The sequence below is a fragment of the Psittacula echo genome (assembly GCF_963264785.1).
Source record: "Psittacula echo genome assembly, chromosome: 6".
Taxonomy (NCBI): Eukaryota; Metazoa; Chordata; class Aves; order Psittaciformes; family Psittacidae; genus Psittacula; species Psittacula echo.
The window spans coordinates 19,378,690-19,450,778 of NC_137743.1; the positions used below are offsets into that span (position 1 = coordinate 19,378,690).

The 72,089-nt window shown below is 40.5% G+C and overlaps 3 protein-coding genes across 3 annotated transcripts in view; 2 read left to right on the plus strand and 1 right to left on the minus strand.

The window, feature by feature from the left end:
- The window catches only part of LOC308222588 (interferon-induced protein with tetratricopeptide repeats 5-like), a 4,084-nt gene extending 2,519 nt beyond the window's left edge, over window positions 1–1,565 (minus strand). Inside the window, exon 1 of the mRNA XM_080620851.1 lies at window positions 1,531–1,565. Within this exon, the coding sequence (XP_080476977.1) occupies window positions 1,531–1,535 (5 nt within the window). The 5' untranslated portion in view covers window positions 1,536–1,565. The remainder of the gene's footprint in view (window positions 1–1,530) is intronic.
- A 7,352-nt stretch (window positions 1,566–8,917) lies between these two features.
- Window positions 8,918–19,863, plus strand: LIPA (lipase A, lysosomal acid type). The gene is made up of 8 exons (XM_080621081.1): window positions 8,918–9,124; window positions 12,976–13,174; window positions 13,537–13,646; window positions 14,279–14,415; window positions 15,841–15,987; window positions 17,108–17,179; window positions 18,212–18,283; window positions 18,869–19,863. The coding sequence occupies exons 1-8, from the start codon at window positions 9,088–9,090 to the stop codon at window positions 19,100–19,102; spliced, it is 1,008 nt and encodes a 335-aa protein (XP_080477207.1). The 5' UTR covers window positions 8,918–9,087; the 3' UTR covers window positions 19,103–19,863.
- A 7,161-nt stretch (window positions 19,864–27,024) lies between these two features.
- Window positions 27,025–27,852, plus strand: CH25H (cholesterol 25-hydroxylase; the record flags this gene model as incomplete). The annotated part of the gene is made up of 1 exon (XM_080621482.1): window positions 27,025–27,852. One exon carries the CDS (start codon window positions 27,025–27,027, stop codon window positions 27,850–27,852), a length of 828 nt encoding a protein of 275 aa, XP_080477608.1.
- Between the last annotated feature and the right edge of the window lie 44,237 nt (window positions 27,853–72,089).

The window sequence follows — 72,089 nt, forward strand, 5'->3', positions numbered from 1 at the left end:
TCCCCTAGCCCATGGAGGTGAGGATTCCCTGGGAAGGCTGGGTGAGGGCTTGTGTCCCTGACTAGGTGTTGTGGTTTAAGCCCAGCTAATGACTAGGTACCACACAACTAGTCACTCTCTCCCCACCCCACCCTGATGGAATGGGGAGGAGAATCAGGGGGAAAAAAAAAAGGTAAAAACCTGTGGGTTTAGATAAGAAGAGTTTAATAATTGAAATAAAGTAAAATATTATCATAATAATAATAGGAAATAAAGAGAGAGAGGAATAAAACCTAAGAAACATTAGGGTGTGTATTTCATTGTGATGCACAATGAAACTGCTCACCCCCACTGATCGATGCCCAGCCCATCCTTGAGCAGTGATTGGCAGGTCCCAGCCAACACCCCTGACCTGGGTTCAGCTCTAACAGTTACTTTTCTTAGTGGCTGGTGCAATGCTGTGTTTTCAACTTTAGCCTGAGAACAATGCTGATAACACACCAATGTTTTAGTTTTTGCTAAGTAATGCTTACTCTCATCAAGGACTTTTCAGTCTCTCATGTTCTGCCAGTGAGGAGGGGCATAAGAAGCCGGGAGGAAGCAGAGACAAGACACCTGACCCAAACTAGCCAAAGAAGCATTCAATACCACAGCATGTCATGCCCAGTATACAGACCGGAAGGAGTCACCTGGAAGACCCAGACTGCTGCTTGGGTCAGGCTGCATCACTTGTGCTTATTGTGTTTTTTTCCCCCCTTCCCTTTTTAGTTTTATATTCTCTCCCCTTGTTATTTCCCTTATCATTATTATTATTATTATTAATAGTAGTTTTGTATTATACTTTAGTTACTGGACTGTTCTTATCTCAACCCATGGGGTTTACATTCTTTTGATTCTCCTCCCCAGCCCTCTGGGAGTGGGGGGACTGAGTGAGCGGCTGCATGGTGGAAAATGAATATTCATGAATGTCACAGAAACAGATTTGTGATACAGATTAAATACAGTTTAGCTTAGTTCAATATGTCACTAGTAAATGTAGTTTTCAAAGCTGTCATAAACATCTTGGCTTTGCCTTATGTGAGAGTGTGTGTGCCTCTCTCGTGCATGTGTGGCAGTCTTCAGAAAATGTCACCTCCGCTCTAATGCTCAAAGTTGCAGCCCAGGACCTGCACTGCCCTGTTTGCTGGTCCTCATAGTAGTAGAGATCAAAGCAAATTCTCAAATGCATTGGTGCTAGTCACCCATTTGGCTGAGCACCAGCCATGGCTGTTGCCTGGATTTCATCCCTGAACTGCATGCACACAGATTTTCAGACTGCAAGTTCTGCTCATAGACACTGTTCCTTGTCAGAGAAGCAATAACAATACTCAATACAATATTCAGTAGCATCCCTATTTTATTTTGAATCTTCCAGTAAATACTGTGTAAAATACTTTCTGCTGTTTGGATCCCCAAAAAAGTCCCTCACTGCTTAATTTATGTAAATAATAAGCTTTATTTTCCCATGGCATAGCATAAAAGCATCTTTCAGAGACTGAGCTGGTGGCTTACCTCATGGTTATCCTGCTCTGCTCACTTGTCTTAAGGCAGCTTCAAAGCCAATGCAGTTGTTATGCCTTTCCTTTTATATGTTCCAGCCCCCACGTGACCTATGAGAAAGCGAAACTTCAGCTTCTATCCGAATCTGCAGAAGCAGAAGAGCCACTTGCTGGGGAATCGAAACTTCTCACTACACTGCTTTTTTTAGCCTGGCTCCATGCCATGCATTACTCTGTGTTGTGGAGAATGTGGTAACAGTTCCTAATAGCTTCCAGCTTTTACTTTGTTCAAATGCAGAGGCATCTATGATAAGGAGAATGCTTCAGGCTAGTATAGGCTGACTTGATGCATAGGCTAGGGAAGAGTCATTTCTCCCTCCTGCCTCTGCTGATGCATTTTTGCACAGTTCTGCACCATGATCTAGGCTTTCTTTTTATTGGTATTGTGTCATCCACATAACAGTCACACAATGTCTTATTGCCCCTGCCTGCACTCCATCCTGTGTCTCCACATTGCTAGGTATCTGCTGTTGTACCAGACCTGTATTTCTCTGTGTTATGTCACTGTGTGAGAGTACTAAATATCTCATCCCACCTAGAGCAACTGTTTGTTGCTGCTCACTAGGCAAAACTGCAGTTGTACTGTGCAAAGATAGTAAAACAAATTAGATACAATCAATTCCAGAAAGTGCTGTCACAATTGTGCCAAGCAAAACAAAGCTGCAGTAAGGTCAGGACATGTTCATACAGAGCAGGCCTGCCAGCCTTGGTCCTGAGGCCATGCAGACTCAGTGTAAAGCTTATGGCCAGTTGCTAGCAACAGCAGTGGTAGTTATAGGGCTACATGTTAAAATGTACATGGGTACTGAAGCACCTATGGATATAAACAACTCACTGAACACTTAGCTTAAAAAAAAATATAGGCAGAACTGGCTTGATAAAGTTGATTTTAGGGGTGACAAAGAGATCAAAGAAATAATATCTAATATATGTAAATGGCACTATGTATAGTAAATTTGGATGGAACCTGAAGCTGCAGACAAGTGAAGAAGAAAGGTGTAAAAGCACGTTAGCAAACATATGACCCCCCCAAAAAAAAAATGACCGAAAGGTGATGCTGGGGAGAGGAAGAAGAAACCACCACCTTGGCATCATGTTCCTCCCAAGAAAGGATGCCAGTGGTTGATGACTGTTGGTGTTGCTCCCTCAGCAGCCTGAAGCTGCTGAACTGAATGCCCAGAGGAGCAATCTTTAGAGGAAGGAATAGAAACTAAAGAAGTCTACATGTGTGCATGTCTGAATAACAATTTTAACCACAATATTACTATTATTGTGACATTTTCTGTATATAAGTACTTTAACTGCATTATTACTTTCCTTCTTTAATAATTAATTCTAGACTAATGATAATTCTTTCATTAGATGAAGATTTTCCTTATACTAACAAAAAAAAATATTGTTTTCCCTATCTATATAAGATTTGCTTCCTCTGCACCCATAAACACGATCTTTCAAGTAACACTACAGAACCACTCTCCATTCTTGAATACATTCAATTTAAAAATGTGAGAGAATCTTATTAAGAAATATATTTAATTAAATACTTTCTAATGTCCTTTTATAATTAATAGCTGTAGAATTTGAGCCCTCTCTCTCCCCCCCGCCCCCTTTTGTTGGAATAAGCAAATAAAAATGCATGTAAGGGAGCCTCACAAGGCTTCTCATTGTTCCTGTTATATGACAATGTCAGCTCCCCTCATTTTGTGAGGTTTCCAGGTGAGGATACACAAGGCTGCTCCTCTGTCATAACAAGCCAGAAAGTCATTTATATCAACCTCATAATCACCTCAGAACTGCTGCTGCTGCTGTCATGGTAAATCTTTGCAATTACAAACAAGAAGCAACAGTATTCCATGGGGTTTTTTTATAAATTTATATAATCACTAACTGCCTATTTGTATGTTTTCAAGAATTTTAGATTCTGGCTTATAAACTTGTCTTCTATGATATGAAGTATCTGTATCCCCACCCTCACAAGTGTGCACAAAGCATTTAGGTAGGGCGGAGTGAACCTCTAGGTCTGGTGGTAAGCCATACTTATCCTCTGGGTTTGATCATGGCTCTGTTTGGCTGGCTCCAGAGACCCTCAGCCTGTCCAAGGAAGCCGAGGCAGCCCACAAGCCTCTGGGGAGGCACTGTCCTGGAGAAGGATTCAGACAGTGAGAACTTTCATCCCACATAGAATGAATTCCTGGCAGACAGTGACTGGACAAGGCTGTCTTTTGCCTTTCCCTTCTTTTACTTCTTTCCCTCCTTTCCTGTTCCCTTTCTTCTAAAAACAAAACAAAAAAATCTTACCTATGAGAACTCCTGGTTTCTACAAGAATTTTGAGAGTCTTAGTAACTACACCCCTCTTGTGTTTAAGTGACTCTGTGTGTGTGTGTGTGTGCGTGTTGAAGCTGATGTTTCAGAGCTCAAGATAAAGGTTAGTACATCTACTATTCTGAGTAGCATGCAGAGTTCTAGCAATCAGGTATTTGACAAGTGGTGAAAAGAGGCAGTGATTGGGAAAGAAAAAGGATTAGGGTATCTACACAGATTCATGTATTTTGTGGAAAATAAAGGCTGCAGGTAGCTGTAGAAAAATGTATTTAAAAGGTTTCTGCAAGGCCAGAATCAAATGTGGACACTAATGGTTTACTATGGTAGTAAGTATCTATGGGCTTCTTGTCTCTGCTTCCATCCCAGGTGTCTGTTTTTCCTGGTACTGAGCATGGTACATATGGGAAAATGCAGTAATTTTCCTCTGAAACGCAAAAATTTGCCCTAGTACCCATATTTTTACAGGTTTAGTTGCATCTACATGCTTTGGTTTGACACAATGCCTATTGAATAAAATAAGTGCAGGAAATTGCTTAAAACAGACTAAGTGAAAGAGAATGCAATGCCTTTATTATGCAATGCCTTTCTACAGCCATCTTTGTAACTTGCTTGGCACAGCACAGGAAAAATCAGAAATACTTCTACAGCCTTGCTGCTTTCACCTGGAGGAAAGCTACAGCTGGCCCAACTATTGTCCTGGGAGAGCTGTGTGGTGTAGCAGCAAATGTAAGAACTTGGAAGACGTGTCCAGAAATGGGCTGGAAACAACAACTGCATTCATATTTAATACAAAGACTTTGTTTACTTGAGTGTTCTGTACATATGCAAGAATAGCAAATGGCTTCAAAAATACCTACACATTTTAGGGAGAAAATTCGTATCTGTAAATTTCCTTGGAGCTGAAATAGATCCCTGCTGACAAAGAATTCTCCCCTGGTATCACTAGCCCAGCAAAACAATTGCCTGAAATGCAGTTTTCATTATTAAAGTAATGTAAATGAATTATATCATAATAAATGACAGGTTTACCTCAAATATCCTATTTTATGCTGGTTTCAATTTAGCCTAGTTTAGCATGTAATTACTATGTTGGACAGCAGCAGTTGTGGCGTTTTATAACTTGGGTTTTGCCTAGGGGGGAAGGGTACCCTGTAATTAATTTGACAGAAAGCCCAAGTGGATCACTGAGCAATATTTTTGCTACCCAAGTTCTTTAAAACCGTATGTCCCAAAGAAATGGAATCCAGGAATGCAAACGGTCACATAGTGTCATGTCACTTGTATCAACTCATGTATCCATATATCAAAACAAGGGGACGCTATGAAAGCTTCATTTAAAATCTTAATGCTTTCTAAATAAACAGAAACATTTCTGTTCTTGACACGTTCCTGCTTTACCACTGTGTATTTTGTATCAGGTTTCTGTATTATTCTGAGGATATTACTCAGGACCTGCACCTAGTAACGTGAATATTTATATTACAGGATTGAATTTGGTCCAAGTTTTTGCAAGCCTGGTCACACATCTGCTGACCACAGACACGCTTCTCTGGGAGATTACAATATGCAATGCCATGCCAATTAGTTGCCTCAGTGCATGAAGGTAAAGCAGGTTTGCAAGCAGCTGTGACGATAATCCTGCCGGAACTGTGTGCCTGCAGGTAATTTAAGCCCATCTGTATTAGATCTGACATATTTTGACTGTGCTCAAAGATGATAGACTGACAGACAGAGATTATAGATAGATAGATAGATAGATAGATAGATAGATAGATAGATAGATAATCTATTCGTGGAAGGATAACAGTGATTGATGACAACGCTTTATAGTCCTGACAAAGGATCGGCTCTTCCCGACAGTGGAGGCGTCCCCGCGGATGCTCCCGCTGCGGAGAGAGGCCGTGGGAGACGAGGCTACATTTCTTCCTTCCTGCCGCTGTTTTCGCCCTGGAGACCGCCGCAGGCTCTGCGGCGTGATCGAGGCAGGGCGGCACTGTGAGGATTCCGGAGACTTCGGATGGGGAGCACACGCACACGAAGGGGAGGGCTGGCAAGCAAAAATCACAGGCGCCGTTCTCAGGGCTGACAAATTTCTGACAATGGAGCCCGCGCCGCGGGGGGTGCCCCCACAGGGATTACTTGAGGAACGCTGAAACAAACCGACTCAGGCAGCTCAAGGCCGAGTACCCTCGGCCCGCCGGTACGGAGCGGCAGCAGCTGCCCGCGGCCGGGTTTCCGCCCCGCAGGGCGCTGCAGGGAGGGCCCGGCCCTGACGCCTCCGATAGGCCGCGCTGTATGGCCTGAGCTGCGCCGCCGGCCTAGCGCCCTCCTCCCGCCGCACCACGCCGCGCTAACCGCGCTAGAAGCGGCGGGGGTGTGGGCGCAGGCAGGTCCCGGCGCGGCAGCAGGTCTCTGCCGGGCCGCAGTCACCCGAAAAGGGGAGGTGCGAAGCGGCGCAGGACACACCCGGGCGCCCAGCACGGCTGCGCCTGTCAGGCGCTGGCTCGCGACTGTCGCCCCGCCGCTGACACGAGCTCGACCGGCCCTGTTCTCGCCCTGTCAGCCGGCAGTAGCCCCCGCCCCTGTGACGCGGTCCTGTGCCGGCCACCGCTGCCGGCGGAGACGGCACATAAGGCTCTGCGGGGCCCGCTCGCTGCTGTTTCAACGTCGAGTTGTGCTTCACTGCTGCGGCGAGCCGGGGCCTGTTGCTTTCCCGCAGGGCCAGGATGCGGGGACTGGTGGTGGCCGCTCTTCTGCTGCAGAGCATCGCTGGCTCGGGCGCGTTCGCCAGAGGGAGGAGGAATGCGGACCCCGAAACGAATATGAACATCGTGAGTGGCGCGGCCGGTAGGGAAGCGCGCCCGATGCGTGCCCAACGCTGTTCCTTGGGTGCGGGCGTGGGTGTAACAGGGCCGAGAAGCAGAGGGGCGTCCGAGCTGTCTGCGGACCTTCCGCGTCTTCGGGGCCGCAACCCCGGTCCCTCCCCCGTCGCAGCCGCAGTGAGACCCCGGGGACTGCATCCACTGGCCAGCAGTCAGCTGGCTGCTGCTTCGGCCCTCTGCTAGACGTCGTCTTTCTCTTCTCCTCCTTCCAGGTCCATCGTGGTCCCTTGCTGCCTGTACACGTCTTTCTGTCACATATTTTCTGATCCAGACCTGTCAGGACACTCTTAACTGCTACAGAAGCGTATGCTTATGAAGCAAGCTTGAGCTGCTAGCACAATGCTCCCTCGTTCTTACCCACAACTGCATTCATTCCCTTTTAGCATTTACTCTCTTAACTTTATTCTTCCTTTGCTGCAACAGCCAACTCCAGAAAAAGTTTGCTGTTTGTATGGAACTCTTGGAACAAGTGCAGAGGAGGGCCACGAGGATGATCAGAGGACTGGAGCACCTCCCGTATGAAGATAGGCTGAGAAAGTTGGGGCTGTTCAGCCTGGAGAAGAGAAGGCTGCGTGGAGACCTCATAGCAGCCTTCCAGTATCTGAAGGGGGGCTATAGGGATGCTGGAGATGGACTGTTCATCAGGAACTGTAGTGACAGGACAAGGGGTAATGGGTTAAAACTTAAACAGGGGAAGTTTAGATTGGATATAAGGAAGAAATTCTTTACTGAGAGGGTGGTGAGGGACTGGAATGGGTTGCCCAAGGAGTTTGTGAATGCTCCATCCCTGGCAGTGTTCAAGGCCAGTTTGGATGAGGCCCTGGGTGTCATGGTTTAGTGTGGGGTGTCCCTGCCCATGGCAGGGGGGTTGGAACTAGATGATCTTAAGGTCCTTTCCAACCCTAACTATTCAATGATTCTGATTGGTTAGTTGCGCTTTCCTCTGACCCATCTAAACTGTTCCATATTTACACATGTGCAAGAAGATACTTCAAGATGTAAATGCTTGAGGTCTATAAGGAAAAAAAGTGCTTGAGTTGTCAGTATCATCTAAATATCATTTTGAAGACTGAAAATAGTCATTTAGTCTAAGGCTAGTAGCATTTGAATGAAATACAGCCTTAAAATAATTTTTGAATATTAATGTTGTAGGTGATTAAAGATATATTTAAAAGAAATAGCATGTTTATTTAAAAGCTTTGCCCAGCAGCCTAAGAGTAGAACTACAGAAATGTCTAGCATTCCTTAAGTTTTCTCAAGGCACAGTTGGTGTCATAAAACCTATCAAGTAGCAAGTTCTTTATCCTAAAGGAATTGCATCGAATGAAAATAACGAAAAGCCCGAGACATAAGAGATAGGAGATAAACCTATTAATGAAATCATAGTGTTAAAGAAGTGTGCTTTTTTTATTTTTCTATTATTATTGTCTTGTTTGGCTTGTCAGCAAAGTAAAATCTCTGTAACAGGAATAAGGTTTGAGGAGAAAGGTGAGTTAGAAATGGCACATGAAACCACAAGCTGAGGTGACAATGTCAGCAGCTCGCACATGTGAAGAGCCTGACCTTAATATTTTAAAGCTGCTGTTTTTAAAAAAGCTGTTTGTGGCTCATTTCAGCACATTGCCTAAACATGATTGTGTCCTGTGTATAACAGAGAATTCATTATAAAGTTCAGATGTAAATCCAGAATGGTTTTGAAGAAGCCTTTCCCTTCAGGAGGGAGTACTCTTCCTTCCTTCTCTTCTTCCATATGCCAGTGTGGTGCCAGTGGCTTTCTGCTCTCCTCACTTGTTCGTTACTGGAAGTTTCTGCATTCCTTGAGAGCAGACAGTTTTGATTTTTGTCTGCCAAATCTGCTTCGTGGTGTTTTGTCCTCTTGTCATCATCTCCTTTCCAACACTTCAATAGCCTTTCTCAGTGTAAACAGCAAGTGAGTAACTAACCTGACAGTAGACAGGGACAGGTTAGGGAGTCTTCCTCAATTCCCTGGGTAAAGTTTGTGCTCTGGCTAGTTCCTGACTCCAGACTGGCACAGTCCATAAGAAAACCTGTCTGCATTGAATAGGTGGGCAGATTCCTACCACAGACGAATTTCACATCCCATCTTTGGAAGGAACCCAGAATACTTTGCACATGTTAATGAACTGAGGAGGACTTTGACTCCAAAGTAGTTTCTTTTCTTTCTTCTTTGACTCCAAAGTGGTTTCTTTTTTTACTTCAGAGTCAAATTATTACCTTCAGAGGATACCCTAGTGAGGAGTACGAAGTGACAACAGAAGATGGGTATATCCTTTCCATTAACAGAATGCCTTATGGAAGAAAAGGCTATGAAAGGAGTAAAGGTAAGATTTATTTCTGCTTGGAAAAGTGGAAAGTCATATAAAAGCTCTCTTTGATTTATAAAACTTCTCCTGCATTAATTCAGAAAAAGTTTAAAGACCATATGACATATACAGTTAGTATGTCTTACTGGTGAATCTTACGACCAAAGTAAGAGTAGGCACATGTAGAGTGACTTGAGTAAAGAAAGGAAGAAGGAGTTAGAAAGTTGTATTTTCCTGGCATTGCCTTTATGTGACATTAATACAAGCCCTTCATTGTTGTGGTTTTTTTTTTTTTTTTTTTTGTTTTTTTTTTTTTTTTTTTTTTTTTTTTTTTTTTTTTTTTGAGGGTTTGAGGGGTTTGAGCAGCCTGGCTTTTCTAGGAAGTAAAAAGTAAAGGTTGAGATTTGTTGTGTTTTTGAAGGCATAAAGTATCTTGGAAAGAGATTGATTGTAACATTGTTGTGTTATTTCAAACCCCATTTTAAAAAATGCTTCTTATAAGTAATAAATTTTTAAAAATGCCTGACCATTTTCAGAAGTAGGGGCAGTGCCTCTTTTTGTGAAATATAACTGAACTACAGGAGTTCCCACTGGAATGTTCACAATATAATTACTGTGTGATTTCTGTATAAAAATTCTTTCATTAATTTTAACCTCTCTGAAGCTCCCTTTGCAATAAGGTACATCCAGACCTGTAGTATGTACTACTGGGGTGTCATATTTTACATATCTGCTTAAGCTTATTTAAACAATATCAGAATCGTAGAATCATAATATTTTGGGTTGGAAAGGACCTGCAAATGTCATCTAGTCCAACCCCCCTGCAATGAGCAGGGATAAGATAAAAACCTTTCAGAGCATCTTGAGTACAATACATGTAAAAATATATTGCAAACTGAGATAAGTAACAGGTAGTTGACAACAGTTGGCCCAGACCAAATTGTTTCATGGATGTGATTTGATGGGAGACTGGGAGGAGCATTGGCATGTGCTGCCACAGCACTGTTAAAAGCTGTACGACTTACTGTGAAAGCTGAAAGGTGCATGGAAGGAATGCACAGGGTGTAGAAGTGAGGAGGTAGGGGATAAAAAGGATAGGGGGAATGTAAGCCAAAACTTAAGAAAGGCAAAGGGTTTTGTGAGGGCTAAATGATGGAATGCTTTCAAAGTGAGACTAAGGTAGAAGAGGAGAGACATACAGCCTTTGGCTTGCTATCCTCATACAATGTCTGTGGAACTAAGAGTGTATTTGAGCAGCAGTGGCTGAATTTGGTATCAAGTCTTGTCATCACCCCTTATAAATGATTCTTTAGACAATTGCATGCATACAACAGCAGTAGCCTGTTTGTATAGAAACTGCGTATTCTGAGGACTGCCTCAGGATCCTTTTGACGGAAAAAAGCTAAGGATAAGAGGTAAAAACATGGAGCTCAAAAGAAATCAGTGATTGTCCTGTAGCCTTATGTGTGAACAAGACTTGTGGAAAACTGCTCTCATCTGCCAATGGTCAAGCAACAGTCTCCCTGACCTTATCTGTTGGTTTTGTATGAGTTAGGATGTTTGCACTGTGTGCTGTTTCTCACAAGGTGAGTTTATGAAGATCACTGCATGGATGAGACCACTCAAACTTGGCAGGTGTCTTTGTACTTAAGAATTGCAGGGAAGCCCAGAGGAAAAAGACAGGCTGCCTTTGTACCTGTTGATCTTGTCAAATCCTTCGATGACATAAGCAAACAGAAGTTTTCCTGACCTGTAGGAATTCTCCACATTCCCCTTGCCACACCCTCGACCCCAAGTGCATGTTTTGCAAAGTGCTTTGATTTTGAAAACAAGGATTATTGGGCACATTTGGGGAAGTATGATCTCCTAGAAGAATGAAGATTTCAAAGTTCATGTTGATCTTAAGTTTTTATAGACTTGGTATCTTTTCTCAGAAAGATACCAATGGTGTGTTACTGCTGACTCAGTGTATATATGCCATAATTCTTCTTTTGCAATACCTGCGTAATGTGAATGGGATCCCTTGGAATGATGTATCACATGATGTTTTGCTTTAGTTTTCCTTGCATAGCATGCGTAAGAAGGGCATGGAGATAAATCTGTCTTCAACTTCTTGGGGGTGCAGTGAAGAGAACAAAATGTTCTGCCATGGAAAGGGTAGTTTAAGGACCTACCTTTCTTATTTCCCTTCTGGGAGTTTTAGGATTAAAGGTGATACATAAAATTATTACTGTGCAAGTCAGTTTGTTGTATGATTGTGTAATTCATGTGCAGATCTGGTGACTGCTTGGTAAAGTGAAAAAAGAACTGGCAAAAACTGAAGGCTAATGGAGAACAGAATTGAAGCATTAAAGCAGTTAAGCAGTTTTCCCCTTCCTGCATTATGAAACATGCATGTAGCAGCCTGAGGAAAGCCAGTTCTTCAAAAAGTGAGAAGTTCGTTGATCTGAGTTTAATAAAAGGGAAGAAGGTATTGCAGCTAAAAGGGAACATTACTGAAAAAAAATTAATGTTAGGCTTGAAAATCCTGCACACTGTTCATAAGGCAATGAAGTATTACTGCAGCAAACGGTTGTGTTGAACTGTACTGTTTCCAGTGCCACTTTGGCACTGATGGAGATTTGCTCTGGTTGCAGGGACAGTGTGCCACATGGTTTTTTAACAAAATGGAAAAAGCAGGCACTGAATAGGTTTGTGATCACTGGTATAGAAGTTGCTAGGAGGGAGGAATATTGCTTATTTGGATTTTGTAACTCACAGCAAACATTTATGGACATGACCCAGAATGGAGAGTATAGGTGACTGAAATGGTTGTGATTTGGCTGCTTCTGCTGAAAGATCCAAGCCTAAATTATCAATGGAGGAAGTACTGCGTGATTTAGTATTATAATAGAATGATGTGTCATTGGAGGAGGTAATTCCTGAGTAATCTCTGGCATTGAACTAAAGTTACCATGATACCAGATTTCAGTTATAAAAGCAGAAAAAATGCCCCAAATACCTGTGCTACTGCAGGACCCAATGGTCTTTGTATTTTCTGAAGGTCAGACTTTTTCTAAGCGATTATATGTTAGTTTATTTTATTTATGTAGAAGCAGGAATCATCTTTTTATTTATTTATTTATTTATTTTAATTTGTATTCCACATAAGGATGTCATTTCCGTTTTCATGATGCGGAAGTCAGGAGAGAGGTTTCCTTAATTCCACCTGGGTGTTGATTGTGGGTTTTTTAAACTATTTAAGTCAAGGGGAGAAAGTCCTTTGAAATATTGATTCCCCTGTTGGCTACTGTACTGCTCTTCAGGTTCTGCCAGAGCTTTGGTAATGAAAGTGAGTTGCATAGAGGTAGTATCAGTCCCAAGTGCAGAGATTTCCACAGTTCGGCAGCTAGTTTGGCATTGTCTTGACTGGAAAACAAAGATGTCAGTAGTACATATATGGGAATGCCTTCTCCAGGTTTAGGGGCAAGGCAAGAGTCATAAGTAGTTTAGTGGTGTCTGTTTGGGCCACTTTGAGTATTTGTGGTCTTGAAACAGTTGTAAAGGGTACCTGTATTTTTCCTGTAGCACTTTTCTCATGTTTGCTTGTTGCATATCTGCTGTCTGTTTTGAACTTCAAGGACTCTTTTGCTCTCGTTAGAAAACTAGCAAGTTGCTAGTTTAAAATTCTTAGTGATAAAAAGTAGCTTTTTGTGAACGCACATGATTCATGGCACTATGAATAATATATAAATTGTTAGTAGACTAAGTCAAGTAGATTAAATGTTAAAGTCCAAATCTAAAGTAGACTTTCAATAACTCACCTGAATTATTCTTAGGCATTCAATTGCAGGTGAACAGGAAGCTATGATAAATGCATTATTTTTCAGGTCCAAAGCCTGTCGTGTTTCTGCAGCATGGTTTGCTTGCAGATGCCAGCAATTGGATCACAAACTTGGATTACAACAGCCTTGGCTTTATGCTGGCAGATGCTGGCTATGATGTATGGCTCGGAAACAGCAGAGGGAACACCTGGTCCAGAAAACATACACACTTCACAGTGAAGCAAGAAGAATTCTGGGTTTTCAGGTATCCTTGCCTTGTTAGGTTACTACATATGCTGTTTGCAAGCAGGCTTCTTTTCCTCTCTTTGCCCATCATCTTAGTTCAGTCACTGTGAATGTACAAGATATTTTTTTTCTGGTCACATGCGCTGTTACATATGCAGGGGCAGTAAAGAGGAGTTTCATGGTCAGTACAGTATCCTGAGACAGCCTGGTCAGTAGAATTTGCTTTTACCCATGCTTGGTGTGTAGACGCATTTCTGCTTCATCCAAAAGAAGCTTTTCTTTATGTCCAGGCAACTGATCTGCAGTGCAGTAAAGCTTTGTGCAGCTGTTCCACACTGATAACTTTACTTACACAACTGACTTTTTATCTTTGCTTTGTAGCTTTGATGAAATGGCTAAGTATGACATTCCAGCCTCAGTGGACTTTATTTTGAAGAAAACTGGCCAGAAACAAGTGTTTTACGTTGGTCATTCACAGGGCACCACAATGGGTATGTCAAGATATGCATTCGTTAGGATATGTTGTGTTTGAAGTTATATCAAGTTCCACATATGTGGTTTAATTATGAAAAATAGGGCATTTGAAATCTACTGCTTCTGGTTTTTAGCTGCTTCCTGGAATAGTCGTCAACATTAAAATGAAAGACTTATTCTTTCTATGTTTACTTAAAGTGGGAGACTGCTGAAAAGATAAATTGAAGTCACAGGTAGCTACCAGTACAGTTTCTATTAAAATAAATTGATGAACTATGGATAATAAAATGAGAGTCATCAGATGTGTAGAATAAAGAATCGCATTTCCAGAATATTTTGCTGTACGTAAGACCTGGTTCAGGTGCTTTTAGACCTGCAAAGAGGAAGAGCTAGAAGAGTGTTGGGTGAGTTAGCATGAATTTGTTTTTCAGAAGAAAACAATCCTTCTTATTTGCCTCATTTAATCTGCATTCTATAGTAACTAGATTAATTTGCAGTATCTAAACTCATCCTAAATAAAACAATCAAACCATTAATCTAGAAGTACTTTTGTGCACTTGCTCTTAGATTTTATAGAATCATTGCCATGTAAAATTCCCATCTAACTTGCGCCGATGAGGTTTGTTAATTATTCTCTTGTTATTTACAGCTTTCATTGCTTTTTCAACTTTGCCACAGCTGGCTAAGAAAATCAAAATGTTCTTTGCCTTGGCACCAGTAGCTACAGTCAAGTTTGCCACTAGCCCTCTGGCAAAATTGGGAGTGTTTCCTGACCTGCTACTCAAGGTTTGTATTTTAGCATGAATGTTTTAAGCCAAATGAGGTGCCTCACTTTCTAATTCAAAGCAGCATAGCAAAGGCTTAATAGCTGTTATTAGAGAGTAACATATTTGACAAGAATACTGCCTGGTTTCTCCATAATAATGCTGTGGAAGTAAAAGTGGCTTTTCTGGGTTTATACTGCCTAATAAGACAATTTGCATCCGTTTAAAGTAATATTTTACAAGTTAATAGGTGGAATAAAACTACGTTTTCCCATGTTTCTATAATTTCAGCTACAGAAATCACACGATTAATTAGTCAGTGTGTTTTAGAAGAGTCACATGATAGCTTTAAATACAGAATACTTCTGAATTGTCATGAACTTTAACAGATTTGTTTCACAATTAACCATTTAGTATTGGAAGAGGATCCTTCAGAGGATGATTAAGAGCGGCAGCTTTATTTAGATGTTGTGAGTCATGCTCTGGAGGAGTTTACCTTTCCCCATTAACACGAAAGGGTATGTAGGCAGACTAGCAGGCTGCAGTGAGTGCCTGAAGTCAGACATTGTGAACACACCACTGTGTGTCATTTTTAACCATCACTTTTCTTTCCACCACCCATGGAGATTCCCACACAGAGCTGTTTGTTGTAGGAGATACACCCATCTCTAATGTACCTTGTACAGATTTAATGCTGTACAGATTTAAGTACCTGTCTGGTCCCTGCTCCAAAGGCAGTTAAAAGCAGTACTAACAGCTGTAATCCTCTGTTCCTTGTGTAATGAACTTTGTCTAATGAGTACAGTAGCTGATCAGTGCCTTCTGCAGATGCTGAAGTTGTGCTGAGGAGCTTGATTCTCATGGTGACTTGCAAAAAGGCTAGAGTGCAGAAGTATGTGACAGTGAGAAACCCATGGGTCAGTTTTATCTTTAAAGAGCTGTGTCATTTCTAAGGAAGTTCTCAGTGGGCCATTTTTAAATCCTTGGATGTTTTAAAAATACCCATCAAGAGGAAGTGGCCACCACAGCTCATGCAATTTGTTTTTCTTACATGATTTGAAGAGAGGAAGTTACAGCTACAAAGCCATTACCATTAGCAGACACAGCTTAACATACTTTGATGACAAGACTGTACACTATTCTGTAAAATACTGAATTTAAAATTGATTTGGAGTTGAGGTCAGGCTTGGAATTCTTGAAAGATTGTCCTAGTTCCCAGGTGCTTTTTGTGGGATTTAATGGACTGTATCATTTGGAGCAGAAGCACTAACCATGACCTTCTGGATTGGACTGTAAACAAGGTTGATAAGGGGATAAATAATTTTCATGACACATCTGTCACCAGGGCAAATGGAAATAATTACCTAAAGAATGTTGTAGTATGAAAACGAAACCCAAGTCATTCTATGCAATTACATGTTTGTCCTATGTTCCTGTTATTTTGTAGGACATGTTTGGAAAGAAGCAATTCCTCCCTCAGAATTTTTTGCTGAAGTGGCTTGCTACCCATGTTTGCACTCACAGAATACTTGATGACCTTTGTGGCAACCTGTTCTTTCTTCTATGTGGTTTTAATGAGAGAAACTTGAATATGGTGTGTTCTAGTGACTTTTAACAGCTAAGTTATTGTGAACTTTAACATAGTATTAACTGTGTATCACTGTACTGGTTGTCCTTTACATGTAGTCAGAAATCTCCTAATGCCGCCTTCATCATATTGAGTTTGGATTAATATCTTTTCATGGTATAGATTAGTTGTGCAGTTATGATGGATAGAATTAACCTTTAAAATGTTACTGGAAAGCTAAAATACATTGTTTACGATCTGCTGGGGAAGTGGGTAAAAGAAATGAATTAATATGGTGGTGGAAGTATTTAATTCCTTTTGCAATGAAATGAGGAAGAAAGATCTAGTTTTTAACTATTTTCAGAGAACTGTTAAAGTTTTTTGTTCTTTTGGTGAACGTGCAATTATTTTCTCTGGGACCAATTTCTGACCCTGCTAATGGCTTCATCTGTGGTCTGAGTTCCAAAGGGCTTGTTCATAGGACTTGTTTTATTGTCTAAAAGCCAGTTAACAGAAATCAGTGTGAGACCACCTTTCTTCACAATGCTTCTTAAAGTGTTTCTAACTCCCTGAAATCAGTAGAAGGTGGTATCAGTTTACCTGGAGGTGATTTTCTGTTTGTTTGCTTGGTTTTTTATATCAAGGTGAAAGTGCATTTTTTGGATGTTTTCTTGCCCAGCACATGCAGTTTTCATGGTTTTAATAGTGGATAGTATTTTTTTTTTTTTTTTTCTGCCAGGATTTAAGCTTGCCCTGGGTATTTTGTACTTCTAAACTCAAAGTGTAAGAGGTTCTGAATCACTTTGGACTGAGAGCTACTAGTTTAGATGTAACAGAAGGTTTCTCTGGAAGTCTATCTAAATATTAGTTAATGTGCTCCCAATTCTTACAACACTAGCATTTTTAAAATATTCTTAATATATGAAAAATGTTTAAGGGATATCATTATTAGATTTAAAGTTCTTTAGTTAATTGCAATTATTCCCCAGACATTTGAACTTTTTACCTCATCCATAGATTTGCTTCCAGTTAACTTTTGTTTATAACAGTTTTAAAAAGAGTGGAAAATTTTGTATTGCTCAAGAAGCAATAATGGGTAGAACTGCTGCACTTTGAGGAGTAAACCATGTTAATTATCTTGTTGCAGAGTCGAGTGGATGTGTATTCAGCACACTGTCCTGCAGGGACATCTGTACAAAACATGATCCACTGGAGCCAGGTAGAGTTTCCAGAATCTAAAATGTCCATGGCTGTCTTGCTTGTAGGATATTGATGTATCTGATATTTAAACTGAATAAAATGCCAAAATATATATGCAGCATAGGCTGAATGAAATTTTGGAACTACCGATTTTCAGAGTGGCAGCTGTTCACTGTATCTGCTTTGATGATACTGACTTAAGGTGGCTCACCCCTTTCGTTTATTTCTTTGGAGATATGCTAACTATAAGTACATCAGGCCAACAAACAATACAATGGAAAAGCTAAATTCAGAGAGATGCTGTAACAAGTATTTACTCCCCTTCCAGCAAACCCTGGTTTGATTAGAAGTTATATTTTTAGCCAGTGAAAAGCATCAGGTGTTCTGTTCTGTTCTCTTTGGCTTCATTTTATATTTTATTAGTATATTTTGAATTTCACCTCGTTGCACAATTTCATGAGTCTGACATTATTGTGCCTGAAGCTTGCTCTGCAGGCTGACAAGAAAAAGAAGGCATTTACCATGGAAACTGTGGTCAGGGCTGCTTGTGATCTTGTAGCTCTTCAAGTGTTGGCTCAGAAAGAAATTTGTGAAGATCTTTTCCCCCTTTTGCTTCCCCCAAATCCCTGTTATATAGACTTCTGTTTCTGAAAAATAATAGATGATAAATCCTGGAGAGTAGTTTTCTAAGAAAGCTTCATGCTGTGTTCATGTACCTTTAGACAGCAAGGTAAATATTTCAGAAGTAAGCATGGAGCTGCCACATCCTGACTTTGGATACACTGAAGCATTTTCTTTAATCTTTCCTACTGTTGCTATGAAAGAGTGTGAAATCTTAAAGGACAAAGTCTAATGGTGGTGAATGTCAGTGTTTCCCACTCTTGTGGCGCTGGGTAAAGCGGTGACACTTGTCCTTGTTAATATTTGGCATTTCACTGTTTCTTGTGTCAGTTTTCTCTGCCAATTCTCCAGATTACCTACACTTTTTTTATTCCTGAGATAGAAGTGTTGCAGTTTTTCTTTTTATGTGTGAATATTTGTTTATTTCTAGGCTGTGAAGACTGGGGAACTCAAAGCTTATGACTGGGGAAGCAAGGCTGCAAATACAGCTCACTACAATCAGGTAGGCATCTTTTATGGATATGATTCTTTAGTGTCACAAAAAAACCTCCTTGGGCACTTCTCTGGGTGCTGTGTTTATGCTGCATGCTAAAAAGCCACCCAGTAATCAGACTGGAGACTTGCCTATTTAACATACAACCCCCCCCCCCCATTGCTTGTCTCCAGCCTGTTTAATTTCCATGTGTTCTTCAAATTGCTATGTGCAATACTGAAAATATTTTGCCCCTTGTCAAACTAGTGATAAGTATATTGCAGTATGATACTTGCAGAGTAGCAATCACTTTTAGTATTTGATTAGGGTTCAGAAATAACTTGAGTGAGAGACTTCTGAGACTTCTGCTACCCTACTGTCTTGTAAGCTCCTCAAAGCACATCTTTACTGCTATGTGTGCTGTCATATGGCAGGACTCTTGGGAATTATGTTTTCTGTTGAGTCTGGACTCCATGTCTAGCTGCCCAAGAGAGGAAGAGAAAATTAGAATTTGAGACATTCTTCTTGCATTTGCTAGTATGTTACACTGCAATGTAGTATCACACTGGAGACTTTTTCTGTCTAATGCTTTTGGTTTTGCTTTCCTTCGCTCAGTCTACTCCCCCTTTCTACAAAATAAAAGAGATGACTGTACCAACTGCTGTGTGGACTGGTGGACATGACTGGCTGGCAGACCCAAAGGATGTTGCTATGCTGCTCACTCAAATCACAAACTTGGTTTACCACAAAAACATTCCAGAATGGGAACATTTGGACTTCATCTGGGGCCTTGATGCGCCTTACCGCATGTATAATGAAATAATTAACATGATTAGGAAGTATGTCTAAACTAACGTGGTATTTCAAAGTCATAGCTCACCAGAAATTCATCTTTTTGGAACATATGCTTTTCTGGCAGTAATGCTACATTGTTTATTTATGATACATTTTTAAAATGCCAGCAATAACTAATGAATTAGATTCATATTTGGTTTGTTTTTTCTCAATGTTATTTCTCTCTCCTGCATAAATCCTCACTGTACCCTGCTGATTTTGCACACATTGGCATGGTACTCGAAAAACAGCAGTGTGGCTTTGCACAAAAGGAGTATGTCATGTGCATATAAACTTAGTGACATGTCTGAAAGACAAGTTAGTTCATCCAGCACCTCAGGTGCTTGACAGTTAAAGCAATAAATATTTTACTGTCCATAAAAGACACTGCTGTTTCTCAGTACATTGCCATTTCTGAATACCTTGCAGAAATACTCCTTGTACTGCAGTGACCCATTTGGTGCTGGTCCTTTAAAAAGCACTTAATGTCTTCATTATTTGAGCCATCACATACAACCTAGCTACATTAGAGGACTTTCAATATTGCCCAGAAGAACTGTCATGAAACCAGAGAAGATCATCACTGTCAGTTGAAATCTACTATTTTGGTAGTGATTAATTGCTGCATTTTTCGTGATTTAATGTTGATGCCTTTCATGTTTCACATACCAGCTATGGATAAGTATCGTTCCAGGAATCTGTAAAAGCAAGTAAGAAGAGAAGTAGTTGAAAGTAGTACCACTTTCAGATGGCTTTGTCAATAGGTTATGGCTTTCAAGAACAATGATGTAACATACTTGTGTTTTGTTTTCTTTGCACTGACCACTAAAAACCAAGCTGCTCAGTATACTACTGATGAGGGAAGAGCCAAAGCATAATTTTATAGCTTGAGTGACTTAATTTGCATGGACTTTTCCCTTTACTTATCTGCTGCTTTGAAGATATGTTTACTTCTTAGCTGCTTATGTGGTGCTTGCCACTGTTGTGTTCAGAAACCACAAACATCCTGGTGAAGCCTGGCAGTATTAACAGCAGTCTCCATTTGTTTCAGTTTCCACCTCAGAGGGTGACTAATTCTCCATTTAATGGGGGAAAGGATTCACATCTGCTTTAGGGATCTGACTTTGGAGCTGTGATTCTCTGTGGTATAGGTGCCTTGCTCTTTTCATTGATTATGCAGAAGACTTCGGCTCCTCTGAATTACACAGAAGTTCCATGCCAAATGTAGATGTGCAAACAACCTCCAGAGTCAGTTGCCTCAGTCCCTATGATTTCTGTGCCATGCCTGGATTCAACCCAGATTTCTGTCAGTAATCCTAATAGGATAAAAGCCCTTTTCAACATGACATAGAAAATAGTGCATTTTAAACTGAGACAAACTTTTTTTTTAAAAAAAAAAAGAAAAAAAAAAAAAAGGAAAAAAAATATGCATAAGCCAAAAATTAGGTTGGTTGATTTTTAGGTTTTTTTGTTTGTTTGTAATTCCTAATTCAGACTCAGGGAATCCTCAGGCTTTCTTTAAGGAAAAAGTGGTTCATGCTATCTCGGTTGTGATTCCTATCAGGACCTCCAAGTTTGCTTTATATTTGTAGCAGCCGTATTTGCTTCACCTTACTGTGCTGAAAGGAAGTTTCTGTTGGAATCCAAAGTGGCTGACTTAGTGGTTATGAGGGAATGTGATACAGCAAGAGCTGTGTGCATCATGTTTGTTAAGCTTGAAATATTTCAATAAACAAGAGAGCTGCTTGGAGTTCAGAGCGATGTATTGTGTTTCACTTCTTGTTTCATGAATGCATGTGAATCTTTGGGACAGAATCCAGAAAGCTGTCTGTTTTTCACAACTATTCAGCCGTAGAACAAGTACAATAAAATAAAATCGCCAAGTAAGCTTGCATTTTACTTGGGTCCTGAAAGAGGCTTTTACTAATCCTGAAAGGACTTTCATGTTGTTTGGGGGGACTTCTCTGAGACATTTAAGTAAGGTACCAATTGTACATAACTGCTCACAATGCAGAGTCATTTTCTAACCTTTCAAACCACTGATATGGTGGAAAGTGTCTTGTATCACTTTCTTAAACTTTGGGTAATTGCATTGCTTAACAGACTGGTAATTTCATAAATAGCATTTAACCACATAGTTAAGCAGGAAGCTAATCTCTGCTATGGTACGCTTGACCCAGCTTTTGACTTTTGTCATCTTCAATCATAAATATGTTCAGGCTATACAGTCTGTATATAGCAGATGTGCAGTCAAAAAAGCAGGTGTGTTAAATTCTATGTGTTGTCAGCTTTGCATGCAGGTGAGCTCCTTGTGTGCCTGGAAATATAGCCAGAATAGTGGAAATTTTTCACAAAAGCCATTGTGGAGTTTTGCTGGAGCAGGGGTAGCTATGGGAACGTTGAGCTGCTGTGCTTTTCCTGGCTTGCTAAAATTACAAGCACTGTGTGACACAAACTTGGGAGAGGTGTCAGTGAAAAGAAATGTGCAAAATAAGACACCCCAAACATCTTTTTGAAGGAGAGAATCTTGGTGTAATAAGAATGACCAGCAATGGATGGCGCATCTTTCAAAGCAGATCTTACATGCTTAGTGCATGTTTTATAGACATCTTTGTGTTACAGGTGTATATATATGATGTTGAATGTTGGCTGAATGTCAGCTTTGAATAATAAAAAGTGCACTGGCATAACAGAGGGCATCAGACCCCTTCTGGTGACTTGGTCTCAGCACTTAGTGATGTGATCAAACTATGCCAAAAAAGCCAGAAGACAGTAGTCCCCATTCAGCTGATGGATTGCCAGGCTCACGGGCCTGTGTGCGTCTGAAGTGAGTGTGTGATCCTGGGCTTTGACTTAGAGATGGACAACACAACTGGGCATGCAAGACATAACGATGTTTTGTCCACATGAGCTTGGAACTTGGAAAACAGTTTTTTTGTGGTCATCTGCAAATATATTCACACCATTCATTTAGTGCAGAAGGCCTAAGGATGATAGAGTGCATGTATGTTTGTTGGTGCAACGTACTGAATGATGTACTAGCTCAATGCAGAGCATTTTTACACTATTTAGTAATTCTGTAGATAGTGGTAACACTGACGAAAGTTTACACATCAACTCAAACAGCCTCAAAGTGCCTCAGAATAGGAAGTAATGACAAAAGAGCTCCTACTCCCTTGAGCCCTGTAAGAGAAACATTGTTGCCAGCTTGGGAATAAAATAAACCAGTTTTCCATAAATTATTCTTTATGGCGAATGTGCCATTAAAAAAAAAAAAAAAAAAAGGAAACGAGTAATATGAAAAGTTACAAATAGCTTTAATCTGTAAGATATGAGAGATGGCTGGATGGGTTTTCTGGTATATAACAAAACATGGGTTTCAGTGGAAGGTTTTCCTATTGTTAAAGCACTTACAATGTCTTGTCCCTTTCTTTGAGGTCTTACAAAACAAAGTCATGCTGCAGCATTGCCCATCATGAGCATGCTAATAATGGCCTCTCTTCTGCAGTAGCCTATTTTCAAATAACTTTCTATGAACAAAATCATTGAAATCATCAATTAAATAAAAGATTACCAAGGCTGGATAGACAGTACCAACTGGATAGATCTGGAACATGATTGCCTAAGTCTTATTTTCTAAGGATGCTGACCTGAAAAATGTCTGTATTGCATTCTGACTCCTCCAGAAATGATGCACATGTGCAGTTGTAGAGGATGTGAATCAATTTTTCACTATGGAGTTATGAATTCTGAATGAAAGACTTTTAGAATCTTTTCCTGATGGTTATTGTTTGTAAAGCTGATCCTGATAATGTGAAGCTGGAGAATTAACTATTTACTTTGCTGGCAGCTTTCTGTCCACAGCCATTGTTAGGAATTCATTAAAAAGACCCATAATTAAGCTTTCTTTCTGTGCTGGCTGGGGAGGTTTACAGTGAAGCTTGGAGGTGGGGTGTTGGTATGAAAATATTTTAAGAAAATGTGTTTGTTCTGTTAGGAAAAGTACTTTGTGTTTTCATCAAAACTGAGGAGGAATGTGTGTGTTCTTCATCCTCAAGTACTCAGCATACCCAAGGGCTCAGGATTTGTGCTGCTTACCTGGGATTCGAGGAATAGAGACTCGTGTCCATACTGTGGATTGAGATTCTAGGTTTGAATCTCAGTGTACCTAAACCTAAGGGGACTGTAGGTTGGAAAGATGTAAATATGCAAAAGCCCCTCTTTCCTTCCCCGCCTGTGACAAATCTATGCCTACCTGGTTGTCCTGCCGTAGAAAGGTGTTATCCCTGAGAATGGTAACAAAGCCCGGGATGTATTCCCTGGTCCCTGTACGGTTAACCGCAAGCGCGCATTCACTCGGCAGCCTCCGCTCGGGAGCGGGCGGGCTGTGCGCGGCTCCTGCGCAGGGGGGCGCTGTTGCCCGCTGCATCGCGGCGCGGCGGGGGAGCGCAGGGGAGCTCCGGTCCCGAACCGCGCGGAGCCCTGGGGCACCGCGGGGCAGCCCGGTCCGGCGAGGTGCGGCGCGTCCCTGCTGCTCAGACTCCCGGACAGAGGTGAGTTAGGGTGCGAGGGCCGCAATCCCTTTTGATGCGAGAGAAGGGGCTGCTGCTCCCCGACTGTGCTCTGGTGACTGTCCTGCTTCCCTGCTACTGTCCTCATCAAGTTCCCAACCCGCTTTCCCAGCACCCTCTTTCTCGTAGAAGGCTCAGCATGCACTGGGATGTTGCTTTATCTTTGGTACGACAATAGTCCCCTCATACAGAGATGGAGAAGAGGAGGAGGGATAAAGACGTTTTGCCTCTCCTGCTGTGACATTAGTTTCTGTGACGTACTTTCAGCACGTTGATCCTAGTTTTCCCTCTTGCTGCCTCTTCCTCATTTTCCTACCGACTTAGTGTTTTGATGTTTACCTTGCAGCTTGTACCTAACAGTGGAGCCTGGGGTAGGTGCTCGCATCTTGTGCTCATGTGGAATCTATTTCAGACCCTTTGCGGGGCCTCATTCCAAACTATGTGCCCTTCAACCTAAACTCTGTAGCAGGAGTCTTGATTTTTTTGAGACCCATTTAGAGTCCTGTAACATATGGGGAGGTTTGGCAGCATTGTAAGTAGGGTGAAAAAAAAAAGCCAGGGTTGTATTGCTGAATTAAATACAAAAAGAATTAGTGTTCACTTTGTCTTCATGTTGTACCTTGCACTGACAAAGAAACCTGAGTTAGAGGAGTGGAAATATGTGAGCAGTGCTTTTTAGTGGCTAAGCCAAACAGCATGAACTATGTTGCTGGAGAGTGAGGTTTTGCCTTCTGATGCACAAAGATTCATTCTTCTGAGCTGTCCCAGGAAGCGCCAGCAGAACGGCACAAGTTCTACACATTCTGTGCCTTGCTTGGGCTTCATGTTGCATCGTATACTGGTAATAAAACTGCAGAATTCTGTTATTTTCCCTTAAGGGATTTAATAATATTTTTCTATGACCTAATCTGCAGGCAAAATGCCTATTCTTTAGATTTTAGCTTATAGGCAGCAGTGGTTCTAAAGCATCTTGGGACTTCACATGGCTTTTAGGGTAGTCAGAGGAGTGTCTTCAAGGCAGCTGAACAATTTCTGTCAATGTCCCTTTAGGCAGATTTGGAATACATTATAGAATAAATTTAGTCCCTGCATAATTCTAATAAAATAGAGAATCATAAAATAGTGAGGGTTGGAAAGGACCTTAAGATCATCTAGTTCCAACCACCCTACCATGGGCAGGGACACCCCACACTAAACCATGACACCCAAGGCTCTCTCCAGACTGGCCTTGAACACTGCCAGGGATGGAGCATTCACAACCTCCCTGGGCAACCCATTCCAGTGCCTCACCAACCTCCCAGTAAAGAATTTCTTCCTTATATCTAATCTAAACTTCCCCTGTTTAAGTTTTAACCCGTTACCCCTTGTCCTGTCACTACAGTCCCTGATGAAGAGTCCATCCCCAGCATCCCTGTAGGCCCCCTTCAGATACTGGAAGGCTGCTATGAGGTCTCCATGCAGCCTTCTGTTCTCCAGGCTGAACAGCCCCAACTTTCTCAGCCTCTCTTCATATGGGAGGTGCTCCAGTCCCCTGAATAGAGAATCTCATGTCCCATCTGGGAGACTTAATTTCTGATTGTAACTACATAAATCAACAGAAAGCATCTCTCACAAGGATATTTTCAGAACCAGACAGTGATTGAGTTACAGATGCATTTTTCATGTCCTTATTGTGAAATGGAGGTTGGAATAAAATACAGTTAGAAAACAGAAATGAAGCTCTTGTATATAGATCCTCATCTATTAGATGAGTGTTTCTCACTGGGTTTTAGTTTCACTACATTCAACACTTTGAATTAATTGAGTTCAACAGAACAGTCTCACGACAGCAGAGAACCTGAATCCGTTTCTAAAATGTGTATTCAATGAGTAGAGTCTTTGAAGGCTGCACCATACCTGTCTTCAACAAAGAACTTCTGATTGCCTATATAATAGCACAAATAATGTTGCTGTTTCAGTAAATTACTTCATGTCTAAGGAGAGAACAAAATCTGCACTTCCTTAAGAGCAGAATCTCTATAAGAAAACGATGGAAACTGAAAGTACATTTAAGTATTAGGAGAAGTCCATGCACGGTTCAGGAAAGGTCACTGCTAACCAATTATTCTTAATTATTGAGAAGCAAGGAAATTCTGTCTCCCGTTCCCCCCCCCCATCAGATTTCATTTCTGAATAGCAAAGAACTAAAATCGTCTGAACAAGCTAATAAAGTCATCCAGGAAGTTGAGCTCATTTCCAGTATTAGAATAAATGCCATACCTACAAAAGAGGTGAGTTCATAGGAAGCTGATGGCAAGCTTCATTTCCCTAAATGTTCAAAGCTTTGTTTGCCTTTTTTTAAAGCACAAAAGAGTGATGTCTTAGTGGTTAAATCAAAACTTCCATAGTTTACCCCTAAAATACTTTTAGCAAATTAGAAATGTTGGGAGTCAAGCCTGCTAGCTTCTGCTGTGTGCTTGCCTATAGTCAAAGGAAGATCCATTAAAGGACTTAGGTCTAAACTGTGGAACTTTTAATTGCATAAGTTAGTTTGATACGTGGGTAAAGAATGCTTTCCATATCATACTGCTCAACGAGCTGGTGAGATGTGGAGCGAACATGTAATAATGCAGTAATAATTGTCACTAAGTATCTGTTTGGAAGCATGAAGAGATTTTACTTTGTATTCCTCCCAGCAACTGGGGGATGTGTTTTCTTTTCAAAGTCACTGGCTCAATTTTGCATCTAGTCAAGTCAGGTGGATTTTGCCATGTCAGGTAGATACAGGAACATAAAGGAGAACAGGACCTCAAAAGCAGATGAGGATAGATCACAGCTACCACGTTCGGACTGGAAGCATAGTATAGGTCTCCTTAAGGTTTTGTGTTAGCCTGTTGTATAACCCAAGGGATCATTAAGAAAATGTGTGTTTGCACAATCATCCAAAAACATCCTGGATGATTTAGGTACATCTTTGATAACAGTCGTGTAAAAAAAAAAAATCAATTATAGGTTCTATTTCCTGACCTATCAAGTTAAAAGACAAAGGATGACACAATTTAAAATTACTAAGAGACAGCAGTTTTCACGTGTGTGCGCTGAGTAGAAAATGTTCCTACCCTCTTTCTCTGAATGCCAGTGTTAGAATTCTGCATTTCTGCTTATTTTTCCCATTGTGTAAGTCTCTTGTAGAGCTCCAGTGATTACCCTAGCCAGCTAATTCTGTTTTGAGTTTGTAATGCATTATACCTCTTCTGTATAACAGGAAAGGGAACTTCCTCTTTAAAGCTACGTATTGCTAAGGAGGATTTCTAATGGGCGGAGTTTTCCTTGAGCAGGCTAGATAAAGGCTTGCAGGATTCACAGACCTCTCAGACTGCCATCAGCATGAACTGCAGCCTGCCAGACAGAGTGCTGCTGCTCAGCTACGCGATGGATAGAGGGCACAACAGGTTGTGCCTTCAGCCTCTTTGGGACTTTGTCACAGCAAAGAAGCCATTGATCAAGTCACCGTTTTTCCCAGTGCTGTTTTCTTTTACAGCATACATGGCTTTCTGTCTTCCATATATTGCACTGGACTTTTTAAGCACTAGACTACCGAACTTGAGAAAATACAAAATCCAGCCACAGAACTATCCGACTCTTGGAATGATGGTGCCATGCATTATTCAAAGTGTGTATCACCATGTTGTTTTTATCTTTCCGGTGACTTTTCTCCACTGGTATTGGAAACCAATGAATCTGCCAGTCACAGCTCCAGAGCTGCCTGAGGTCCTGCTGGAAGTAGTAGTTTGCCTGCTTCTGTTTGATTTTGAGTACTTTCTGTGGCATTTGATTCATCACAAGGTGCCTTGGCTCTACAAGACCTTCCACAAGGTGCATCACAAGCACGTATCAACATTTGCTCTTACTACACAATATTCCAGTGTATGGGAATTGCTTTCACTAGGATTTTTTGCTGCTATCAACCCAGTACTCCTTGGATGCCATCCTTTGACAGAAATTATTTTCTTTCTTGTAAATATTTGGTTGTCAGTGGAGGACCATTCAGGATACGACTTTCCGTGGTCAACTCATCGACTTGTGCCTTTTGGTTTGTATGGAGGAGCACCACATCATGATCTCCATCATCTGAAATTCAAATCAAACTATGCTCCTTACTTCACCCACTGGGACAAACTCTTTGGGACATTCACAGAGTCACATTCTAATTAAGGATATTTACCTGTGGACGAACTCTCATTTTTTGATGGACTAAACTGGGACATTAATTTTTTGAAGACATACAGAAGATTGTATATTTGAAGCTGCCTATAAAAGCAATAGTTATTTATTACAAATCCTCTTAATATATGTGTATTTGTATGTATACTTGAAACTGCCAATGTTAAATGACTGCAAATGAGAGGGTAAATATCTGTTGCTTAAATTTGAGTCAAAGGTGTAAGGGAAGCATTAAGAGACACTCTCTCTTTCCTTCTTTCCAGCTTTCATAAAGCATGTATTGTATTACTGTATGATGTTTTATACATACGCCAGAACAATTATCTTACTGTTGTAGGATTATTTATGATGTAAACAGAAAAGGTGCACATCATGGATTTTGTGCAGATAAACCTGCCAGAGCATTGAACAATGATGTTGTAAGATATTGCTGCCAAACAAAGCTAGTTAGCCAACTGTGCAATAATTTTGATATTTACATTTTAAACCTTGGTGTACTGTCTGTTTTTAATAAAAAATAAATATGGTAATTCTTTTAAGATTGTGTTCTGCTTCGTTTTGTTCATTCCTCTACTCATATTAGTAACAGGTATGATTCTTTGTGCATAGGTACCATTTATTTGAATTTCAGAGTTTCAGACTTCTCTTACTAAAATACTATCATGTTATTTCAAAAGCAAACCATTTACTTTTTCCCCAGAATCATGTTATTTTTAAATAGTTTTCAGTTTTGTAGAACCAGAATATTGAAGAATGCAGTTGAAAAAACCATGGTGAAATTTTATTATTACATTTGTGAGAAGCTTGAATAATTTTCACAATATTTATGATGTGAGAGCAGTACGTTAAGCAGCTCCTTAATAAAAGGGAGTATTGGGCCTTCACAATCACATCAGTAAATTGTTACTTGCATGCAAAAACCTGGCAAGGAATATAAACAGGTTTCTACAATATAAATGGTTCTTCCAAGTGGATTTCAGAGGAGTGGAATTAAAACTTTTTGTGTCCTAATCCATAGAATAAAACAGCTACCTGCTGCTAGATGAACAGTTATGTTAGAACATTACCATGCAGTCTCACGGAAGTCACACTGTAAAAAATAAGCATGAAGAGATAAGCAGGTCTTCCATGTCTCAATCAGCAGAGATCCATATGGACTTCTCATGTCCACCATATGGCATTTTAATGTTTATAATCACCTATCTATAATTATTAATAAACTTCTCAGGACAGTGATGGGAAAAGAGAAAGTGCAAATAATGTAAAGAGTGTGTAAGGAACACTTATGCATCATCATCCAGAAATGTCTTTGTCATTTTGCTGTGTCTAGGGGTTGTGTGACCTTACAGAGGCTATTTGTCCAGGAGACAAGAGAAACCCTTAGTATTTCCAACAATGTGCTTACAAAGGGAACTTATAAAGGGAACAGCAATTTTGGACACTACGTCTTTTTCATAACAGGAAATAATTTTCATAAACATCTTCATAAACTGTACAAAATGCTGCTATCTTAATAGTTAACTCCTATTCCTCTGCTCTCTGGATACCATAGAAGAGCAACCCTTTTTTTTTGCTGGTAAGAGCATGACACATCCTGAGAGCAAAATCTGAGGCTTAGAAGAATACAAAACTGGAATTTTTGCCGTACATGTATACAGCTGAAAGAGTTCCTGATCTTTCTGATTATTATAATCCTAAATATTCTGGGGTGTGTAACAAAAAGAAGAAAGTATTCTTTTCTGCCAAATGCAGGAGGCAAAATACAGTCTCTGGTTTATTTGTGCTGTTTAGCCATTTTGAGGTATCCCAAAGTTACCCTTTCAGTTCTAGAAATGCCACTTAATTCAGCTTGGCAAATACTGAGCATCTGACAGGGGTGCTCTGTGGTTTCAACGAGTTACATGTTATGCTATAACCATATATTGCAACTATACCCTATAACTGTCTGTTTCATGTACTATCGGCTCTCTAAGTAAGCAAGATTAAGGCTAACTGGTACTTGGATATGTTGCTATAGGAAGCCTATGAGCAAATCCTGCAAGAAAGGTTGTAGCTAAACCCATGGGGATTATTCTGCTTTTTTGCATGAAACTGAAGAGTTGATATAACAAATACTTTACTACTGGAGAAAGAGTCCTAGTCAGCTGCAGGCAAAAATATGATTCCACTTGTCAAGTCAAGTGAGACCGTCTCATTTGGCACTGAGAGAATAGCATAACAGTGGTGAGGATGATCAAAACAACAACAAAAGGAGGCAATGCACTTTCTTGATGATTCTGCCTACTCCTGTCTCCCTTACATCCTCAACATTTGTATGACTTTGGACACATACCAAGAATACGTTTCCCTAAATATGGAATTTCCCCAAGTTTATATCCTTACTGAACATCTTGCCAATCAGATCTGGAATCTCAGTTTAAAGGCTCGTTATGGCATGAGGTTGGAATACTTAAAAAAAAAGGTGAAAAAGTTGTCAAAGGAAAATTTGACAAGTAAATGTCTCAAATGGCTTATTTCAATTCCATGCTAGAAATGGAACTGTACTTTGGCATCACGACATAATCCTAGCATAGCCTGTCCCTATTTCTCCAATGCTTTGAAGAGAATTTAGGCTCTAAACTGTGAGTGATTGAAACCATTAGCATATTGTGTGTACTTTGAAGCACTTTCTGAAATAGTGTACTATAATAGAACTTCAGGTGTATGTATGAGAAAAGCTTATGGACAGAAGACCCAGACAAACATGTAACTTTAGGCCTTTGCAATTCAGTGAAAAGCAAAATATAGACAAAAGCATATACTGAAGATAAGCAAATAAGAGTTGGGTTTTTTCCTGTTTTCATTAAAAGTTCAGCATAAACTGTACCACTGAGCATGAGAGCACAGTGAATTATGTGTATTGATGGTGCTGAGATTTTAAAACAGGATTATACAGATGTTACTTCCTATATTTGCATTTCCGCAGAGTCTTTACCACAAGCCTTTACCAGACAAATGGAACATCATGACACTCTTTTGCAAGCAAACCAAAACCAACTTTCTCTCTTCTGTTCCAAAATTCTCCTAGCTTCCTTCCTCATTACAGTGTGACATGATGTGCCACACAGACTTCTTATCTAATCTGCCAACAACTAATCTGTTGTAATTTGAGAGTGAACTGAGGATGTTTCAGTGGAAGTTCAGGTTAGATATAAGGAAAAAGTTCTTTATTGTGAGGGTGGTGAGGTGCTGGAACAGGACATTTGCCAAAGAAGTGGTAAATGCCCCATCCCTGACAGTGTTCAAGGCCAGGTTGGACAAAGCCTTGGGTGATATGGTCTAGTGTGAGATGTCCCTGCCCATGGCAGGGGGGTTTGGAACTTGATAAGGTCCTTTCCAACCTTAACCATTCTATGATTCTAAGCTATAAAATGAGATATTTGATGCTGCTATTGTCCACCTTATATCTTCAAAAATCCTAATTTAATAAAGGTCAAAGAAGTCAGATTTTGTGCATTTCTGTTTGTAACTCTGTCTTGGGTCTTAGGCACATGGTTAAAGATTGAACTCTTTGATCTTACAAATTGCATGCGTTTCCAAATTCTCACTGGCGATTTAGCAATATGCCTGTCTCGAAATTTAGGCTGTTTCAAATGATATCCAGTTTGGCAATTTTGAGGTGACAGCATAAAACACTGCAAAAAGACATGTTTTTGCTTAGTGGGTGTGTTCTCAGAGCTGCTGAGAAGTGTGCTTCTCAGGTGCTTTGGAGAGAATGTACAAAATTTAGAGCCATGCTGAGTCAATATTCACTTCTGTAAAAGGATTTGTTCTTATTCATGTTGATCAAATGCAGGCACTTTACAGAGGAAAAACAACACCGTTATAGTCTACAGCTATGATTTTTTATGATTTGAAAAATAATCTATGTTATTAATGGATTTAGTGACTCAGTCTAGTGTTTTGTCTGGATTAAATGGAGAGCTAGTATCTCTTTGGGGGTGTCAGACTACGCTATCTCTGATTTAGTCTTGAAGCAATTTCTAATGACAGAACACTAAATAGTCATCCAATGTCACTCCACTGGAAGGAGTGAATAACTCTTTGATGTGGCTTTATCTTAGTGGACTCAGCAGTCATTTCAGCAGTATTACTTATTCTTGCTTTCATGCACAAGTATTAAGCTTCCACCATTATCTGCCTACCCCCATGCAGCCCTTTAGAAGTAGTTGTAGTTCTGCATCTGAAAAAAAAACAAGTCACCTTGGACTTTCTCAAAATACAAGACCCCCATGGTTCTATTCCCAGATTAACCTTGTTTAAGAGAATAATCTTAGAATCATAGAATCATAGAATAGTGAGGGTTGGAAAGGACCTTAAGATCATCTAGTTCCAACCACCCTGCCATGGGCAGGGACACCCCACACTAAACCATGACACCCAAGGCTCTGTCCAACCTGGCCTTGAACACCGCCAGGGATGGAGCATTCACAGCTTCCCTGGGCAACCCATTCCAGTGCCTCACCACCCTCACAGTAAAGAATTTCTTCCTTATATCCAATCTAAACTTCCCCTGTTCAAGTTTTAACCTGTTACCTTTTGTCCTATCACTACAGTCCCTGATGAAGAGTCCATCCCCAGCATCCTTGTAGGCCCCCTTCAGATACTGGAAGGCTGCTATGAGGTCTCCACGCAGCCTTCTCTTCTCCAGGCTGAACAGCCCCAACTTTCTCAGCCTCTCTTCATACGGGAGGTGCTCCAGTCCCCTGATCATCCTCGTGGCCCTCCTCTGCACTTGTTCCAACAGTTCCACGTCCTTTTTATGTTGAGGACACCAGAACTGCACACAATACTTCAATTGAGGTCTCACGAGAGCAGAGTAGAGGGGCAGGATCACCTCCTTCGACCTGTTGGTCATGCTCCTTTTGATGCAGCTCAGGATACAGTTGGCTTTCTGGGCTGGGAGCGCACTCAGGGTGATCCTGCTGTCACATTTACATGTAATTCACATGCATCTAAGACTCTGGCTTGTGTGCTGGGTTTGGCTGATGTACCAGGTTGCTCAAATATTCAGGCTAGTCCTGCATTGCTCTGTACAATCCAACCTGAAAGGTCTTTGTGGCACAGTTTGGAGTTGTGTTTGCAGTATGTTTTTCTCATAAAAACAACTGCCAAATAATTGTTTTCTGAAACTTAAATGTGTTTCTAATTTATGGAAATTTGAAGTTGCTTAGGACACAGAAAAAAAGCCCACACCCCAAAACCAACCAACACAAGAATTCCAGACTTTAAAGGAAACCAAACTAATGCAGGGGGGTCCTTTAATTGCAGAAAATTATGAGGTTTTTTTAATCTTTCTTTTAAAAAACAAGATTTGAAAAGCTTACTAATCACCTTCTTCCCCAAACTGTAATGATTGCTATGATCATGTAGGATGTAGGTGTGGACAGCGGGAGGAGAGAAAGGAGAAACAAAAAGGAAAGCAATGTGTCTGGAGGCACTTCCATCACTGTCCCCCAGTGAAGTGCACTACCTGTCAGGTACCCATCAGGTGGGTTGCTGCTCTGATACATGCTTCCCACCATAACACAGATGCTTTCAGCCCTCAGATTCTTACTGCTGGACCGGTACAGACTGCACATCCACACACAGCTTTTACTTTCTGTTATCTAGTTCTTTCTGGAAATTCCCACAGCAGCAAAACGCAGTGACCTGCAAGAGGGAACTTGCCTTTGGTCATAAAGCATAAATGCAAACTTACTTTTGCGTCATCAGGTATAAGATTAAGTTAAAAAAAAATCTACAGGCACATAGACTGGAGTGCCTTTTCTGTGTCCAGTTTTGAGATAACAGGTTTTGTTTGTGGGAAACCACAAAGCTAACAAACCAAGCTGGATGGTTAGTAGGCCAGACAGGCAGAAACATGACTTCTTAGGTTTCACTCTATGAAAGTACTACAGACATGGGATTTTGAGGGATGTGGAAGCCTATGTTACCTACACTTCCAGAAAGACTTTAGATGGCAAGTACTTTTATTTGTCCTCAGGACTAATCAGTGAACAATTTGGGGGATTAACTAGCCCAAAATCTAGGTTGGAGTATAGATAATCTGATTTTAAGGCAAGAAAGATGTACGCTCTTTAACAAATGGATATGAAAAAGCAATGCTAAAAATTGTGCTTACACACCTCTTTGACACTCACAGAATCTGTGGAAGATTACACCCCCAGAAAACAACATGCTTGAGTAATTAGAAAGCCTTTAAGTGATGTATTTACAAAACTTCTGGAGCTAGTCTAAATAGCTGACACAACAGAATACATCAAGCCATTCAGAAAAATGAATATAGGAAGTACATGGATGCTAAGAGCTGGAACAATTTAATACTGTGTGAGCATGCTCCTCTGATGCCTGCAGCTTATAAAACCTGCAAGCTCAGAGGTGGCCCAGTCAGCTGAGCTTATAGAAAGAGCAAATGCCTACCAGCTGCCTGCCCTCTTATCTGGTGGTCTTCTCCACTGTTATGCTCTCTTCTTGGTAAGCCCAAAACACTTCCCTTGAGCAGCTGCTGACAGCCTCCCCTCCTCCCCTAAGAAAACTGTCTGAGTACTGCCAGCTGCTTTGCCAGGTTTGCAGTGTTTTTTCACTTAAGCAGTCAGATGATCACTCCCTTGTGCCTGCATTGGGTGAGAACTAATACATTTCATATACATGTCTTGCTGCAGATGGAGGCTTATCCCTTACAACCTGTCCTGGAAAACTCTGTCTGAGAAGGCAAGTGCTTACCTCTGTCCTTTTTCCTCTCCTACTCAGGTCCATGTGGGTTGGCTTGCACTTCAGGTGTTTTCTTTCTAGGTCTTTCTTCCTCTGGGGGAGTTTCCTGTAACCTGTCTCTCTAGAGCTCACTTGACACTGGCTCATCCCAGCTCAAAGGAACAGGAGAGAAGGCTTTCTCCTCCTGAATCCTAGACTGGGGAGGCTTTGGTTTGGGTTAATGTGCTCAATGAAGTGACCTTAACTCACACTGGACGTTTCTGCTGCATAGTAAGTGTGCTTGAGGGTGGTGGCTCAAATACTCCCATGAGTGGTTTCTTCCCTGGATGTAAAGCAAGTGCCAGATTCTGACGTGGAAGCTGAGTAGACTGATGATGTATGAAGGGAAAGGACTTGTATGTGGTGAGGCTATGCCTGTGGGGTCAGCAGGGCCATGCTGGAGTAGAGCTGCAGGATGCAGTGTTCCAGGGCATCAGAGTTTTTTGCCAGTGACAATTCCAATATGATAGGCCCAACCCAAATTTGGAGTCTCAAGAAAGTGAGTAATGGTTTAATATCTTTGCTACTCATGTGATGAGGAAAGCGAAAGAATATTTAATTACTCGTTCTGTGGGGTTAATTGTTTCCATCTAGTATCTTTCCTCTGTTCCCACAGCCATGGCTCATCTTGGATTTAGCACTGTCTGATGCTTCTTGCAACTTGCCTGTGGGGAATTGCTTTTCCAGTTTATGACATCTCCATTTTGTATTGCATAGCATACAAGTTTCCTAAGCCAGAAAGCTGAAGCAAAATCACTAGCTTGGAACTGGCTGGTGGACAACTAGTCTATGTAGCAACCCTCTTTTGTAAGTACCATGACTGATAGTTTTCTCTTTTATCTGCTTTCTAACAAATCCTGATGCTGCGTTCATAACCAAAACCCCCGTCCCACCACTCTTAAACCTAGGCCCTAAATTTGCTGTTCTGCTTCCCTTTCTTCCTGGAAATTAATTCCGTAGTTAGCCAATACAGTATATGGGGGTTTTATATGTATTTTTTTTTCTCCCTCTTTTTGTGATTAGATTTGTATTCTGAGTAATTGAACCATTTTTTAATAGAAGGAATTTCCCTTGCATCCACACTTGGCACAGCTAGCAGAAAAGCATGTTTTACTCTGAAAGCTCAGGACAGATAACAAAAAAGCAGAGCATATTGCATGTGGAAAGGCACACGCACTCAGCCATATCAGCATAACAAGCTGATTCTGTGTTCTACTTCCTTTGTATATTGAACTTCAGCTTACTGCTTCCCTGCTCTTTTCTCAACTCTCTTAATCAGAGAGTAGTGAGATAAATCAGTGCTTATGTGCTAGCACCAGTATCATTTCTAGAAGTTAGCTGTACTGATGGATCCTCACTGTTTCAAATACTATTATGTCTAATATGGTTTTGAAACCCTACAAACTCTAAGTGCCAGGAACTCTGCAAACACAGAGGAAAAAGCTATCTCCCAGGAGGCTAAAGGTATAGTATGGACCTTCTGCATTTACAAATACTTCTAGCATCTGCTGCTTGCTGCCAAAACTTCTTCTGAGACCTAAGCATTCCCTGAGGATGAATTATATTTCTAGTCATTACAGCTGAAGAATAAAGCAAACTGAAGAATAAAATATACCAATATACATGTTCTTCATCTGCTGTGACCTGATGTATTTTTCCCATTAATTTCAGGAGTAATAAATAAGAACTCAACTTAAAACTGTATGAGCTTTTTATCTCAAAAAAATACAATAGCAGTTGGGAGTAAATATTCACTCTTCACCTCCCAGGCATTGTAGCAGAAAAGTTCTATAGTATTTGCTTCACCCTTCTATGCCAAACAGCTTTCTTGGTACCTACACCTTCCTTGTGGCTACAGTGAAGTTGTGAATGAAAAGTTAAGAAATCTATAACATGTATTCTGGTAAAGCTTCTTTGTTAGAAGAATTTAATCAAAACATTCTTAATACAGGCATCTAAATTTGACTTGGCAGTAACTGGTCTTTTCAGATACCCGAAAAGCTGAAAGGTGTGTGTTATCTACAAAGCACAAATATCCAAACAAAACAAGTAATGGGGCTTTATCTCTTTCCTAGTGCTGTTGTTACAAATTTTAATTATTTAATGTAGATGTAGTGTCCTCTAAGCTTCTAGCTGGTTGTGGCAAGGAGAGGGATTTAGAAGCTTGTTTTGCTTGTTACAGTACATGTGTAAAGGTGTAAAATCCAGTGTTGTAAGGGTTCTCTAATAATTATGCCATTACAGCTGTGTACTTGCAGTACTTCTGCCTTTTGGTGTAAAAAAGTCCTGACAGTAGCATGTTAAAACCAACATAGGATCCAAAGCAAGGTTTGGACTCAAGTTACACAAAGGTAACTGGTGTTTAGTCTAACTTTTGCCAGTGTCTTTCAGTGAAGAACTTCATTTTAATTCTGCTTGGGTGGGAATTCCAGGATCATAGAATCAACTAGGGTGAAAAAGACCTTTAAGACCATAAAGCCCACCCATTACCCCAAGACTGCCAAGATCACTACTAAACCATATCTGAGGGCCTCATCCACGTGGCTTTTGGACACTTCCAGGGACAGTGATTCCACCACTTCCCTGGGTAGCCTGTTCCAATGCCTGGTCATCCTCTCTGTGAAGAAATTTTCCTACTACCCAATCTAAACCTCTCCTGGTGCAACTTGAGACCATTGCCTCTTGTCCTATTGCTTGTTGCTTGGGAGAAGAGACCAATCCCCAGGTCTACAACTACCTGAAAGGTAATTGTAGAGTGTGATAAGGTCCTCCCTGAGACTTCTCTTCTACAGGCCAAACAAACCCAGTTACCTCAGCCATTCCTCATAAGACTCATTCTCCAGACACTTCACCAGCTTTGTTGCCCTTCTTTGGGCCTGCTCCAGCACCTCAATGTCTTGTAGTGGGGCACCCAGAACCGAACACAGGATTTGAGGTGCAGCCGCACCAGTGCTGTGTACAGTGCGATGATCACTTCTCTGGCCCTGCTGGCTGATACAGGCCAGGATGCTGTTGGCCTTCTTGGCTGCCTAGGCACAAGCTGGCCCATGTTCAGCGGCATCAGTCAGCACCCCAGGTCCTTTTCCAGGCAGCAGCTTTCCAGCCACTTTTCCCCAAGCCTGTAGAGTTGCATGGGGTTGTTGTGGTCCAAATGTAGGACCTGACACTTTGCCTTGTTGAACCTCCTTCATTGGCCAGAGCTCACTGATCCAGCCTGTCCAGATCCCTCTGCAGAGCCTCTCTATCCTTCAGCAGATCAACACTCCCAGCCAGCTTGGTGTCATCTGCACATTTACTGAAGGTGCACTTGATCTCCTCGTCCAGATCATTAACAAAGATATTAAACAACACTGGCCCTAACACCAAGCCCTGAAGGACGCCACTGGTGACCAGTTGCCATCTAGATGTGATGCTGTTTACCACCACTCTTTGGGCTTGGCCATCCAGCCAGTTTCCAACCCAGTGAAGAGTACACCTATCCAGGCCATGAGCAGCCAATTTATCCAGGAGAACGCTTTGGGAGACAGTCAAATGCTTTATTTAAGTCCAAATTGACAATGTCTGCAGCCTTTTCCTCATCAACCAGAAGGTGATTGCAGTAGAAGGAGATCAGGTTGGTCAAGCAGGACCTGCTCTCCATGAACCCATGGTGACTGTGCCTAATCTGTTAGTTTTCCCACACGTGCCTTATGATCTCACTTAGGATCATCAGCTCCACGACCTTTCCTGGCACTGAGGTCAGGCTGACATACCTGTAGTTTCTGGGTCTCCCTATCTCCCCTTTCTGATCTCCAATCCTCTGGGACCTGCCCACTAGATAGGACTGCTGATAGATGATGGAGAGTGGCTTAGCAAGCTCTTCTGCCAGCTTCTTCAACACTTGGGTATAATCCATCTGGCCCCACAGACTTGTGTATGTCTAAGTGGAGCAGGAGGTCTCTAACCAATTCTTCCTGAATTAAAGGGACTTCAATCAGCTCCTCATCTCTGCCTTCCATCTCAAGGGACTGTGTAATTTGAGGATGGCTGGTGTGACTATTAAAGACTGAGGCAAAGACAGCATTAAATACCTCAGTAACAGGACAAGAAGGAATGGCTTTAAACTAACAGAGGCTAGATGTAGGTTAGACTTTAGGAAGAAATTCTTCACTGTGAAGGTAGTGAGGCACTGGAACAGGTTGTTCAGAGAAGTTCTGGGTGTCTTGTTCATGGAAGTGTTCAAGGCCAGTTTGGACCGGGCTTTGAGCAACCTGGTCTAGTGGAAGGTGTCCCTGCCCCTGACAGGGGGGTTGGAAGTAGATGATCTTAAAGTCCTTTCCAACCCTAACTGATCTATCAGTCTATGATTCTAAGACAGCTGAAACTTGGGTGGTGGTGGTAGTATCATTTTTTGCTCTGTTTCAGACGGAAGTGGCAGTTATGCAACCATAGCATCCATCAGGCTTTTCCAGTAATCTGTGGACTTGTTACACAACTCAGCAGAATCAGACAGAGCAGGAGGGGTCCCTAGATATTACATGTTCTCACATGTAATGAAAATCAACCACTGGCTGGGCAGAGGCGAAAGATGTTTACACCATTTTATTTATGCATTTACAAAGGGGCAGGGTGGGACCGACCCTGGCTTGCAGCATGTGAAAGCTGTCTGCTGGCCCCAGCACAAATGCGCAGCTCTGCACTGATTGAAGCCTGTGCTGTCCATTTTTCATCTGAAAGCTAAACGAGACACAAATGTGATGTTGCAGTGTGTGGGGGAGGGGAGGTAACCTTTGGAAACATGGAAGAGGACTGAGGGTTTTGTGAGACAGTACAGAAAACCTGGAGGTAGCTGGAGATACTGCTGCGTCAGGGAGGACCTGGCAGAAGTTCTGTGGTTTTTGTGGTTGTAGTGTGTTACTCATAAAGACAATAATTCACAGGAAACAAGGATTCACAGCTTGCAAACTGTTTCTTTGATCTGAAGTATGACCCTCTTTCTTTTCCATGGAAAAAAAAAGGGTGAATATAAATGTGACAAAATAGGGAACCAACTTGTGATCCAAACAGAACAGTTCTGTCTGGATTAGGTCTATTTGTGATCAGTTTGTCAGCTCTGCAGAATAGACCTGACAGTGAACTCAGCACTGTCACAGTTATTCACAAGAATGTGAACTCCAGAGCTGTGACCCCTACTTGCCAAAAGGGAGAGCAGTCTTTGCAAGAGGTGCTGTAGGGGAGGGAATGGTGGCAGACTGACTACATGGAAAAACATGGTGGGAAGCACAGAGTGAGTTCTAGGAGGAATTCATATGACGTTCTGTGCACGCTAAACACCTATTTGTACTTATTCCTGGAAGTCTTTGTTATAGTACCAGGAGTATTTTATGATGGGATATCTTCTTATATTTAGCTTTTATTGCCACAACAGGACGGGCAGTTGATAAAACCGTACTGCTGTGTTTCTTATTTTGGCTCTTACTGCATGCTAACCTATTTGAATTAGCTAACTTAAATAGTGTAATATATTATAGATATAGTACCCTTGAACTATTTCACATATTTTCTGTTGGTCTTCAGAAAGTCTGATGTATTCACAGTAAGAATATTCTGCCTAAAAGAAGCTTGGAGGCTTAATAACAAATATGGGGTTGATAAAAGAAAATGGGAGAGGAAAAAAAGTAGAATAAAAGGGAAAAAAGAGAAGAATAAGAAAGGAAAAAAAATAATAATGAGAAGAGGAGAAACAGCATGCTGAGGGATGCTCAACTTCTGAAACCACACCAAGGAACAAGATGACTGTAGAGATCAGTGATAGTTTACCTGGCATTCCCTGAAAAAGGTAGCTTCAAACTCTACTAAATCAAAACACTCCAGCTTTTGTTTTTTTCTTTTCCTTAATTTAGTTTCTCTTTAGCATTTTGCTGTCAGCTTGAGCAAGTGACAGCTGGCTAAAACATTGTGTTACTGGTTCCAGAAGTGCTTCCTCTTTTGGAGATCATTTAAAACAAGCCGCAGTGACTTTGAGCAATATGCTGAACGCATTCACCCTCACCTGCAGGTACTGCATTGATCTGAGTTGTGTCATCCCCGCTGATGTAAGCTGTTTTGAACCTGGAATAGAAAGAATGATAAAAAAAACCCCAAACTCTGAGTGGGCCTTAATCCTTTCGCCCAGGTAAAAGCTCGGTTTTAGCTTGCAGCATATCAAGATGGGAATTAAACCTCCCTCCCAAATAAATAGGAAGTGCTAATGCAGACTTCAGCAATGCTTTGAGCCGAAATTAGTATCTGATTCTGTAAGGGTGGGAAAAAAGCTTACTCAAAAGTATAAGGATATGAAATGTTTTTTTGGGGTTTCTCAACTTTGTAATGCAAAAGGGGAATAACACTCCTTTAGGACAGAGTGAGTGGAATTTTTCTTGTGGTAAAGGGGGAGTTTCCTGTCCACTTGAAATCCTGGGTTAGACCTCAAGCAGTATTGTGAAGGTGGTAGGACAAAATATGTGGAAATTGGTCAAAATATTGGCTAATTTTAACTATCTCTGCAGCAGGGAGAATTTCCCTGTTGAATACTGATATTTTTCTACTTACAGTTCTCTTTCATCCCCTCTTTCTCTGGGTGTTTTTGCCCCTGCCCCCCCTCTTCTTTTTTGGGATGCCATATTACTCTTCAGTGCTAGTTTTGCCTCCAAATACTTTCTGGATCTTGGTCAACTTTACTGCTGGACCTCTTTTTAGGGGAATGAAAATTGAGAGATCAACAGTCAGAAGTGCTCTGGCACTTCATTTTAAAAGTATTAGCTAAAAAGGTTTGTTTTTTCCTTCGTATCTTCATTTCACCTAATTCCATGCCATACAGTTTTCCTGTACCATCTCCACATTGCCCCTCATGACCAGTTCCACAGACTCTTACTCCTCTACCCTCAAACTCTTATTCTTTACTTAACATCTGCTGTTTTTAACCAGAAGCTCCTGAGCCCTCCCAGAACTCACAGCATAATGTAGCTATAACTCACGATGGCTTTGCAGGAGACAGCTTGAAAGCACAAGAGGAGCTTGCAAGTGAGACAGGTTCAAGGCTAGGACAGAGCACAGTGCTCTGGTGTCCCCACGTGCCCCTGCAGGGGCAAAGCCTTGGTCTCCCTCTTCCAGGGCCACACAGGAAGGGGTACACAGATGTCCAGAGGTGTCTAGAAACAGCTGCACGCATCAGAGAAAAACTGGAGCTTTCTGTGACTTTAACTGCTTCATTTGGAAAAACGGTCATTTGGAATCAAACCAAATGGGGTGTTTTTCTTCCGATTTTTAGAAGGAAAGTCACATTATCAATTTCTTGATATTTTAAAGTTTTCTATAAATCCAAAATTATTAGCTTGACTTGGAAACAAAACTAAACACATTTAATTTTGAGGTATGGAAGTGAATCATAACAATGTGTTACTTTAAAAGATGGATTTTTAGCTCCAACAAAAATAATCAATTTCCTAGTTGATTTTAATAATCCAAATATGCATCTTTTCTGCAAATAAGGTTTAGTCTTATTATGAAAAAAAAAATCTCTTAGCTGCTATGTGCAAATTCGATCTATGACATCCTCTCGGGAGGATATGGTCTCATATTTCAACACTGACATCAAAAGCCAGTGCTTTTTCCTTTCTTTCTTTACATTGCTTTATTTGGGCTTATCTTTTTGGTATTGTACAGCAACCAAGAATGCACACAAGGCATCTATTTTCTGCATGTTATTATGTATCTTTAATCTGATAACTTCGTTAATGAAAAGCTCTTCCTAGTTGGCTACTGACCATGTGTATTATGGTGTATTAGGTATTTTAATCCTTTAATTTATTTGGATGGATGATTTGAAGTCAAAAGGGAATGAAAAATGTGGTCTATTTTGAAGGTGCTGTGCACAGTTTGTACATTAAATGTACACAGATGTTGAAAATTTCTACCACTGGGCTCTCATTTTACTTGAGACTTTTTGGGGGATTTGGTGATTATCTAGAAGCAAAGCCTGTAAATGCTGCTTCTGTTTTCTAATGGTGACAGCAAAAGCCTTCATCCCACCACTCTTAAAGGCAGTTGATCATTCTGCATTTTGCAGCTGAATCATCCCTGTGCGTTTATTTTACATACACTCTGAGTTTGGTATTTTTTTTACCCTAATTGCTGTGGTTTTCTTATAACTGCAAATTATTTTGCCACATAAAAGGCAATTTCATTCCTGCTTGCTTAATCTGTTCTGATTACATGTCTTCTAACTTGATAGGAGGCATAACCATAGGTGCTAGGTCACATAGAGAATATCACATATAATTCAGAATTGAAACTAATCATTAGCTCTTTACTGAACAGATCACTAAATCTTGCGTGAGTTTGGTCTACAAAGCTCTTTTGTTGAAATCTGTTCTTTTCTGAATGCCAGTGTAATCTCTGTGTATCGGAAGAATGAGGGTGAGACTGAGCAAAGAAACTCTCAGAGCCTCAGCCTATTAGAAATGGGCTGAAGGGGAGGGTGGCCTGTATTTCAAAGAGCTTAGAAGTCACATAGAGTTCAGCAGCCTGGGACACTCTTTTCCTGCAAAAAAGTGTGGTCAGAATCGCAGCTGAAATTCCTAATGATGCTCTGCAACTTTTAGAGACATTGTGAAAGTGAGACTGAAGGAAGACAGTGTGTCCTGGTATCATTGTCTTTTATTTCCTTCATAAACAAAACCATCAGAAAATAAAAATGAGTTTTTTAAAAGCAAAGTTCTGTGGAGCAAGATTTAGTAGCTTTAGATGCTACCATTTTCCTTAGGGAGGAGGGAGACAAAATCTTGATGGATTATTTTGATTGAGAAACCAGCTGTGCCAAGGGGAATGTGGAGCCAAAGGAAATCATGAACAAGGAGTGGAACTAAGCATGGTGCAAAAGGAAAGAAGGTTGGTATAGCAGGTCTGAAGGAGGTGATTTATGGAAGAGGAAGACAGCTTAGGGTGAACTGCTGAATGACCAGTGAGACTCAGGAGGAGGCTTGTAACGGTTGGTAACAATCACTGCTAAATTGCCTAAGGTAACTTGTTATGACATGGACACTCACAAGAAGGAAAACAAAAGTAGATTGCAACAGTGAGTAACTTTTGAGTGATCACAGAAGCATTTTCTCACTTGGACATTAGAGATGAGTTCCAAATCAACTCAGTTTAATTAGAAACATTCCTCTTGTATACTAAAAACTTTAAAGATGATACTAACAATTATCAAGGAAAATAGATCAGCACCCTCATCTCGCTTGTCCTCCCTGCCAAAATTGTTAGAGTTCCTTGCCACCATAAAACTGACTTAATACTTCTTGGAGAAAACTTTTGATAGTATGCAATCTTCATGTTATGAAAAAATATGGCTCTTTGTGGCTCCTTACTAATATATTATTACATAAATCACTGTAAGACAACAGCAGATCTTTGATGGTAACTAGCACAAGGCCCAGATCTGCAAGGTAACTTCCCAAAAGAAGTAGCAGAAGATTCCTGTAAGGTTTCCAGTATACTCTATTTTCCAGGCTAGCTTAGAAACGCTGACAAGGGAAAACGACATATTGCTGGTAATGAGATGACTCATTGTCCAAGTATTAGTTGACAGATTAACAGCAAACATAGCAGCAGGATCAGGAAATTAACTGACTTTCTCAGATCAATCTGCTTACAACATTCCTGCTGATACCCCAACAGTGATACAAGATAGAAATTCCCAGATTTTTCTGGGGAAAAAAAAATCCTACTGCTCCCATTCCCTGACCCAATCATTTGTGTCCTTACCCAAAATCCAACAATCCCCTGTCTCTATACATTGATTAATTTTATTTTGATTTTTCAACAAACAGAACAGCAAACCCTACATGAATCAATACATCTGTGAAGCTGGATTGAGACAACCATCTTCTCTATGAGCTCCTGAAAATCCAGGTCAGAGTGTATTCAAATTCAGACTGATGTAATCACTTCTGGTGGCATAAAGTCTAATAGAACAAAGCTATTTGTACTTGAATGTCAACTCAAATGCTTCCCATACCAAGGGTTTTGATGTCCTCCCCACCCCCAGCTCCCTCATGAGCAGCACGAGTAATAAGGAAGTCTGTGACACAGTATCTTCATTGTGAAAGTGACTTTTGGCTTTTTTTCCTTTTATTCTTGCACACAGATGAGGAGACTGCTTGGCTTTCCAGCGGATAGCGAACTGCATCTGGCCAAAGATGCAGAGAGAACAGGAGGGTGGAGGAACAACTATGTGTATATGGTGGAAGTATTCTCAGACCTTTTAATTAAGGCACCATGTGCATCCACATGGTATGTTCAGCCTGGTTTAAGCCACCTTCTGTTTCTATTACTACCATCATCTGCATTTGACTTCAACTCAGGCCTTGAAACCCATGAGCTCCAAGGCCAGGACAGAGACAAGAGCAAACTGACGCATACGGGTCCTGTTTGAAGCTAGCCCTGCTGTGAGAGCTTGGTGGATAAAGAACTGGCTGGATGGCCGAATGCAAAGAGTTGGGATTGAGTGTGCCCTCAGCAAGTTTGCCAATGACACCAAGCTGTGTGGTTCGGTTGATACGCTGGAGGGAAGGGATGCCATCCAGAGGGACCTCGACACGCTTGTGAGGTGGGCTGATGCCAACCTGATGAAGTTTAACCATGCCAAGTGCAAGGTCCTACAGCTGGGTTGGAGCAATCCCAGGCACAGCTACAGGTTGGGCAGAGAAGAGATTCAGAGCAGCCCTGCAGAGAAGGACTTGCGGGTGTTGGTCGATGAGAAAATGAACATGAGCTGGCTGCAGTGTGTGCTCGCAGCCCAGAAAGCCAACTGTATCCTGGGCTGCATCAAAAGAAGCGTGACCAGCAGGTTGAAGGAGGTGATCCTGCCCCTCTACTCTGCTCTCGTGAGACCTCACTTGGAGTATTGTGTGCAGTTCTGGTGTCCTCAACATAAAAAGGACATGGAACTGATGGAACAAGTCCAGAGGAGGGCCACGAGGATGATCAGGGGACTGGAGCACCTCCCATATGAAGAGAGGCTGAGAAAGTTGGGGCTGTTCAGCCTGGAGAAGAGAAGGCTGCGTGGAGACCTCATAGCAGCCTTCCAGTATCTGAAGGGGGCCTACAAGGATGCTGGGGATGGACTCTTCATCAGGGACTGTAGTGATAGGACAAGGGGTAATGGGTTAAAACTTAAACAGGGGAAGTTTAGACTGAATATAAAGAGGAAGTTCTTTACTGTAAGGGTGGTGAGGCACTGGAATGGGTTGCCAAAGGAAGCTGTGAATGCTTCATCCCTGTCAGTGTCCAAGGCCAGTTTGGACAGAGCCTTGGGTGACATGGTTTAGTGTGGGGTGTCCCTGCCCATGGCAGGGTGGTTGGAACTTGATGATCTTAAGGTCCTTTCCATCCCTAACTATTCTATGATTCTATGATGTAGCTGAAGGTGGTTCTGCTGGTTGCCTTCCCCCAGCATCTGCTGCAGGGTTCCCGACCATTTGAACTTGTTTGCAGCCTGCCAGCAGAGCATGTGTATGTAAGGGAGTACAGTCATCTCAATAGGAAAGTGCTTAGTGGGGAACTGTGAATCACTTTGAGTCACCTTGCAGGATTGCTGACATGCTTTCCCTTCTTCACTGTGAGCTTTGGAGCTTCTGATACTGGCTCAGCTAGGAAGGGGCCCTGCCAGCAGCTGGGATGTGCCAGTGCAAGGATCTGCTCCAAGTACTTGGCTACCCAGGGAGCTTTGTCACCTGTTTGGGTGATCCCATGCCATGGGTGGGAGCAGGTCTGAGTGCTGGGGACACCAGGAATAGCCTCTTTAGGGAAACTGAGCTGAAATGAGAGCAGCTACCAATTGTATGTGAAATCTGCACTGTGCTGGAGAGGGATTCAGTGCTCACAGCGTGGATTGAGATGCCTGTCTCTGTCAGGCATGCTGTTACTCTTTGTTTATTATCACAGTGTCTAGGAACTCTGCTTATGGATGAAGACCTCTGTTGTGACTGGAACTGTGCAAACATATGGTACGTACAACATCCTCCCTTCCTCTTCTCACACATCCTGCAATACAGCGTATTCATGGAGTGTAAAGCATGGGACAACAGGAAGATCTGAGCAGTTGGAAGGAGATAGGGAGATAATTTTTGTAACCACTCTCATCTGTGTACCATGGCAAAAGGGATTGTGTATCCTTGGAAAAGGATAGAAAAATGCATTTGTTTTTTTTTTTAGTGGAAGTTCCTTACAAATGTGAGTTTTAACAAGAGATGCCTTCTGGATACAAACACTGGGGAGATCGTGTATAGGATTTTTGGCTGGCTGGGGTAGGAAATTTCTTGGAAAGAACTGTAGTGATTTAGCTGTGTGCTGAACCTCCAAGTCTGTTCTCTTGGTTTGGGGTAGACAAAAATCACAGCTTCAAGTGAGGAGACAGGAGAATAAGAGGCATAAAAACTATGTTGAGGATGAAACGTAGTAACATTCTATTTGCATTTTTGCGAACAGACATCTGAACTTCATTTTTCTTTTCACAATAGGCCCTTCATTATTTTTGAGCCTAAACCAGCCATTTGGTGAGCTACTTAGTGAAGGCTTCTTCTCTTTATTGTCAAAACCAGAAGTCCATTAGTTAATGTACTTGTTCTAGCTAGTTTTACTGAAGCTGTCAGTTTGTAGTGTGGGTGTAAACACTTTCTGTGACATGTAGTGTTGTATGATTGGAGTGTTTACATGGGGTTAGATGGGGAAGTGTTTGCTAGCTCTGAAAAGTACTCAGGGGAAAAATAGGGGATTGATTTAAAGTTAAGCATGTCTGGATAAAAGTAAACAGTTGAATTGCAGCTCTTATTTTACAGGAGGTTTTTATAGCTCTTCATTGAATAGTCTTGCCCAAGGTCTGCATCACCGTTCATTGGCACTCTAGCACAGCACATTCTTAAGGGGTTTTATTAGGAACTTCCCTTTTAACTCATTTCCCTTTTCCATTATACATTACTACCTCTCCAGTTTTATGTACATTAGATTGCAGCTTGTCAACAAACTTCTGTTACCTATCTAAGTTGTCTGGTAAAATTGAGGCCAGATAACAACACTTAGAGGTAGAAGATAGGGACTGGCTATCAAGATGTGCTAAAGGAAAAGGAGCGAGGGATGGAAGGAAGGTATACAAAAGGTCAGATCTGCTGAAAATAAACTGTGGTTAAAACACTGACTCATAGGAACATAGAAAATGACAAGGACTTAGTATATAGGTGGGTTGTGCAGGCTAATTTTGTTACAGTTGTTTCAACATGAAACATTTTACTGGGGAAGAAGTAAGAAGTAAGAAGCAGGGGGGAGAGAGAAGCAAAGATCATGGAGTGTGAGATGAGAGTTTAGAGAAAGCAATGCAAGTCATAAGTCAGAGAGAGGGAGTGTTCTGAACCACACTGGGGCATCTGTTCCCCAGTAATGGACTAACCTGAAATTAAATGTACTTTTGCATACCCCCACAATTCTGATAAAAGAGATATGGCGTTAGTTTTCAGTGCTGAGGTACCACTGAAGAAGGTGGGTTTTTTAAGAATTAGTTTTATCACATTTTGTTTCCCTGTGTTTGATCTGGACAAATAAGAGTGAAAGTGATCAGTGTTAAAAAGTACCTTAGGTTATTTGTAGTTTATCAGATAGATAACAGTCAAAACTAAGATAAATCAGTGCTGAATGATGCAACGACCCTCTCACTATTTTCCTAGTGGGGCTCAATTTCTCCTTAGTAAGACACACTCTGAGTAGATAATACCTTCTCACAGATAAACGTACTGTTACCGGAAACTGTGTCTGTTGTGCAGGAAACTTGGAGGGAATTCTCTTGCATTAAGCAGACTGTCTGCATCTCATGTGTTAGAATTCTCAGCATCATCTCCACCACCTAAGAAGAGGGGAATGGCTCAATCCCTGGTTTTCATTTAGAGGTAATCTTCTTCTTTTTTTTTTTTTTTTTTTTTTCCCCCCAGTGTTTTAGAACTTAAGTTTTGTATTTTAAGAAAGTTTGGTTTGGTGAAAGCATAGAAGTAGGTCTTGTAGCCTTCCAAGTGTTTTTCACTTTTGTAATGGATTTGTAAGTTTGTTTACTTGTTTGCCAGATGCATTAGAAACTTCTAAAGTTGTAACAGATGGAAGTGTAACCAGAGGCCTGAGCTGCTGGGATGTTTATACTGCAGTCTGCAAATTTTCCCATATGAGAAAATCCCTTCTATGCCCTATGAGAAAAGCTGGCAATTGAAGCATGTGCTGGTGTCATGGGTGGATCAACTCATATGCTAGCAGCACGCAAGTTGTAATGGGATGAAGCCGAAAACATTTACTTAGCCACAGGTGAGTTGAAACACTTTTTTCTCCCTTCATCTGGCACACAGATGAGGCAGGTAATTAATTCCTCATGGCCCTGAATTCAGCAGCCACAGGAGGTGGCTCCCATCTCTGGATGACATATGGGTTAGTCCAGTCACAGTACAAGGAAAGACAATGACATGAGGGAATGAAATAAGGCAACATATTTCCTCTGTTCCTGTGCTGGAGACTAGAGCTCATCAGGGCAATGATATGAGCACACTTTAGGTGGTCCCTTGCACGATTCCTCTTGCCTGCCCTTTCTGAGTTGCTGGTAAGTAGGGAGGGATGGATCCCATTCCTACAGCTGGGGGATTCGGTTTCATTTAACTTTCTGAGACTGAACCTGATTTCACAGTTGGAAATATTTTACTGATCAGAATTAGACCCAGAATGTATAATTTTTTTGCTTAATGATGACAAGATGACATTAAGTGCAAAACACATAACAAAAGTTGAATTTTGATTGGATCAGGTTTTTGAGAAGGTTCAGTTCCCATGCAGAAAAATACACAGGAATGAAAAGCTAGAAAATTAAAAATAAAAAGGAGAAGCAGCTCACAATGGTAAAGCCTAATGTTAAAGTATTAAAAAAAGAAATCAAAGTACATGTTTAGACATATTTAGACATGTTTAACACTGATATCTGAACAATTCATACAAACCAGGTAAAGCCCTTTGCTATAGACATTGGCAAATTCCCAAGTAGAAACTCCAACCTTTACCAGCTCAACAACCACAAGGAACAACAAAGTTTTGCATTACCTGTTTTTATTAAAAGCTGAATGGGAGAAATTACAGAGGCAAATTACCAGTGTCTTTTTTCTTTCAGTTTGACTTCATGGTGAGCTTGACTGTAGAGAAAGTACTCCGTCTGGTTAGCTTCCTCTGATGACAGTGTAGCTCCATTTACAGTGAAAGGATGAAATACCTTTTAAAGGAAAATATGAGCCTAAACCCATGCAACCTGATGTGGGAACTTTGGCAGGTACAGCACATAAAATTGCATCTAAGCCCTGTCTTCTCTTTTGGTTTTACCCTGACTAGAATACTTACCGACTGTGCTGCTTTTATGTTACATTTCCTGCTACAGTTTTCAGTGCACAAGGTGTAGGAGGGTTTTTTTTTTAACAAAAATTTCCCAATTATAAGTTTGTGTAAAAAATTCTTCTGGCTTACCCTTGCAGATAGAAAATGTAGTATAAACCAGCGAGAACAGCAATTTCATAAGCGGAATTTCACAACTTGGTACCTCTCTGTGATAAGCACAGCTCTGAGTGGTTTGTGTTTGTTCTTTGGCATCAGAGCATCTTGGGAAATATAGTGTATGAAATGAGCTCATTTTTTTCACTTTTTTTTTGTGTTTTTTTTTTTTTTTTTTTTTTTTAGTGTTTGTAGGTTTGGGATTTATTATTTAACAGGTTAATATAGTGTTAATAGGTTCTGGGAGGGGAGGTAAGAATTGCCTTTGCTATGAGGACAGTGCTGTGGTGGGATCTGTAATAATTTTTAGCATGTGGGAGTGAACTTTATAATCTCAGAGAAGCAGCCAAAATAGGCCTTAGCTCTGTGTCTCTATGTACAGAGTTAATGTAGACAGATCTTGGAAAACTCCTGGTAGCTCAGGGAACCTGAGATCTCAAGATCAGTGTAGTTATTTGGAAATGGGTTTGAACAAATTACCTGCAAAGGACCTGAGGTTTAATCTTGATTTACATATATTTTAATCCTGATGTGTATACTGTTAAGTTGCCTTTTTGTCTTGCATTGTTCAAAATTGCCACACACTTGTCTGAATGTAAAGGCTCCATTACAGAAGACAGGAGTGTATTTTGGAGAAATTACCAGTAATTGGCATCTCCTGATGTCTTTCTGGTCTTAGGCCACTGGCATGCAGTGGACCATTAATGAAAGGAGTTAAGTAGAGCATTGCATATAGGAAGTTATCCCTAGAGATTACAAGTCAAAACTGTCCAACTCTCCCTTGTTCCTCACTTGTCCCACTTTGCTCCAGCTCACCCTATGCCTGCTTCTTCCAAGCAACATCACCTTCCTTTTGTAGGACCACTACCACAGGCTGAATGGGTTTTCATGCAGGTCATCTGTGTTGGTTGTGATGGGAGAGGGCTCAGGCTCTTCTCAGCTGCACTTCCCCTCACTGATGGCGACAGAGGGGTGAGAGGCCGTAAATGGGGGGCTGTTGGCAGTCCAAAAACTGAAAATGCCAGACCCCACTTCCCATATCAAATGCTACTTCTTTCAAGGGAAGGTGATTTAACATTGCAAGGGTCAACTTTGAAGTCAACAAAGGCATTTGACTGCTGTCAACAAGCTCAGTAAGTATTCTTCTAGCTAGATAAAGCTAGAAAAGCTTCATATGATTTTATTCTGTAAAAATCCTATGCCAATGAAGACTAATAAGAATTGTTAATCTAATAAAAAATGTTAAGGAAGAATGTCTTGGTGGTGGCGTTAAAAATTAATTGGCAATACTTAGGCATAGCCTCTATATGAGTACTTAAGGACAAGCCAATGTTAGAAATAGTGTCATGAATATTTTAGTGATGGAATGCATCTTATCCATTGTCCCTGAGAAAAAGGATGACAGATATTTGGAAGGGAATTATGAGCCCTTTTTAGATTCTGCTGGGCTTGAGATGTCATCTCAACATCTATAAGAAGACACTTGATATGTGGAAGAAAGGTTTTGTTGGGACAAAAGTACTTAGTGTTCAGTGGTAGATCTGTAAACTGTCAGACTAGAGATGGAAGCTGAGTTGTAAATCTTACAATTTACCAGTGACAAGGTATAAATGGAGAAGTGGGAAGGATTGTATATTTATATACAACGGTTTGGAAAACACCTGACAATCAAGAGGGGAAAGGATTAAATACTGGTTCTCAGGTTGCTTATAGCCCAGAGGAGCTTCTTTTAAGTGCCAGGACTGTAGTAGAGGTAGGATGGCAAGGGAAGAAGCTTCTTCCAGGCTGTGGTTGCACAGAATATGCTCAATGAATTTGACCGTGAAAGGCAAAAGGAAGCCAGAAGCACGCTTGGATATTTTTGATACTGGAGAATTGAAGGTGTATTGAGTCTTCAGAAGAAATATCCAGAAATAATAAGGATGAAATGGAAGTGACATGACTATGCATGAAACAGATCAGGGGATGCTCTCAGAAGGGAACGACGGGAGCAAGCAAAGTAAGTAGAGGGAGAGACTGGATGAGGAACTTTGGTGGCTCATTCTTTTGCATGTAAATCAGAGGGTTTTATGTCCTAGAATACTAATTAAAGTTTGTAGTTATGAATGTAAGTACATAGATTTGTGTGAGTCAACTTACCTGGGTTCAACAGTTAGAACTTCCTGAAAGCAGTTGTTTTGTATGCAACCTAGACGACTTAAACACGCTTCTGGATCTGCAAAAAAGACTTTCTTACCTGTTACTTTCACAGGAATCCAGCTGTAGGGGTTAGTTGAAAAGACTAGTTTCTACACACAGCTGTTAGTTTTCCTGTACTCCTGATATAGCCGAGGGGACATGGTTCCTAAGGAGATACTTTAGATTACCTGCAAGGCTCCTGCTCTGAATGAGCCTCTTCAGAGGAATCTGTGAAGGCAACTTTGTGAGGTAGCTCATCACAGTTCACAAATTCTTTCCAAAATTGCTTATGGTATCCTCAGGAAAAAAAAATTGCACTGCATGCTTTAAACCGTGTCTGAATATAGAAGCATGAATACATAGTTTCATGACAGATTCACATTATATTTGAAACTTCTTGAACAATTTGCCTTAGACTGACCCAAGCCTGACATTTCAAACAGAATGAAAAAATAGACTTCAAAATGAAAGAGGAGAACTAAAATTCAAACTTGCTTCTACTATCGGTTTCAGGAAGGATGGAGGTGATGGATTGAGGCATGAACAGCTAAATTTAGCAAGGAAGAAGGGAAGGAAGCCAAGCAGACTACAGATTAATTTAACTGTTATGAAAATGAGTAACAGAGTTTGTAGGAAGTTGTATTATCTTTTGCTAGACCAGACAATATTCTTGGAAAACAACACACCTAAAATCTGGCTGGGGTTTGGTTTTTTGTTTTTTTTTTTTTTTTTTTTTTTTTTTTTTTTTTTTTTTCAATATTGAATTGCCTAATAAAACATATTACCTGACAGAATGGCTTTTTCAATCTCGTAGCATGTTCAAAACCCAAATATGTAATGTGGGTTTAATATGAAAAAAAGCTTTTTTCTTTCAAGCTTAAAAATTGCTTCAGTGTAACAGTTCACTTTAATATCAAAATAAACCCAAGAACTCAAGCTTTTGCTTGCTTTCTAATAGCTTTGGGATGCTTAGCACCATTTTTTTGACTTCCAAAAAGCATTCTTTCTGATTATCTTCTTTGGTTGAAACTGTTCATGTTTTGGATTATTGGGTTCAGTTGTCACAAAAATGCTATTTGAGGGCTTTATTTTTAGATCTGGAACTATAGATAAGTCAAAGTGTTAGTGTTCCAAAATATAAGAAGCAAAGGCACCTTTGTGACATTTTTAGATCAGGCATAGGATGGGTTTCAGTCAGATTTATTTTTTTAATTAAATTTATTTATAATTTTACTATATTGTTAACAATATTTGACCTATAATATAGTATAAAGATTAATAATAAAGCCAGAAATTGTATTAATAGGAATAGTTATAGTGATAGTACAGATTGATGTTGTACTTTATAATATTAATATTTAGATTTATTTTAATGTAGTTGTTAACATACTGAGAATTAGCTTACTGGCAGCTAAACTTTGTAAGAGCAGAAAACATCACATGGGTGTTTTACAGCTTAACTCCTAAAAAACATGGGAGATTTATAAAATTGTTGTTCTGTCCCAGCTATGACAGGTAAAGAAACAGAAAGCAGTACAAACTCCCTTAAAAAAAGAAAACACTCTAAGCACTAATGTTGGGATTTTCTTTTTCATTAATGACTTGACAGGATGTTTCCTAGCATGCATGTTCTTTTGTTCAATCATTTTCTTTCAAGTGCGGTACAAAAGCTTGGCTCAGCAAATATAATGGCAAAACATAATCAGCAATGTGAACCTTGATGAGGAAGTGAAATTATTGTCACACAAATTCTGAGTAGCATTTCTTTCTCCATTTTCCATGAACAGGACACTGAGCTTATATCATTCCCCTAAAGTTAAACTGACATCATCATGTGAGCGAGCCCCTTTCCTGTCCCATCTCTTCTCTCTCAAAGTGCATGTTTGCAAGTTTGATCTGCTCAATTATATATGTGTGTTCCTAGAAGATTCTTCCCAGTTCGTACTGGTATAGCTTTCCTCCCTCAAGCCTGTTTTGTTCACATGAGGAGGAAACCTGTACTACCTGTAGAGTCAGGCTTTGAATTTGTACCAATGGGAAAGAATGGTTTACTCTATGTTCAGTGGCCAGCTTTGATACCTAGGTTACACATAGAGAGAATGTGCTGTTTGATACTAGTTTAGTGTTTGAGGCAGCTGTAGATGGTGGGGAAGGTTTACTTCCCCATCATCTACCAAATAGAAAGTATTTTGTTTAGGTCTGGTAATGACTGAAGAGGTTAATCTCTGGTTACGGTTGTGGGTAAATTAGGGTTGTGGTTAGAGAGATGTTTGAAGAAACCCAGGTCCAGAGAGGATATTTTACTGCTGGATATTGTCAGCTGGAGTGGGATCCTAAGCACCTTGGACACTGGTGTCCAAGTGTGGACACCACACTTGGATAAATTAGGGTAAATGGTTACTTGGTAAATTAGGGTTGTGGTTAGAGAGATGTTTGAGGAAACCCAGGTCCAGAGAGGATATTTTACTGCTGGATATTGTCAGCTGGAGTGGGATCCTAAGCACCTTGGACACTGGTGTCCAACTGTGGACACCTCACTTGGACACTGAAATATCTGCTGTATGTATATTAAGCTGAGTTCAGGGTCAACATTTGAGAAAGTAGGCCTGGGAGAGCAAAGTTTGTATGGATCCTTTAAAATCTGTGAAGATAAAAGGAAAAATAAAATCTCTGAAAGCAAATGGCTCTCTCATGGCTTTCTTAAATGCTAATTCCAGTCCCAAAACTCAAGGGAGCTTTAGCACCATATGGTACCTCGTTTAGCTATAGAAAACAAAATCTAGAAAAGGGGCTTGCTGTTTCATCATGAATTGTTTGCGGTAGCGCAGCAAGAGACAGCTTCTATGGCTAGTAAAGATTATATTGAATTCAGGGCCTGCTGAAGAAGGGTTAGGTTTGGCTTAGAAGTAGGCTACAAGCAAGCAGAACCTGGAAGATGGTATTAACCGTAAGAAATGGTAGTGTCTGCAGAGACAGAGATGAGAGCCAGTGTTGTCTTCCATATTTCAGTGACTGTGGGTATAGCTGTACCAGGCATAAGGGTAAGGTTTTCAAGGATCTGTTAACCTTGTGGATTTTTTTGAGCTGATAGCTGGTCATTCCTTTTTAACTGCATACCCCTAATGTGACTGTTTTCTTCTGAGCTCTCAATGTCCCTAGATCTCCAGGAGTTTCTGGAGGGTCTGGATAACTTGCGATAGAACTGACTGATGTTTAAACACAGATCAAACCAATTTGCTTCATACATGAAGGTCAACCTCACTGCCTTATTTAACTATGGAATATGGAGTTGCCTTACCTTATACAGCTGGACTGAGTTTTCTTGATGTCCATAACTCACTTCTGTGATTATCAAAGTGCAGTTTTGTTTGGTTTTTTTTCCTGAAGATTTTAAGCTTTAGCTTTTTCTTACTATGTTTGCTCTCTATCGGCCTTGCCATTTCTTGGACGTCACGATTTCACCAACACAAAGAGCATCCATGGGGTATTAGGAATATTTTTTCACTTGTAGAAGTTGCTATGTAGGTGGCAGATTAATCTGATGAGTGTATTCCTGTGTGGGAGTGAAGCAAGAGGTTGTCAGTGTATGATAGCATGCATGTCAGCTGGCATGCTGTCATTCAGCATGTTCTGCTGAATTCCTCCATCACAAAGGTAGTTTCCTAATTTGTGCAATTTATAGGTGAGGATGAGATTTATCATTGTAATCTCTACAGCCAAGATTCTTAGAGGAAGATCTAAAACATGTATTTACTTCCACATTGGACAAACAGCATTTCTGATGTTGAAGTGGGGCTCCAAGAAATTTTACGGTAATTTTGAGTATTTTCAGGAATAATTTGAAATTATTTGAATGAAAATGAGAACCAGCCTAGCTAGATATATGGCAGAATCTTTCTCTAATTTCAAATTCATTCTTACATATGTAATTTGTGTCTTTGAATAATAAGGGCAGTGGTTAATCATGTATGAGAAGGCATGAGCCAGGTTACAAATTTATTTGCAAAATACATCTTTTTCCAGTTCATACAGTAAAGCATAAATTAAAGCATTTCTGCACAGGTTAAAGAGGAGCCTCCTTTTATCAATGGTTTTCTTTCTGTTGTAGGGTTTGTGTGATCTTTGCCAGAAGTCTGGTTGAATCTTTGTTGATGTTAACAGGGAATAGGCTGAGCAGCAGCATCCCTTCTTTCTGCATTCCAGAAAATGTTAATTTTTAGTATAAAACTGACTTGATATTATTATATAAAAATTATTTTTATGCCATATTCATGTTAAAAGAATTGATGCTTGGAGTTTTTGAGAAAGCACAAGCAGCTTGCTTAAAACTGCAATTTTAGTCTTACCGAATGAATGCTCTAACAAACAGTTTTATTACTCTGATTATACCCTTTCTGCATGAGACTTAGCTGTAATTATAGGAAATTAGGGAATGTTTCTGCTGTGGAAGCATAATAATAACTTCTGTTAGTATTTTTAGATCTGTTTTGAAAATATAGGTATGAATGATACTTGAATTTCAAATCTCACATTAATGAGGTCTTTACATGCTGGGAAAATCCTGGCTGACAGAAGTAGGCAAAATCTTTTTAGTAGGGGAGGCTAATTTGAATGTTCCTATGCAGAGAAAGCTGGAGGCTTTCAGATTTATTTTCTAGCAGTAGCAAAAAGAAGGTCACCAGAAGAGGAAAAAGGGAAGGAAGGCTGAGAGCAGGGAACTGGTGTTTGGGGTGAAATAAACAAGTAGCTGAGAGAGGAAAAGGGCATTGCAAGGGGGCTCTGAGAATGAGATAAAGAGTTAATAGTAGAGTCAATTTTGGACGAAGACATTGTCTGTTTTCTCTCTCTCTCTCTCACTCACTTTTTTCTCCTTTCATGCAGTCTCCCCCGTGCCTTGAGATCCCCCTGCTGCCACCTACACCCACAAACCTGTCTAGCCCCTGTAGTTGCCTAGTGCCACCTCTATTCCAAGTAGCAGTGACCACGCTTGGTTTCTCCTGTTCTCAGCACCTATTTTAAGGGTTGTCTTAGAGAACTGATGTTCTTGGTCATCACCAATCTGAGTAAAATGTATGGATTGTGATACATAGCAGGTCAGATTATGTGGCCTAACGAACGCAGCGTCCTTAACAAGAACAAACACCTCAAGCAGTCAGGGATCAAAATAATTGGGTGTGGGATTCAAGTCCTGGATCACTTCCCATACTGAGAAGGGCACAGGATGACATGAATATGAATCATCTTCTCACAATGAAATTTGCAAGTAAAAAGTTTATGACCTTTTGTTTGTTTAGGGCAAAAGAAAGCAAGCAGACAAAAGAAACATTTTAGCTTTGGAGCAAATGTGATAGCTTCAGCTTTGATTCAGGCTTTACATCTGGGCTACTGACAAGTTTTTAATAAAGCTGGTCTTGTACATTGCTGGTCATACTGAAACAAGCTATAACTCAGAGAAACCCAGAATATAAATCTCTTTCTGTACAGATACTTTCAATTCCTTATTTAACATAGTGTCTTTGGATTACATGGGTCTCTTCCCTAAGCAGAGACAGAGTTACACAGAAGTGTGTTCAGGTGAGTGTAGTAACAGCAGAGCTGGAAGATACTCCAGAGAAGGTGAAGATGGTATGTTTTGAGAATATATTGTCAGAACTGTGTTCACCCAAAACGATGAGCGCAGAGTTATCTGTATGTGTCAGCTGGGCTGTCTGATACAAGCTATATGTTAAGTACTTTTTTCTCTTGTTAAAGTTCTGAATCTCTACATCCATCTAAGTATTCTCTTAGTTCAGGAGGCTAGTAAAAAAACTGAAGAGGAACAAGTTTCTTTGAATCTATTAGAGATTAAATATGTACCTTTTGGAAGAGGAAGATGTGAACTTTACTGTGTGCTACCTGAAACCTGATCTGTTCATGCTGTCAGCATGTATAACTTCTGCCTGAACATGTCCTGGCAAGAAAGGGGGCCGTCTAACTAGGGATCGGTTGACTTGATTTCTAGAGTTGGAAATTATTTAATCTACTGTGTCAAAATTGGTGACACCAGTAACAGGTGAATACTTCCTTCACAGAAGACAGTGTTTGTTGAACTAAACTAGAATTTTATGGAAAGCTTTACTTCCAAGCAATCTATGAACAGCAAGTGTGTATCTTGGAAATGTTTCAGTTTCCCGGAAGGAGAACTCGGGGCTTTCTTCAGAAAATAACACAGCCTCCAAAGTCTTTCTGAGGATGAAATGAGGGAATTAGGTTACCTGCTCTTGTAGAAAGACCACAGCTAACCCGAGTTAAAAATTTCAAGCATTTCCTGAGATTTCTGAAATTTAGTTGATCATTGGATATGCCACACAAATTGCACTTAAAATAAATAAGGCCACTTCCAAAAATCTCTTTGGCCAATGCTCTGTTCCAGCTGCAGTCACACAGTAAAATACTAATTGACTTTAATGGAAGTTTGTTTTTCAGCTGTAGAATACATAGCAACTATTCTACAGAGAATAATTAGGTAAGCCAAGTGTTGGGATTTTTTGGTGTTAGTGGTGGTTTATGTAGGGGGGGGCTGGGATGGTGGTGTTTGGGGTTTTTGTTTGTTTTCTAAATATTAGAAAGAGCCATCAGGCCAGGGCTGCTGAGCTGAGTTGTAAATCATTTAAGTAATTAATCTATCTGGTCCATCTCTAGGTACTTCCTTTGGCCACGAGTTTCTATTCTGAAAGCCAACTGGAAGCAACATGTAAGAGGACAGGCACCGATTTAGGGTATTTTAAGCTTCTTCTAACATGGGCAATGGAAACTAAGCAATTAACATCCAGTAGAGCTACCTGACAGTTTAAGTGCTCTTCTCTGTTCCCACACAGGAGCAAGCATGTTAGTTCAAGCCAGGCATGGATTAAGTTTCCCAGTGTTGCTTATTTCTAAGATAATGGAGAAGCATTTCTGCAGCTGGGTGGCAGTTTTACCTTAGCCTCTTGGTGGATGTGGTGTCTGTTGCCTCTCAGCTAGGGCTCATATGCTGACTCTTTCCTCATTTAGGTGCAACAGTAATGGACCAAATGGCTTTGGGAACTCACCCTTTGCCTTCAGCTTGTGCCAAGCATGCAGTGGAAAATGGATCGGTTTGAACATGAAAGTTATTTCTGCTTCTGAAGGAAAAAGCATGAGTTCAGTGACATGGTAGATCTTTCTGGTTTTCATGACTGTGTTAAAGTAACCCACACAAGCTCAATTTAGAGATATTTTAGGCTGAGGATAAAAGACAAGACAATACTATTGATTTACACTATGATTATGTTTGGCACTATGTCATACAGATTGGTTCCTGCATTTTTAATGTCTTTATTCTTGGCTTTGAAAGAAGCATAACAGATGTTCCCAACACCCTACTGCCATAAAAGTTTACTACTTTGGGAGCCATTCAAAAGGCTATTCAAATTGTGCAGTTTAATGAAATGAAGGGTGAACAATGTTTTGTTAATATATTCCTTTGAAAGTAAAGGCAAGGTGTAGTGAGGGCAGCAAGCTTTTACCCTTTTTGTTTCTGGAGTAGTAATTTACTTCAAAATAATCATCTGTGCAGAGTACAGTTTATTAGAAAATCATCCTATATAGTAAACTGTTCCTTAGGTTTGTGATTCCCTAGTGATGAATGTGTCACTACTATTGCTATCACTACTTTATTAGCAATCACTTCCTAAAGACATTGCATTCATATCCTTAAAATATTCATGTGCATTTGCTTCCTGTAGAATCTCCTCTACCCTTAAACAAGTTACCTCATTGCATAAGGACTCTGCAGACTGTATTGGCAGCCATCAGAATGGCAAGAGTAAGTCGTGAAGAAAACTAAAATTCTAAGTACTAATAGAACATATTTCTTCTTAAAGTTTTAGCATCCCTTATTTTGTCCTAGCTTTGATGTTTTAGCAACATCAAAGCTTTTGCTATTGATAGCATTCAATCAAAGAGTCTCTTAGCTGCAGATGACAAGGCTGATATGTTTATTTGACTTCCAGGTGACATTCTAGGTATGATCAAAAAAGCATGCTTTGTCAGAGTTCTAGTTCCCTATTCTATTTGTTAGGGACATTCCAGGGCTGCTGACATTTAGGATATATACAAGACCTATAGTTTTGGATCCAAGCTTATGGTTTCAGGTGTATTTTAGTAGCATTCTTCCTTCTATTTGCTTTCCCCTTGCATCATTGATGCAGCACGCTACTTTTTCTTGGAAAAGTGTTCTGCTGGTCCATAATGTTGTCTGATTAACAAAGGCCACTACAATGTTACTCGTTTTTATTTGATGATACAAAATCTTGTATTCATTTTCCTAGGGTTCTTGCAGGCTCATTTTGGGAACTCATTTTCTTTATGTTGGCTCCCCGGTAATAGTGCCATTGTAAGAATGATGAGTGTATTCAAGACTAATACATGACTTTGAAGTAGGAGATGATCTATGCTATTAATGGCTTCAGGCAAGCCAATAAATAACAACAATAGGTCTCAGTGGACAGACTGTTATGTAAATACAGGAAAAGATAAACTTTATTGTATTTTCCTATAAAGGCAATGTTTACTGACAAATTGCATGCCTTTATTTAAATTATAAAATATATGGACTGTAAATGAACGTTATATTTTTGAGTAAGTTCTATGTGAAACAGTGTTGTAACTAAATGTTGCAACTTATTAAATACCATGTAAGTTCCTATTTTTATGATGTTTTCCCCAAAGCAGAGCAAGTACTTGGGGAAAGTTGTAGCCAGCACCATGTATGAACTCTAACCATGTATTTCAAAGCTGCTTTTTTAGAAATTATTATACAGTTCAATAACCCATATTAATAAGCCTATTAGAGCATTTGCTTCATTTCCAAACTTTCTCCTACTCATCTGAATGCATGCCTCTCCACTGTATACAGTAGAGATTATCTGTTTCAAGTTTGAAGTAGACTTTTGAATCATTACGCTACCTCTCAAAGCAAGTTACAGGGTGAAGTAAGGAGTGAGAATGGAGAACCAGGGAGGCATCTGAAGAGAATAATTGGTCTGTTTTAGTACTAGATAGCAAGGAAATTTGAAAACTGGCAGATGTTCATTACAGTGTGCTGAAAATCCAAGGTGCCATTTATCAAGCAAGCTGAGAGTAAGAATTAAGGGTTTTTTTTCCAGAGTTTTATTCAGTGATATGATCTGGAAGGTAATGAGTGTGCTCTTCTGATGTGCCAATCAGTTCAACTCTGACAGCAGTGGATGACATCTGGTGGTCTATGTCAGCAGGGACAGCCAAAATATTAGGGTTCTTTTGTGAGAAACAGCAAAATAAGTGGGATCTAATCACAGAAAATACTTGCAGAGTGCTCAGCCTAGTATAAACAACATTTGGGGACAGCTGTAAGTCAAGGCCAAATTAAATTTCATTCAAGAAGTGAACACTGAAGTCAGAGAAGTTTGTGTGCATTTGCTTCGTTTGTAGTCTTCAGATTCAGCATGCTCCCTGCTGTTTCTTCCACCACTTATTAAATGTTACCAAACCCAAGGTGAGACAGAGCATTTTGGCAAATAAACCTTGAGATTTAGAAAATTAGATTAATTTCATTTTAACTCTCATTGCACAAAACCCAACACCCATTTTTTTTAAGATTAAGTAATTATGATAATGAAGAAAAATAAAGAAGCTTCCCTGGGATATGTTTATCTCTGACAGATTCTCCGTATCACTCACATATTGCAATATGTATATTTATTTTCTTCCCAAAATATAACGAAGTTAATTCTTCTTACAAAAATTAGTCTTCCACTAGGAATACTTCTGTCTACTTATGGGAAGAAGCTAGGCCTCAAAGATTATGTTTTCCAGAATCAAACAAGGTAAAAAGCTCTTGATCTCTCCAGATGTTTCCCCTAGAGACATGCCCTTCTCTTTGGGATCTCAACATGTTTGGTGAGTCATTAAGTTGTCTCTTTCAGTGTTCAAGCCTTTGTTAAACTATTAAAGGTTTCCTTTTTGGTGGGAACAGAGTGACTGGAATGTACAGAGGAGAGTTATCTTTTGAAGTGACAGCAAGTGTTTATTCTCGTAAGGTTATTAATGAGATGTTTCCTCACGTGAAGCATTAGTAATTTAGCATTTCGTTAGTTGGAGTATTCACTATCTGGGCATCTGATTTTGTGCCTAGCATTAAGCCTTTAGGTCTTTTTCTATTCTTTCAACATCTACAGCTAAAATTCACATAATCTTCCCAAGTTTTGTCCAATAAACTAATACTATTTTCTTCCCTTGGTTTGCTTTAACTCCTCTTCCACCCTTCTCTTCAGAACAGTTTCCCAGAGGAACAGGATTTCTCCATTTCTTAGGTGATCCCCGTGGGTATCTTCATTCAGTTTGGGTAGGTCCAAATGATCAGAGACTTTCTGCCCATGTCTGTGTTCTACCTGATCTGGCCAGGCCCAGAGCAGCCAAAACCTTAGGTGATCTTGAGACTGATGCTTCATTTCCATATTGCTCCTGTATGTAGCTCACACCAAGCCTGTTATTCATGTTGCAAAATATGTATCCGTGGCAGGCAATGCTTGGGTGTTTCTAGGAAATTTGTACGAATGATCCTGAAATCTCTTCTTTGATGTCAGTCACATAACATGACTTTAATAGTAGATGAGAAAAATGGGGTCCAAACAAGACCACCTGATGTAGTTACACAAAATCTTTTTGGGAAAACTGAGTTGCCCTAAAGCTAGCCTCAGATCACAGAACATGAGCATAACTGTCACAGAACATGAGCATATCTGTCACCCTGAGCTAGGCTTTGATAGTTCTTGTATTTGTGTATGACTGCATGATGGTCCACAGCATTCACTGTGAACCAATGCCTGGGAAAAAAAATTGGGAGTGGATTATGAGATAATTCCATGGGTGGAGTGTCCATCTACTATCTCGAAACAACACTTTGATATTACATAAAGTGGCAATGCTGCTGTTTCAGGAAGGAAATATTACTTTGCTACATGTTAGCAGTGAAAACATGACACCAGGACAGTACCAGTCTCCCACTGAGCTTTAATAAACGGTAATCCTTTCTAAATGGAAAGCAATCTTCCCATGTCCTTCCTGATGGTCTAGGGTATGGAGGGAACTCAAAGGCTGAAAGCGTCTGCAGGATCTGCCTCTCTGCAAAAACAGAGGAGTAACATGGTTGAAACACTGGTAAGAATCATACTATGAATATGGAAAGAAGGGATATTTTGTCAATGCACTGGGAAAGAGGGAGAAAACTCAGTTCAAGGGTCCCAGTGCGCATCCATTCAACTGTAGGTCCTGGGAAAAGCAAGAGAAAATACAGACATGGATGGCTGGAAGCAGGGTTGCCTGGTTCATTTTATTCTTTAGGGGAAGCTGGGCCCTGGTAAGCCTATCTGGATGCTTCTGCATTGAATAGATATATTTTTTGTTTCAGTATTGATGGGGATGTTCAGTGGTGAGAATGTATTGACTATTTGGATATAAAAAGAAAAATCAGCATGGCTGAACATGGGGATTGGACTAGCTGGAGCAGGCTGTAATTCTTCTTGTTCTCTCAGGAAACACTTCCATCAGACTATTCACTTTGTGGTACATCACATGTTTTATTTTCAGGGTGTTTGTTTTTAAACATGTAAAGTGGTAACAGACTTAAACAGGGATGAAATACATTAAGAATAGGATTGTTTCTCAAAGGAATCTAAATTAAAAGAATGATTTTTGAATGTTGGAATTGGTTCTGCAAATTTTATTTTATTTTTTTTATTTTATCTTACTTGAAGGCTTTCCTCATGTGTCAGGTTCTCCCTGCTGCACAGGGATCAACAGAGAAGAGATAATGTAAATAAATTAAATCAGTTTTGAAGTTCTGAGCCTTGTGCCAACCTTGCATACCCTAACACATAGGCAAGAACGGGAGAGTATTCTTCTTGGTTTAAAGGGATTCCCATTTCTTGAAGCTGAACAGCTGAATGGAAATTTTTCTAATGAGAGTAGGTATCTACCCATGCTTCTCTCTTCCATGACTGGAAGACCTGCCTGTGTTAGACTTGTTTCTATTAGCTGACATGAGGTGGTTGAAACTACAGTAGGCCTGTGGACTTTCACTAAGTGATTTGCATTCCTACATATACTTTTGTCAGCATTCAGATACATTCATACTTTCCATTTCACCAGTGAGGTGAACTTGCCCATGCCCCCCTAGGGCATTTGGCATAGCTCCACACAGCATGGTTATTTGGCAGACAAATTCTCCTTTCTCATTATAAAAAATTGTGTAATAATTTTTAAATATCTTGCTGATGCCAAATCCCACCTTCCTCATTTTATATTAGTGCCCAAAAGGTTTTTTTCTTCACTAAATAGTACCATAAATACGTGTGGAAGCTGTGGTCTAATACTGTTTGGAAGGCTTTTGTAGGTGATTCTGCAAGCATGAAGATATTACAAGAAAAGAAACTACAAATTAATTGGTTTCTACTTGAACATTGCAGTTCATGTCATATATGCCAGAAGCACTTCTTTTAGGAGTGCCTATTTGAGTAAAATATAATAAATACATGATAAATAGAGTGCTGATGCTGCAGTCATAGACTTTGGCTTCATTTAGTGTGAGAGAGCCAAGGCTGTACCACATGCAATATGTGTGGTAAAGCCAACAGATGTGGCAAATTGCAACAGCATTCCTCAGGAAAAGCTTTAGTGATGGATAAATACTGAAATAATAATATTAACCAAAGATTTTCTGAACTTGACTAGACAAGGCCCTGAGCAACTTGATCTGACATTGAAGCTGGTGACTTCTAGAGGTCCTAACTTCACTGATTCTATCCACACATTAACTGGTTAACTTCAATGTTTCCATGAGATCTAATGGATGAAAATGGAAATATTCCATTGTCATAATAGTAGGAAGCTACAGAAGGGTTGTCTATGTGGACAAAACCACCCTGTCATCAGCATACTTAACTGTAATGACTGAAGCACTTTCATAGTTGAAAGAAATATTATTCAGCCCATTAAGAATAACTTTTCAGAACAGGCATAATGAGCCAGTAAGTTTCTTGTTTAAGCAAGGCCTTGCTCCTGCAGTTTTTTGGAGTATCCACTCAGAATTTTCAGTCTATTTGAATTAAAAACAAATTTGGAGGTAAGATTTAAATTTTTTGTGCCAGGAATATGTAAACCAGATAAAGTAGGCTTTTCTCTTTCCCTGGAAAGGACAGGTTGCCATCCAATTGTTAAACTTACTTCTAGACTACAGTTTAGAAACATTTTTTTCACTTTGACCTAACAATTTTCATGCACTTTTGATGACACTTTCTATTTCCTTCTAAAGTAGCTGTTTACTGCTACTTGTAAAGTCTCTGACCTTCCAGTAGATCCTGCATTGCTGCAGTAAACTGAACATAGTGTTGTTTAATTCTATAAATATCTTTTTTTCTGGCATCTCCTTGTATACTGCTAACTTCAGTGACTTTATCTGCAAAATTCTCATGAGCTCAATACACACTTGTATCTACTGCCCAAACCCTCTTTTTGTGGTTTCTCCACATCAGTGAAAAGGAAAATAGGAAAGAATAATTGAACACTAAGACTCATCAATATATATTAAATTAAAGTCATAATAAACTGTGAAACTATTTCTAAGCAGATCAGTCTGTCTGCCTTCTAGTACTTGGTGTAACTGGCCTTGTGAGCATGGAGGAAGAAGTAGGTTTCAGATGTTTGTGATTTTACTGAGGCTTTTGATGCTGTTCAGATAAGCAATCAGGTGCTTCATGGACATGTCTTGTGTCCAATAATATTTTCAGTAAATTGAAGGACAGTAGAATTCAAAATCATCTTGACAAATTGAAGAATGATTTGACAAAAATAGGATGCGATTTTAAAACAAATCGAGCAGTCTGTCACAGGTTTTGGTGGGGAAAAAGCAGTTAAGTTGCAGAAAAAGGGCTGAGGGGTTGAAAACATGAAAATGAATCAACAGTGCTGCTACTCTGCAGATGACAAATATAAACAAAGAGCTTAGCTTTGCAGGATGCATCAAGATTTTCCACTTGACATTACTAAAATGTTAGCTGCAGCACTATCTCTACTTGGAGCAGTATGTCTTTAGAAGGATATAGACAGATTGGAGACAATTCCAAGAAGAGCAACAGCAATATGGAATCTTTGAATGTACATGATCTTTGAGGAAAGATGGAAAAAACAGGGAGTATTAACAGATACATGTTAACAAGGTTCTCCTCTTGCTCAATTTTGTACAGTCTCAGGAAAAAACAGAAGCTCGTGGCTGGTTGGGGCCAGTGGCACAGCTCTGTTGTATGTTGTGTGGAGCATCTTTCTGTCAGCAGCTCCACACAGTTAACATGTTCTTGAGATCCCACTCCCTACTGTATCCATGTGTTTACTTCTCCTTTTATTCTCTGGGCACTTTCAGCTCAGTTCCTAGTGAACCACTCATTCTATGCCTCTATGTAAAAGGAAAACGTGTAAACTATAAATAGAATTACTAGTATAGAAGGAAAGTTAGTAATTCCATTTCAGGTAAGGAAAGCTGAAGTGCTTTGGAAGACAGCCCAACTGTGTTACTTGAGTGCTAATGTGATCTAGGCAAATAGAATTGATATAAGATGAAAAGATTGAAACAATGGTCTCTTGTGAATATAAGTTACTTTCTCTACTAGCTAGATTTTGCTGTTTTTTGTGTTATTTCTTTGTCTTTATAATCTGTTGCTCAGTTGCTGGAAATGCACTGTTGGGTAATGATATATAATGGTCTTCCTCTGTTACATAATGTGCATTTACTTTCAGCTATGAGCAGGGACAGAGAGGGACAAGAAGTTGTAACATCTCGGGAAATTCCCTGTACTCTTTTGTGACTGTTTCTGAAACCTCTTTTAATTACCAATGTTGTAAAGAAACGGGAATGTTTTGGCTGCTTTTTTGAAGTGACCTTTTTTGTTTTTTCTCAAAGCCATCTGTCATTTCCCAGCAGTGTCAAGTGTAGTCTGTCTGACCTTCCTCTTATTTAAATACCGTAAACTCTCTGCTGCTGAAAGCTGAAAATGTCTTCAGATGGCTTTTGAGAAAATTATTAGAGGTTTTACACTTTGATGTTAAAGAGGACTGTGTAGTTGACCGTTTGCTGTCACATTTGCTGTGTGACATGAAGCTTTTACAGCTTGCACTGAGGCCAAACTTCAACAGTTCATCTCTGTGGACCACACACCAAAAGCAGTTGTACTTCAGCAAGAATATATACATAGAATATACGCATACCTGTGCAAACGTGCATGACACACTATTAACTATGGACATGAAAAGCCTGATCAGAAATGACATCCACAATCTGTCTACTTTGCACATAGCTTTACACGGGATGCATGATCCTTTGACAAACTAAGCAGCACTGCAAAATGGACAGCTTTGCTTTTGGTATAAACCTTAAGAAGTAAAAATCCTGAGCCAGTCCCTTATGAAAGTCATTGCACAAGATCTAGTCCAAATACTTTAATGATGTCAATCATTCCTCAAGATTAAGAGGATAAAACTGAGAATAAAGACAATGGATTAAGACCCATAATAGACAAACAACAGGGATATGTTTACATCAGGGTTGGAGAATGAAGTTTTTTTGCAATGCTTAAACTATTCTGACGAATAGTTCAAGGCCAGGTTGGACAGAGCCTTGGGTGGCACGGTTTAGCGGGAGGTGTCCCTGCCCATGGCAGGGGAGTTAGAACTAGATGATCTTAAGGTCCTTTCCAACCCTAACTATTCTATGATTCTATGATACCTTCTTTCAGGTGATCTCTTGCCATGTGCATCAGAGCAGGTCCTCAGCTATCAGCAGAGTGTGACCTTTGAATCTGTAACAACTGTGCTGTTTTGCTAATGAAAAATGTCCAACATTCAGGCCACTGATAAGTAGCTCAGAACTGGCTTCTTAAAATAGAAGATCAACATTTTCTAAAGGTCTCTTGTGGCTGAGCATGGTTGCTCCTTTCTGACTCATAAGAGCAAGGGACTGCAAGCCAGTTCCCTGCACTTGATTTGAATGCTCAGGAGTTAAGAGCCAGACTAGGTGGTGGGAGGGAAAAGACACAGGAGTGAGACAAAGAGAAAACATGCCTGCCTTTTTCACTTTCTAACTTCTCTGTCTCTAAAACACATCTCAGTTCCTGGGAAAGAAAGCCTGGATATTTTTCCACTGGTCTGTGTAAAGTATGGTGTGGAGCTTATGCCATTAAACACACTCAGAGTGTGGTACAGCATGTCTTAAAGATCGTGGGGAACAGTCACCCAAAACTAATGATCATCCTGAACAACTATCTGGTTTCAGTCAAGGGCAATATACTTTAATCCCATTAAAAAAACCCAGATCATCTGGATATCTGAATAAGAATTTTGTGATTCCCTTGGTAATTTCTGTAAAATCTACAGATTTCTGCCTATCTTGAATGTGATGAACAAATGCTATTTTATCTGCATTTTGTCTTTAGGTTGACCTGAGTTCAGTGTTGGTTTAAGGTGAGTAGGTGTTTAAAATTTATCCAACAGTGAGGCTTTCCTCATCCATCTATTTGGGGAACTGATGAGCTGGGACATGGCAGGTGTCACAACACAGCTTGCTGTCTCTAACAGCAACTTGCTGTCAACAACTACCTTGCTGTCTCTAGTGTATTCTCTAGCTTACCCAAAGGGTAAGTGAAGCACTCTAGTTAGCCTTGTGGATAACTGTGGCCTGGAATATCATGGAAACTCCGTAGCACGCAGCTGGTGTGTATGCTTGAACAGCAAGGATTGCAAAGCTCTAGCCACTGCCCACATGCAGATGGGTCAGACTGACAGTTTCTGAACTTTTAAGTTCTTGACTTAACAATCCCAATATTTCTTTTAGATCCATGTGTTATATTCTAAGTCATCTTTTTTTTTGCTTCAGTAAGAATAGTTACAAATTTTACCTCCTTTCTGCTCTTGCCTTTCATTCTTGTTCTCCCCAGCACATAATTTTGTAGCTTTATTCTTCTATTTTTTTGTAAAATAATAAGTTTGGTCTATCTCAGAAAGCTAAACTAGGACACACAATGGAATTTAAGCACCTAGACCTTCACTGAAACCACTTAGATGTCTGGTAGCTAAACAGTAATTTGGTGTTTATACAAATATCTCTGTGGACTTGGCACTTGAACGTGAAAGTGAAGCATAACAAGTGGAATACATTTTCACTATCTCTGCTCCCTACCTAGATCTTTTCCTTGCCCTAGAATTAGATAAAAGCATAAAAGATACATTCTGTGGTAACTACCACAAGTCACCATTCTCTGCATTGCAAAATGGGATGATGGCAGAAGACAGGTGAAGATGCTGTGGTAATGCTTCAGTAACTACTTTAGGAGATATACTGACCAATTAATTAATTAAACACCCTGGATACAGTCATCCATATGCTTTGTCATGTTGTATCAGAGAATTGAAACAATACAAATACCTTTCCAAAACTGACTGAAGTAGAGCAAACCTTTTTACTTGACCAAAAGAGGACATCAACCAAGTGTATCCTGGTTGTGAGGTTCTGTGGCTTTCAGAGGTACATGTGAGGGGAGGAAGTGTCACAGTAGAAGGTGGATGACTGTTCCAATGCCTGTGGCAGCAGAATTCCTTGCAAACCCAGGCAGCATTCCCTTTTGGAATTTCTGCCTGATAATGCAGGTAGAATCATCATAAAATACCCAAGATCTGATCTGCAACTCAGTTCCTGGAGGGATAAACAAAACTTCATTGCATGACTGATAGGCTTGCCAAAGTTGAGAAAGGGTAGCTGGAAAAAGATGTGGGAGGATTTGCGTATGATGTGGAAGTCCAGAGATCAATGAGGATGTGTTCTTACGAGCACTTACAATGTGTGTGCATGGCAGATCTGCCAGTTGAAAAAATTTAAGACAGTTTAAGGTGTGGTTGCAGTTGGATCTGACTCCCTTTCGCGTAGTAAGATCATATTAAATTGATGATTTTGTGCTGTCGTGAGTTAGGGTTGTGTGGCATCATAGATCCTCTGGTGTATAGTCTGTTCCTTTGTGGGGGTTTGGGGCCAATTTTCTTGAAAGTTGAGCCTTCTGTTTCTCAGATCAATTATTGTCTCTGGAAGTAGCTTTTCTAAGCAATGTCAGAGACAGTCATTACTTGCATCTTGTCATTATGAAAGTAGTTTCCCCCTTTAGCCTCCTACCAAGAACTACCATAGAACGCTGCAGCAACCCTTGCAGCATTGATTTTCGCTTGGCTAAGCTTCTGTCAGCCTCTGAGCACAGTGAGGTATGTTGCTGGCCATTGACTTCCTTCACTGTTAGGCTGTATGCAATATACAGAGACTGCAGAGCAACAGTGCTGGATTAAGTCACAGAGAGAATCTTGCACAGATGGAACAAATGGAGAACAATGGTTCCAGAGACATTTTTTTGCAGGCTAGGTTAATACAGCACCCACCACTGTCAGAGCTTTCCCAAGACAAAAGCAAATGGACTCAGGCCATGCTAGAGGTGTATCTTTCAGGCTGCAGTCCTGATCCACCAGATCATGGATCCTGTTGTGTCTGTGCTGGAGAGTTTGGGCCCATGGGGCAGAGATAAGTGCAAGTTTTGGGGAGGTGAAGAGGTGACTGCTCCAGGAGATTTATTATCACTGTGCTACAGTGTAAAAGCCTTCAACATTGTCTTGCCCCATGCTGCTTCCATTTGATGCTTGCAAGACCTCAGGGCACTTGTCATACGGTTCTGATTCATTGCAGCCACGGGATGATTCAACCCGCATCCTGGTCTGAGAGAGTGACTTCCAGTCTATTCTCTGTGCCTGGGCTCTGTGGCTGTAGATTAGCCACTAGTGGTCATCCAGCTTTGGCTGAAGATTTTCTTCAGACCTGAGGAAACCTGTGATTTTCTCCTCACCATTTCTTCACTATACTAATTTGCTCTAGGTGCTCCAGTTCTCTGCTTGGGCCATCTTTTGAGGTGGTTGTCACTACTGAGTCACTACAATCCTGAGTAATGCTGATCCTCTGCAGAGTGTATCCGGGGAAAAGAGAATTCTGCTTTTCTGGAACACTCATGGTTTCACTGCAGTACTGTGACTCTTGGCCTAGACCTCTTGTGTGAGGAGGATGGCCTGATAAAATGGGATCTAAGGAGCAGGGGAGTCAGAAGCAATGAAGAGCAGTGGTTCCAGAGGTATCTTTTTGCAGGTTATCTTAATATGGCACACACCATTGTTAGGACTCGCCCAAGAAAAGAGCAGATGGGTTCAGGACATGTGAACAGGCAAAAATATCCACAGAGGGCTAATGAGGATGCCTGCTTTCCTACTGTACCCTTGTCATAAACTGCTGCTCAGTAAGCTATTGCTGGGGCTGTACTTGTGTTGTGTCTGCATCTCTTTCAGCAACAGAAGGTAATCCAACTGGCAGTGGAATCCTGTAGCATGCAACTGGAGGAGCTTGTGCAGCAGGAAGGAAGGCTGCTGACTGGGAAGGCATGATGACAGGTACGGCTCTAGGACCTGCTCCAGGGGTGGGGAAGAAATGAAACCTGGGACCAGACAGTGTTGCAGGATCAGGCTGGGAGTTGTCATGGGAGGATGTGGCACTGCTCCAGAGACAGAGGCCAAGAGGC

Bases quoted from the DNA above. Each gene is read 5' to 3' on its own strand.
- LIPA (XM_080621081.1), top strand. From the start codon at position 9,088: ATGCCTTATGGAAGAAAAGGCTATGAAAGGAGTAAAG. The intron at 13,647-14,278 runs GTATGTCAAGAT...TGTTATTTACAG, and splicing joins TTCACAGGGCACCACAATGG to CTTTCATTGCTTTTTCAACT. The intron at 14,416-15,840 runs GTTTGTATTTTA...GTTATTTTGTAG, and splicing joins TTCCTGACCTGCTACTCAAG to GACATGTTTGGAAAGAAGCA.